Genomic DNA, 70,183 nt, shown 5'->3' on the forward strand with positions numbered 1-70,183 from the left:
AAAGCTTTATTTAATCTAAAGACATGATTGGGAAAAGCATGATTTTTAAATCCAGGGGGTTGTTCTACATATACTTCTTCAGAAATATATCCATTTAAAAATACACTTTTAACATCCATTTGAAATAGTTTGAATTTCATAAAGCAAGCATAAGCAAGTAGAAGTCTAATGGCTTCTAATCTAGCAACAGGTGCAAAGATTTCATCAAAATCAATTCCTTCTTCTTGATTATATCCCTTAGCAACCAGTCTTGCTTTATTTCTAATTACATTTCCATGCTCATCTAATTTGTTTCTAAAGACCCATTTTGTTCCAATTATTGAGTAATCTTTAGGTCTTGATACTAAGGTCCAAATATTATTTCTTTCAAATTGATTAAGTTCCTCTTGCATAGCATTAATCCAGTTATGATCATTTTCAGCCTCTTCAAAAGTTTTAGGTTCAAGTTGAGATACAAAAGCACAATGATTAAGTACATCTCTAAGTGAAGAACGTGTTTTTACTCCATGCATAGGGTCACCAATAATTAACTCCTTAGGGTGGTTGTGAACATACCTCCATTCTTTGGGTAGGTCATTTGTACCTTGAGGTTGTTCTTGAATTTCTTCACCTCTCTTATCTTGTTTGTCTTCTTGATCCTTGTCTTCTGGAGTTGCTGAATCTTTCAAAGTGATTTCCTTTATACCTTCTATTAGTGGATCTGCATCATCAACACCCTCATTCTTCCTTGAAGGAAGATCGTTAGATTCATCAAAGACAACATGTATGGACTCCTCAACTACTAAAGTTCTTTTGTTGAAAACTCTAAATGCTTTACTAGTGGAGGAGTAACCTAAAAAGATTGCTTCATCTGATTTTGCATCAAATTTATCAAATTTTTCTTTTCCATTATTTAATACAAAACATCGGCAACCAAAGACATGAAAATATGCAATATTTGGTTTTCTTCCTTTCCAAAGTTCATAGGAGGTTTTCTTTAAAAATTATCTAGTTAAAGCACGATTTAAAATGTAACATGCTGTGTTAATAGCTTCCGCCCAAAAATATCTTGGAAGGTTGCTTTCACAAAGCATGGTACGGGCCATTTCTTCTAAGGTTCTGTTTTTCCTTTCAACTACCCTATTCTGTTGGGGTGTCCTAGGAGCAGAGAAGTTATGGCCAATTTCATTTTCATCACAAATATTTTCAAAGTCATGATTTTCAAATTCTGTTCCATGATCACTTCTAATATTTTGAATTGAAAACCCTTTTTCATTAGTGACTTTTCGATGAAATTTCGTGAAAATTTGAAAAGTTTCATTTTTGTGAGCTAAAAAGAAAACCCAAGTAAAACGAGAGTAATCATCTATAATTACAAAGCCATATCTTTTTCCTCCTAGACTGGTGGTTCTTGTTGGTCCAAATAAATCCATATGTAAGAGCTCTAATGGTCTAGAAGTTGAAATAGTGTTTTTGGATTTAAATGATACTCTAGTTTGTTTACCTAATTGGCATGCATCATAGATTCTATCCTTTTCAAAATTCAATTTTGGCAAATCGAGAACTAAATCCTTTTTAATTAATTTTGAGAGAGAATGCATGCTAATGTGTGCAAGTCTACGATGCCACAGCCAACTAGTCTCATTTATTTTAGCATTTAAGGAAACTAGGCATTGCATGTCTAATTTTGTTAAATCATTCAAGTCTACCATATAAACATTGCCATGCCTATGTCCTATAAATTTAATGCCATCGTTAATAGGACTCGTCACAATGCAAACAGATGATTCAAAACTTACTTTATACCCTTTATCACAGAATTGACTAATGCTAAGTAAGTTATGCTTTAAACCTTTAACTAATAAAACATTCTCAATGTATTTGGAGGGAGTGATACCAATGTTACCTATCCCGATGATCTTTTCTTTGCCATTATCTCCAAAGGTGACCATCCCTCCATCCTTAGCATCAAGCGTGATGAATTGTGATTCATCACCAGTCATGTGTCTCGAGCATCCGCTGTCAAGATACCATTTCCTGTTTCCTTCTTGGGATGCTAGACACACCTGCAAGCACAGATCAAGTTTCTGTCTTAGGTACCCAAGCTTTCTTGGGTCCTTTCAGGTTAGTCAGAATGGTTCCTTTTGAAACCCATATTTTCTTTGTGTTTGCATATTTGTTAATAAGACATGAGTATGATTTATGTCCTATTCTTCCACATTTAAAACAGGTAATATTTGTAGACTTTTTGCTTGAATAATTTGCATAAATATCCTTCAGAAATTTTTGTTTCTTCAGGGGTTTATAACCAAGTCCAGCCTTATCATATATAGCTTTCTGATTATCAAGGATCATATTTAGCTTGTTTGAACTTAAGGTGAACTTATCTACTATAGATTTCAGCTTGTTCATTTCATCCTTTAAGTTTTGATTTTCTTGAATCAAGGTGAATTTTTCAATTGAAAGATTTTCAGCTTGTTTCACTAAGGACTGATTTTCCAATTTCAGCTCTTTGTTTTTCTTCCCTAGTTTCTTTAATTCATCAATTGAATCATAGAATGCTTCATGCAATTCTTCAAAAGTAAATTCACTAGTGGATTCAGAAGTTACCTCATTTTCAAGTGCCATCAGGCACAGATTGGCTTGTTCTGTTGAGGTTTTCTCGTCGGAGCTTGAGTCATCACTCGCACTCCAGGTCGCCATCATTGCCTTCTTTTTGAACTTCTTTGGACCTTTCTTCAATTGTGGACATTCGGATCTGAAATGTCCTTGCTTCTTGCACTCGTAGCATATAGGGGTTTGATCTTTCTCCTTTTCTTTGCTTTGATCCCCTTTTGTGAATTTTTTTCTCATCCCCTGTTTCCTTTTTCTTAGAAACTTCTTAAATTTCCGGGTGATGAGAGCCATCTCTTCATCCTGATCTTCATCTTCAGAGTCATCCATTTCATAATCAGGTGAAGTTGTAGATTTGAGGGCAATGGTTCTTTTCTTTTTGACTTCATCCTCTTGATGTTGCTTCATGCTAAGTTCATGAGTCATCAAGGATCCAAGAAGCTCTTCCAGAGGTAGAGTGTTCAAGTCCTTTGCTTCTTGGATGGCAGTCACCTTGGCTTCCCAAGTTCTTGGCAGTGACCTGAGAATCTTCCTTACAAGTTCACTGTTAGTATAAGATTTGCCAAGACTCTTCAAACCATTAATTATATCAGTAAAACGAGTAAACATAGCAGTTATGGACTCATCATGTTCTATTTTGAACAATTCATATTTATGTACAAGCATGTTTATTTTAGACTCTTTTACTTGATTTGTTCCCTCATGGGTGACTTCTAACCTATCCCATATTTCTTTAGCAGATGCACAAGTAGAAATGCGATTGAATTCACTAGCATCTAGTGCACAATAAAGAACATTCATGGCTTTGGCATTTAATTGTGCCAATTTCTTGTCAACCTCATCCCATTCTTTCTCGGGTTTGGTTGACTCCTCACCATCTATAATCTTGGTGGGTGTGTGAGGACCATTCACTATGATACTCCACATATCATAGTCGAGTGCTTGTATGAAAATCTTCATCCGAGCTTTTCAATAGGTGTAATTAGATCCATTGAAAAGTGGAGGTCGGTTTGTTGATTGCCCCTCGGCTAGAGAAGTACCAACATGGGTTGCCATAGATCTTTGACTCTTTGATTGTTAGATCAAAGAAGGGCTAGAGCACCGGCTCTGATACCACTTGTTGCCCAGCTATGCAACCCAAGAGGGGGGGGTGAATTGGGTTTCTAAAAATTTTAAGCCCAACAGATAACTTATGAAGAACAAAACAATGATTTTAAATCAATATTAATTACCTAAAGCAGTATAGCAAGGATATAATAAAGAAATAAGATAAAGCGATAAAGCACACCACAAACACAAGAATTTATAGTGGTTCGGTGCTAACCTTGCACCTACATCCACTCCCTAAGATCCCACTTGGGAATTTTAATCCACTATCCTTTGTATTCAACCCGAATACAAAACGTCGGAAACTCCGACACTAGCTATCCCAAGCTAGAATACAAGACGTCGGGAACTCCGACACTAGCTATCCCAAGCTAGATCACTTGTTTCTCGGGTACAAGTAAACCCAAAACACTCCGATTTCAGGTTCGGATCAACCTTTCCTTGTTTTGGAAATCCTCCAAACACAAGAACAAAAACTCACAAAGAGTTAGAAAATTTAGAGCACAGATTAATACAATAACAGCTCCTTAAATGAGCAAATATAACAATAAAAGCTTTACTCAAATGAAGAACTCCTTTTTCAGATTTTCTCAAAGTGGATGAACGCTTGAATGCTTGAGAAGAGGTTGATTGTTGATTGAAGATCTCTTGAAAGCTTTGAACAATCTCTAGATCAAGGTTGAAACAATAGGCGTGAAGAATTCTCTCCTTGAAAGATTTTGCTTTTCTCTTTCACAATCTCTCTGGTATATTGTGGATCCTCTCTCTTTTTCTCTTTGGATTTTTCGTTGATCTCAGGCTTTTTCTTGCAAATTTCGGATCCTCTCTTCTGTTCTTCTCTTTTTCCTCTTTTTCTCTTCTCTTTCGTCACTTTTGATTTCATGTTTGATCCGCTATTTAATCTGCAATTTTTTCACCATTTAAAGCATTTTGTAGCATTAGAAGCAAGAGAAAACAATTTAGGTAGATAAAGAGCCGTTAGAGGATTTTTAGGAAGCATAAATGGCCATTAAAACGGGCAAAAAAATAGCCGTTGCTGATATTTTCCGTCGCAGGGGTCGACTCATGAGTCGGCTCATGCTTCAGGGGTCGACTCATGAGTCGACCTCTGTTGCAAAAACCAGAGAATGCATTTCTGGAAATTCTTGGCTCAAATTAGCAGGGGTCGACTCATGAGTCGACTCATGCCTTGTGGGTCGACTCATGAGTCGACTCACAGGTCGTGTCAAATCCAGAAAACTAGTCGTGCCAAGGAGAATTTTTGCGTGCCAATCAGCTCACAGTGCCATGAGTTGACTCATGAGTCGACTCATGCACTTCAAACCTTCATAACTTCAAAAATATAAGTCCAAACACAATGAAATTTTCACCAATAGATTTCAAATCATTTGTTCTACCAAATGGTACTATCAAATCAGGATTTTAGTAAAATTATTATTTTGCCCTTGAAGAGCATAAAGACTTTTTCATTTTAAAATTATTTGTATCCCTTCAATCTGCTTTGTGATCATCAAAATCAATCTAGGAGCAACAAGCGATCTTCTACTATTGTAGAGATGTGAGTACCTACCTTACGTTGATCATTCTTGGCTGATCATAGTGGTTTGATTGTATCGAAAAAGTACAACCACTCTATGACATTGGATGCCCCAGGGTAGAGATTAGGTTGGATCCAATAACTATTAGGTAAGAAACCCAATGATGGTTTTGTACCTCCTGATGTACAGTGGATCTGATTTAATTAAAAAATATGTCAATAACTGTTAGGTGAGACCACAGGACTTAGAAACCAAACCTACTGCATCTTGCTTAATGAAGCAATGGACAAGGTGTTATCCACTCATTGGTTCAGCGTCATCAATAACTATTAGGTGAGATGCACATGGATCAATGAGAGCACAGTATCCACTAAAAATCGATCGCATATAGATTTTTATTTCTTCACTCGAGGAGTGTGCAAGATTCGTAAAAATAATGGAAGACTTGTTTGTTTATTAAAGTTCCTATAATAAATATTTACAAGTACAAACATCTAATTAAAAATTATTTTTCTCTACAGTTAATTAACTATGTCAAGTTCAAATCTTCTAGCCCAAATTTTTGACACCAATAGGTTGATCGGATTAAATCATAATGACTGGCTCAGGTACTTGACATTACATCTCAATTTCGAGAAGTTGACTCATGTCTTCAACATGGATGCACCTTCTGAAGGCACTTCTGATTTGCTCATAATTAAAACTAATCTAATGATTTTCTCTTCTTCCAGTTGGATTCTAGATTCTGGTTCAAGTATACACTTGTGCCTTCTATGCAGGATTTAGAGAAAATTAGAGGGCTGAGAGAAGGTGAAATTACTTTTCAAGTCAGCAATGGGGCAAGAGTTTCTGTTGTAGCCATCGAGACCTACTCTTTACAATTACCGTCAGAATTTAGTTTAATTTTAAAAGATTGTTATTATGTATCTGTAGCAAGTAAAAATTTGATTTCTGTATTTATGCTGGCACAAGATAATTATAATTTTTAATTTAATAATGATCTGTGTTCAATTTATTTTAAAAATAAAATTATTGCACATACCTATTTGATAGACGATCTTTGTCATTGCATGTTGATGCAAGTGTTAATCTTAACGAGCAAATTATGAGTACCGTAGGATCTAAGAGACTGAGAGATAGGATTAGCCAAAAATATATATGGTACCTTAGGCTAGACCATATTAGAGAAGACAGACTTAATAAATTAGAGAAAGATGACCTTCTGGGGTCATTGACTTCTAAGTCTTATCCAGTTTATAGCTAAGCTATTCTTTATAGGATAAAGAGAAAGGGCCACTAATATATTATCCCTGATGCACAATGATGTGTGCGGTCCATTCGATGTACAGGTCAGGAATGGCTATATCTACTTCATAACCTTTATTGATGACCACTCATAGTATAGGTTTGTGTATTTGATGCACTATAAGTTTGAGACTTTCAAAAAGTTCAGATATGAAGTAGAGAAACAAATCGGTAAACCCATAAAGATTCTTTGATCAGATCGAGAAGGTGAATATCTTAATAAAAAATTTTAAACCTATCTTAAAGATAATGGCATAATCTCATAGTGGACACCTTCAGAGATGCCTCAGCTCAACGGAGTATCCGAAAGGAGGAATCAGATCCTATTGGACATGGTCTGATCCATGATGAATTTCACAAATCTTCTAATTTTTCTCTGAGAACATGCTTTGCTTTTTGCTATTCACCTTTTAAATAAAGTTCTCTCTAAAATCGTTCCTACCATATCATATGATTTATAGCATGATAAGAAGTCAAATCTTGGTTACCTCAAGATTTGGAGATATCCGATCCATGTCAAGTGACAACAGATGGACAAGTTAGAGGATAGATCACTTAGGGCTCATTTTATACGACATCCTAAAAAATTCATGAGGTACTATTTCTATCTTTTAGAAGATCACAATGTGATTGTGAGCCATCATGTCGTCTTCTTAGAAAAAGAGTTTGTCCAAGATAGAGGCAGTGGGAGGAAGATTGAGTTTGAAGAAAAGATTTCTGAAGAGCATCGAGTCTAAGAGCCTGAACCCATTAGTGAGCCAGTTGATGTGATACCTCCTCCACCTCATAGATCAAGTAGGATCTTTCATCCTCCTGAAAGATACGTAGGTATTCTTACAAAAGATTTAGAGCAAGCATTCTTTGTGGAAGATAGGGACATTAAGAATGATCCCAAGGCCTATGATAAAGTGATGTTAGATATAGACTCTGAGAAATGGATGGAAGCGATGAAGTCAAAAATTAACTCCATACATTCTAACCAAGTTTGGACTTTAGTAGATCCATAGTGCATGTCGTAGCACACCGAAGATTACTTAATTTCTGATTCACTCCTATTCCATAGAATAGTGGTGAGACCAGGTCGAACCCATAAGAACCTTGGGCTTGGTTGTGTTCAAAAGGAGAGAAGTAAGAAAAAAGAGAAAGAACTTTGCCAATTAATACTGAAAGTAAACAAGAAATAAATCAAGTAAAAGAAGATGCTTCGAGGTTTGAATCCAACTTTAGTCAGATTTGTATTTTAAAAGATGCAACATTCTGTGATTTGATCATGACACAACCTATTCCTGTTGAGCATAAACTATACCCTTAGATTATGATTCATCCCACCAGAATATAGTCTATTTTGGATATGGTTTCATAGAAAGAAAGAAACGATTTACAACTTTTAGGATAATCTATCTTTGGAGAGTACAAAATGTATTCATAGATCATGGCTTGTCCCTGCATAGTATAGGCTATTCAAAGGAGGAAAATCTAAAGAAAAATATCCAAATATTCAAAATAAAAAGATTTTATATTTTATTGCATCAAATCTAAATACCAAAAAGATATATCAAGAAATATAAATTTGATTACAAATGGTATCTACTTCCTGAAGTAGTGGATCTCTAGCCGCGTATGGAGAAGAGGCTACAGGCTAAAGTCTGATGCATCCCGGAGACTTTTGAAGATGATCTTTATACCTATAGACCTCTGACTTTCAGATCTAAATCTTTCTCTTGAGATGGAAGAGATGAAGGAAGCAAAGAGGATGATAAAGGCATCTGGAGAGAAGGGTGTGACGACAGGATCTTTAGGTGGAAGAAATATAGGGGCGACAGCCTAGAAGTGTGTGAAGGGAGAAAGGAGGTGGCTAGGTTTCTATGTGGCAAAGAGAAAGAGAAGCATGGCCTATGGGAAAATGAAGGAGAGAGAGGGCGGCAGCATATGGAAGGATTTATGGAGGCTTAGGACTAGATGAGAGGAGAGGAGGATGTTAGGTCTATTTATAGACCCTCTTGGGTGCCTAGGGTTTGTACTTTTCTTTGCAAACGATGCCTCATATAGTAATTGGGAGATACCTTATGCTGGCCCATCTAAAATTCTTGCATCAGCCCTCTTGGGTCCATAGAATCCTGCAAATTAGGTAAGCTGGAGCCATCCAAATAAAAATGTAGTATGCACCTTGGATTCTTCCATTTGTGCCGCCTAACATCTTTCTCTTTTGCCTAGACGTGTGGTATCTAATTAGGACTAGTGTTGGCTGCTTTTGATCCTTTTCAGGTTAGCTTCTTGTCATCCAAATATGGTTGCTTAATTTATTCTCGATGCCAAGAAAAGTTGGACGAAATCTGGGAGTGTTAGCTGCTGCCGATTATGTTTAACATTATTACCATCTTAAATTGCTTTCCACCTCTTCATCTAAAATCTAATTTTAAATCTATAAATTATGTTTTGTAGCTAATTCTCTCAAAAATCTTTTGGGACTAGTCTTGCTTAATTTGGAGTGTTGTAGCCTATCATTCAGGGGTCCTCATGCCAAGATGATCAAAATCTAAGGTGGCCGATTGGAGGAGAGAGATTGACTATCTATTTTGTATCCTTCACCCTTGGTTTCTTCTTTAGGCTAATGGCACCAATAAAGAGGAGGTGTGGGGTCCATTGGTTATTTGATTAGGCTCTTCTACTTTGAGATGGAGCTTGATTCTGATGAAAGACCCCGATGCCTCCGGATAGCCTCCTTGTTGAACTGTGCTTAATTGCTTCCCATTGATTTAACTCTTGAAATATGATTAAGCCCAATTAAGTGTGACCCGACTCAATTACCTGCAAATGGCATGACCCAAATCATAATTAAAATTAATTAATCAATTATTAAACTAATTAATATGCTAATTTATTAGATTGATCACACCTTTCAATTTGAACTTTACTCATCCTCGAGTAAAAGAAAGATTAATCTGAAATGTTAGCTTTCTTCGACATGAGAGTGCATTTAAACAATTTCAGAAGTAAGTGATATCCACCTAGAAGATAAGCAAAGCATGTTATTGAGATATTAATGCTATCCAATAGAATGGTTAAGTAAAAAATATAAAATCTTTCAAAGCCTTTACTTAACCCACTCCTACCTTTATCTTCGAATCATCTAACTTTAAGATAAACTGATGATTTTTGTATCAGCAAATTCATTCCTTTACTTCTTTTTTTTCTTTTTTTTTTTCTTTTTTTGTGTAATACCTTAGTCCTATTGGTATTCCATTCGATCTATGTAACGAGTGTTAGGATAATGACTCCTAAATCAGTTGATTTTAGGGCATTAGGTGTAGAACATCCCTCAAACTTACTAACTTAAGTCTACTAGGTAATGGACTAAAGTAGTAGTATAGTAGAGCTTCTTCACATTGCCCACTTTTTGGCACAAACATCATTGCTTGCTTAGGCAATGGGACCCGATTACTCAGTGGAAGACCAATGTTTAAAATTTTTTTATCTCTTTTTTTAATTTTTTTTATTTTTTTATAAAGAAACAATATGTATTAACATATCCCACTCATACCCATAAGAGGTCGATTCTCCTTAGATATTAGTAGTGAAGGTTAAAAATGCTAAGAAATTAATTTTTATCCTAGACTCAATCCTCTATTGAATTTTATTAATATGCAGTCCCTCGATACTTCTACAACCTATCTAAAGTGTGTATCAAATGCTGCTAAAATATCTAATTCTTCTCAAGTTTAAAGCACAATCAGGTATATGAGCATCTATACTTTATAAATTTAAAGGAAAGTTCAAGTTTATCCCCCACCCCCAACTTATTCTATATTATCCTCAATGGAGTAAGAAAAATAAAAGATGGTAGATAAAACGCAAAGGAAAGAATTCACCTGGGCTCAATTTGGGCTTTCCTGATGCAGATTTTGTTCTCTCCCTTCAATATGGTTGATATCCTTCAATGGTTAGGGTTCCTAAAGTAATACTCAAAATGAACTTGATAAATCTAAACAATTGGAATGAAAATTCAAAAGCAGAAGCTGGGATGATATCTTCAATCAGACTTATTTCAAAACTACTCTTAAGAAATTATGTTGTCTCCCAATAAGTGCTAAGTTTAAAGCTTCAACTAGGCTCATGAGTCTAATGGTAGATCATAAATTGGATCTGCAAAGTCAATTGTATCAATTTGTTCCCTATCATTGATTCCATCCATATAAGATTTTAGTCGCTGGCCATTTACTTTGAAAGCGTTCCCCTATTTAGGGTTTTTGATCTCTATTGCTCCATGGGGAAACACTTGGGTCACAATAAAAGGTCCATTCCAGTATGAGCAAAGTTTTTCGGGAAATAACCGTAATCTTGAGTCGAAGAGCCATACTTTTTTATTAGGCTCAAATATTTTTCTTGAAGTATATTTATCATGATATGCTTTGATCCGAGCTTTGTAGATTCTTGAACTTTCATACACCTCATTGCATAGCTCTTCCAATGTATTCAATTGGAATTTTCTATTAGAACCCATATTTTTTATATCAAAGTTAAACTGCCTTATGGCCCAAAATGCATGGTGTTCTAACTCAACCGACAAATGATAGATTTTTTCAACAACAAGCCGATAAGAAGACATTCATATCGGGGTCTTATAGATAGTATGGTAGGCCCATAGTGCATCATCCAGGCATGCTGACTAATCTTTTCTATCGGACCTAACTATTTTTTGAAGAATATATTTTATATCTCTATTTGAGACTTCTACTGGGCCACTTGTTTGGGACTGATATGGGATGGCAACTTTGTATGTTATTCCATATTTCTTTATTAAGCTTTCAAAGTTCCTATTCATGAAGTGTGTGCTCTTGTCACTTATTATGACTCTTGGGAATCTGAATTGACTAAAGATGTAATGTTGAATAAACTTGATCACGACCTTGTGATCATTGGTTCAGGTTGCTATGGCCTCTATCTATTTTGACATGTAATCAACCACAACTAAAACATACTCGTGTCCGAAAGAGGTAGAAAAAGGTTCCATGAAGTCAATTTTTCATACATCAAAAATTTCAACAACTAAAATAGGGGAGAGGGGCATCATACTTTTTCGAGAAATATTTCCCATTTGTTAACTTCTTAAGCATTTGCGGTCAAATTCGTGTGCATCTTTGAATAGCATTGGCTAGTAGAACCCACTTTGCAGCACTTTGGCTATAGTTTTCCTCCCGCTGAAATGCCTCCTTCAGGCAAAAGAGTAACAAAAGGTGAGAATATTTTGAAATTCACTTTCAGGGACATAACATCGGATCATCCAATTAGAACAAATCTTGAACAAATCGGATTTCTCTCAGAAATAATGTTTAGCTTGTGAGAAAAATCACTTTTTCTCCTGTAGGGACCAATGAGATGGGACTTGCCCTATGGCCAAATAATTCATAATATGGGCAAACCAGGAAGGTTTGTTGGAACCAACTGTGAAGAGTTATTCGTCAGGGAACCCATCCTTAATTTCATTCGAATTGTGTTCAACTAGAATCCTAAAGACATGATCTGCTACCACATTCTCTAAAGTTTTCTTATCTCAGATCTCTAAATCAAATTCTTATAAGAGTAGGATCCATCTGATTAATCTGGGCTTAGTATCCTTTTTGGATAGCAGATGCCGTAAGGCTGCGTGATCTCAGTAAACTAGGACCATTGAACTTAAAAGGTATGATCTAAACTTGTCCAAGGCAAACACAACTGCTTTTGATCCTTTCCAAATTAGCTTCTTGTCACCCAAATATGGTTGCCTAATTTATTTTTTGTGCCAAGAGAAGCTGGGCTAAATATGGGTGTGTTAGCTGTTGCCAATTATGTTTAACATTGTTACCATCTTGAATTGCTCACCACCTCTTCATCTAAAATTTGATTTTAAATTTGTAAATTGTGTTCTATAGTTGATTCTCTCATAAGTCTTTTAGGGCTAGTCCTACTTAATTTGGAATACTGTAGTTTATCATTCAGAAATCCTTATGCCAAAATGGTCAAAATCTAGGGTCGCTGGCTGGAGGAGAGAGATTAACTACCTATTTTGGATCCTTCACCATTGGTTTCTTCTTTAGGCTAATGGCGCCAATAAGGAGGAGGTGTAGGGTCCATTGGTTGTTTGATTGGGCTCTTCTACTTCAAGATGGAGCTTGATTCTGATGGAAGGCCCTGATGCCTCCGGATAGCCTCCTTGTTGAACTAGGCTTAATCACTTGCAATTGATTTAACTCTTGAAATATGATTAAACTCAATTAAGTATGATCTGACTCAATTACCTGCATATGGCATGACCCAAATCATAATTAAAATTAATTAATCAATTATTAAACTAATTAATATGCTAATTTATTAGATTAATCAATCCACCTGAGGGTATTGTACCCATTAGGTGTAAATGGATCTATAAAAAAAAATTAGATCGGATGGTCAGGTAGAGACCAATAAGGCAAGACTGATAGTGAAAGGGTATAGTCAATATGAAGGCATTGACTATCAAAAAAATTTTTCACCAGTAGCCATATTGAAATAAATCTAGATTTTGCTTACTGTTGTAGCTTACGATAATTATGAAATCTGATAGATGAATGTAAAAATTATCTTCCTACATGGATATCTTGAGGAAGATATCTATATGAAGTAGCCTATAGATTTCACGTCCAGTGATAGTGATCACAAAATCTACAAGCTGTAAAGGTCTATTTATAGACTCAAGCAAGCATCTCAAAGTTGGAACACTCGTTTTAATGATGTGATCAAATTATTTGATTTCATCAGAAATGAGGAGGAGCCATATATATACAGAAAGATCAGTGAGAGCACTATCATGTTTCTCATATTATACGTAAATGATATCCTTCTAATTGAAAATGATATTTTCATACTGACTTCGATCAAAGTATAGTTATCAAATGAATTCTCTTTGCAAGATCTAGAAGAAGCTTTGTATATATCTTGGTATAAAGGTTTATAGAGATAGATCTAAAAGAATGATAAGACTTTCTCAAAAAATATACATAGAGGAGGTGTTGAAGAGATTCAGTGTGAAAAACTCCAAAAGAGATCTTTTGTCCCTTAAACATGGTGTTTATCTCTTCAAGAAAATGTGTCCTGACACACCTGAGAAGATCCAATGCATGAGTAAGATCCCTTATGCTTTAGCTATAGGGAGCCTTATATATGTCATGCTATGTACTCGACCTGATATAGCACTTGCTGTGAGTATCACAAGTAGATATCAATTGAATTCAGATGAGAAGCACTAGATTGTAGTTAAGAATATCCTTAAATACTTGAAAAGGACTAAGAATTTATTCTTGATCTTTGGTAGATGTTCAGAGCTGAAAGTGAAAAGCTATATTGATTTAAATTTTATGTCTGATGTCGATGATAGAAAATCTACATCAAAATATATTTTTTTATATAATGGTGGATCGATTAGTAGAAAAAATTTCAAACAGTCGGTCATTGCTGATTCGACTATGAAAGTTGAATACATTGCCGCCTTTGAAGCTACTAAGGAAGCATACTAGTATAAAAAATTTATTGTAGAGCTGGATGTAATGCCATCGAATGCCATTGCATTGCACTGCAATAACAATGGTGTCATAGTACTTGCCAAAGAGCTCAGGTCTTACTAAAAGTTCAAGCATATAGAGCGACGGTTGCACATCATATGCGACTACCTCAAAAAGAAGTTCGTCGAGGTCTAGAGTGTCGACTTCATACAAAATATGATGGATCCGCTGACGAAGCCTCTTAGCCTGCAGAAGATTGAAGCTCACTTTGAGAAGATGGATCTTAAGTATATGGTCAATTGACTTTAGGTCAAGTGAGAGTTTGTTAGATGTGTTTTCTCAAAGTCACTTGTTGGCTGACACATTATGTAATTCCTGGACCTATTTTTATACTTATAAAATTTTATTATTAATAAAAAGATATTTTTATTTTCAATCATATTTATGTGTCCATCATTTGTTCTACAAATTAATAAAGATAATTTTGTATATTGTCAAGGTATTGAAAATTTGAGACATACATTATTAGTGGTTAGTTTTTAAATACTTCCGATTGTAGGATCGTCACAGAGGACAGTGATCAATCTATTTAAGATTGATACACGAATCACTTCTCTTATGAGTAAATCAGTCTTGAGTCTGCGGTGTAGAGACACTGAGGTGATAGTGCAAGTGGTTGTTAGAGAATAACTTACACTGAGCATGACTAACATAAAAAATTATTTGGATGTCTACTCACTCATCAGTGATTTTCTCGATGCTACAGTGGTGCGAGTGGTCCTTTAATCTATGGTGTCATTGATTATTCATAGTAATGCTACTGAATTTGACTGCATGTTTTCTTAGTCCCTAGCTATTCAGAACCTTGCTGTGTATGTTGGCTATAGTAAGTTCAGATTTATTGTTAGAGTATGATGTATTTAGATAGAATCTATCGACTTTGGTAGAAAAGGAGAAGTCCTATGCGATTAGTAAGACTAAGTTCAAAAATTTTTTGATCGAAATAAATATGAATGTTGGAAAAAAGTTTTCATGAGATTCAAGATGAACTCGAATCGAGCCAATCTGGCATATGATTGATGATAGAATTTGATGAGTTCTTCATAATCTCCATCAAGTCGAGACTCACGATAGAAGAACTGAATCACATGGTAACTACACCTAGGGATTCAAATTTTTTTATTCTATTGGGTTGCCACTACATGCTGTTAGACATCATTGGTGGATTGTGAGAACTCACTAGGATTATTTTCGGATCAACGATCCTTGTTGGGTTGAGCTAGAATTATTTTGGTCCATCAAAAGGAGTTTCGATGATACTGTGATAGAGATCATCGTATATCTCACTATTAGACAGAATAGAATCTGAGGGGTCATACACAAAAGAAGTTTGACCTGATCAATGGCTTGAAAAAAATTTAAATTATCAATTTGATTGATGGTTTGAATTTAAAAATTATTAATTTGTAAGTATTACAAGTTCAGTAACTGCTAATTGTTAGTATAGATACTTAATTATAAATATTATAATTTAATTGAGATTGATTAAATTATGGATCAAATCTTAATTAATTTAAATTAGATTTAATTTAATTAAGATTGATTAAATTTAATGTTAATTAGGTTTAATTATCAAAATCAGATTTGAATTTCAATTCTGATTGGATCAGATTTGACGGTCTTTGAAATTCGATTCGATTCAGACTCAATTTGAACTCAATTTAGACTCAGTTTGAATCAAATTAACCTTGACCCTTTAAGTTCTAGTTCCCTAGACTTCTCTCTCTAATTGGCCTACCAAAAAGAGGAGGGATGGTGATTTTGCTCATTGCTTCTCTTGGGTGCGCGTGTGGGAGGATAGAAATGAGGTGCCACCTCATTTCTTGGTTAGTTTGAATTTCTATCTTAATAGGGATAAGGCTAACTAAATTTAAACTGATCCTAATCTGGTTAGAATTAGTTATTGGTGTGGAATTAACCTCCTCTTGGATGACAATTATAAAAGAGGGTTGGTTTTGGCGTGAGGAGGCGATATCTTATTTTGTGCGCTAACTACCTTGCCCCCTCCCTTCATCCTCCATGCCAACTCCTCTTGCCCTCTCCTTTCCACGTCTATTCCACATCAGATAGAGATATGAGAGAGAGAGCCTTTGAGAGAGAGAAAGAAAATCAAAAAAAAATTTCTTGATTTTTTTTGGTGGTTAGGCTCGGTCCCCAGAATCCTATACAGGGCTGCTTCAAGTGATATCAAGTAAAGTGGTCTGATCCAAGCCGAAAAATGAAGCCTATAAGGGAGCTAGTACTTCAAAAATTTTGAAATTCTGATCGAAACATCTCTATATGGATACCAGCAGAGGTTGGGTGCTTACATGGCTAAGATAGGAACCTCAGACATCTGCAGGATCTGATTCGAGGAAGGAGGAGGGAAAAGCGATCAGATATAATTTTTTTTTATTATTTTGATTTTAGATCTGATTTATAAATTTATTTATACTTGTTAGATGATTCTAGATGTGATTATGATTTAGAATCAGCATGCTTAGATCAAATTAAAATTTTTAAAATCTGCTTCCATTGTTGTTACCATAACCGTATAGATCTATACATGCGAATCAGCCTGTTTTCTAGCGGCTCTTCAGTCAGTTCATCGTAGGTGTATAGCCCTTCAATAGAAAGGGCACTGGATAGTTTTGCTCCCTAGAGGGTGATGGTATGGTAGTGTCGTGCTAGTGCCTGGTCTCCTCAGACCTCTCTAGCTCCGCACCTCTTGAGGAACTTCATCAACAGATGGTATTTTGATACTACGGTCTGAAGGATATTTAATACTGATTGGCCAAGGATAGTATTGTATATCGAGGGTGCTCCGATGATAAAAAAATCAATTTAGATAGTAGACCGTTGGGGCTCCCGACCAGTAGTAATTGATAGGGTGATAACCCCTTCGACTGGTATGGCATCCCGATGAAACCTACGAGAGGGGAATCCAATTTACCCAACCGATTCGAAGAAATGCCCATTTTAGAGAATGCATCATAAAATAAAATATTGGTTGAGCATCCATTATCTGCTAAGATGCAGCATACATCGTAATTAGCAATATTTAAAAATACAACAACCGCATCATTGAGAGGGAATTGGACCCCCTTTGCATCCTCAGAGAATGTGGTTGCCTCTTCAGACCTTTATCTTTTGGCGGACCATTTAGGCTCCAATCTATTGCCATGCCCCCCCAATGATGATATTGATTACACTTGCTGCAAGTTGGTTTTTCATTGGCTGTTCCTGTCGAGGCAGTTTCGATTGGTGAGGTGCCCTTAATGGATCCTCATGCCGCTCCCTTATGCATCAAGTGAAATGATCCAGTTGATCTCGCCAGATGAACTCCATGATTTCATCTTGAAGTTGGATTCAGCCTTTAGTTATGATCGTGGTCACGGTGGTAGAAATAGTATTTATTCCGATTGTGTTGATTTGGTCGAGATTGTATTTTTTTCAACTTGAAAAGCTGCTCCTTTATTTTCATAAGCACTTGAGTCCTCGAGTGTTTAGAGGAGTGTAATTTGTGAACCTCCTCTATGGTGACAAGTGCCTTGGTGATGGGCACCATTGTCATCTTAGGCTTTTGGGTCATCGGTTCTGAGGAGGGGTTTTGGATCGTTGGCATCAGGGCAGAGTTCTAGATTGCTACCGACTCCTTGGGGAAATTTCTTGGACCGGGGAGTGCTTTGGGTCCTCTTTCTTTTCTTTGGTCATGATATTAGTCAAGGTCCTATGCTTCTCGAAGGCTTCTTCGGGTCGGACGTATTTCTCAGCTTAGTTTAGCATCTTTGTGAAGTCCTTCAGATACTTCTTCTCTAGGAAAAAGAGGAGAGAGTTCTTCTGAATTCTACTTTTTAAGGTGGTTATTGTAATTGATTGATCCAAGTTACGTACTTTTAAAGTGGCCGCATTGAAGTAGCTCACATAGGCTCGGAGGGATTCTCCTTCTCTCTGCTTGATATTTGCCATAGAATCAGATTCTTGGCGTTGCCTCTTGTTGCTGATGAAGTGGGCTACGAATGATCAACTTAACTGGCTGAACGAATGGATGAAGCTTGACTTCAAGCCTGAATACTAATTCTAAGCCACATTTTTGAGTGTTGAGGGGAAGGCTCAGCATAGGATTTCATCATTTTTTCCATGAAGGAGCATGAGAGTCTTGAAGCTCTGTAGATGATTGTTGGGAATTGTATCCTAAAATCAATCATGTAACGATTGAGTTCATCTTTGTATATAAATTATTGATTAATAAATAATAGTTATTTTGATATTTTTTATCATAATGTTATATCTTCTTTGAACTCTTATGTTGTGATGAAGTCCATAGAACTATGTTAGTATATGATAAAGAGAGGATTTATCGTATAGTTCTTAAATATGTTCGCGATCAAATGATACGTCATTACAGGATGATGACGTTTATCGAGTGGAGATCATTGTGTGCCATATGGATTGATTGTCTTCTTAACCAAAGAGTGTGGTGACACTAATATGGCATATAGGTGAGATGTAGGAGCACATCATTATGGAACAAGTGACTCATCAGCTGAGCATTCTGCTGTCAAGAGCTACTCGTGAAGCACATGTGTATAAATATCCTTCAAATCTGAGATCACCATAGTGACTTGTAAGCAACTCACTGTGTTTTGGTGTCAGACTATCTAGATTTTTAATGTAGTGACGGAAGGCTACTGGGTACAGTCAAGTACTTATGAAGTCTGTATGTGGATCAAGATGCGATTGATCTCTCTGGATTACTGGAGTTGATGTATCACTGTATTTTAATTTAGCAAAACCTTGGCTAGAGTAATCTATGAGATAGATTTGAAAGGTTGAAATATAATATGGATGAAGCAATCTTGGTTAACAGTTAACTTGAGATCATCCTAAAGCATTCAGGATCAAAAGGATGAATTATACGATAACCATATGCATGGGTTCTGAAATATTTCTATACGATAATTTGACTTATCTGAACATCGAAAATCATTACTAGATAGTAGCTTGATTAGTGCAAGAATTGATTCCTATACTACTGGCTTAGTGTTTGAATCTATAGAGTCACACACACAAGTCAGACATCATAGAAAAATATTGACCTATGTTTATATGTCCAATTTGAAAGTACTTTACTTGATTGAATATATAAGCTAACTTGATTAAGAATTATAGGTCAAACAAGATTGAAGAGTTGACTATATCTAGCTAGCACTACACATGAGATTCATGTTCGATCCCAGAGATGAACAGTTTTTGATCAATGATCCATAGAGCATATGAAAGATTGAATTTAAGTATTAATTAATTTTAATTTTAATTTAAATTAATTAGACTTAATTAGATCCATAAATCTAAATTAGATTTGGTATAAAAATTCTAAAGAGTTTGGGATTGACAGCCTTTTGAAATTATTTCAAACCAGCTTCGAATTGAATTCGAATCGGATCTATTTTAGATGAAATATGAGGACTCCTATTTGCACTAGGATTCTCCTCTCTTATGGGCCAATCAGCATATGAAATCTTGCTGGTTGTGGGTGTCCTATATGGGTGTGAGAATGGGTGCATTGTGGGCACCTTGTGTGGTTCCAATTTTATCTCATGTAGGAGTCTTTCTTTCATAAGTATTGGACTGATCCAAAGCATATTTGAGTTAGGAGTCCGATACTTATTGGATCATGAGATTTATCTATAAATAGAGAGGGTCTCTACCTATGAATGCATAGCAAACAAATCAGATTGAGAGAAGAGAAAAAGAGAGAGAGAGAGACATGAGAAGAGAGAAGCCCTTTCTCTCCCTTGGCATATCCCTTGTGGCCGCCCCCTTTCTCCTTGGCATGGGACCCATCTTGGGCATCCTCCTTACTGGTATGAGGTGTCACACTAGCATCTCTCCTCTCTCATTTGATTGGATTGTGAAGGTGATTTAATCGGAGTTCATCCTACTTTTCTGCATTGTCTGGCGTGTCTGCGAAGTAGAAGGTCTGCACTTCCAGGCCTCCGTGAAGGTTTCTTTTAGATTTTTAAAGATTTGATCTTTAATTGTACTACTAATTAAGTAAGAATTTGATCTTTATTCATGTAGATTAATAAAAAATTTTTAGATATAACCTGGGCTATCCGAAGAGAAACAGTTTTTCTTCCCTTCAATTGGTATCAGAGCAGGACTGAAATACATGCATGCATATCTGAATTTTTTTGAATTAATTATAGATTATATGTAATTAAAATTTTATATTAAATATTAAATCTAATTTAGATCTATTTATATAAAATTTTTAATCTGATTTTGATTGGATTAGATGAGCCTAATTAATTGTTGATTAAGGTTGTTATAAGATTATTATAACAAAATTTTGCTGTTGCTGAATTTTTGATGAAATAATAATATAAATTAAAATTTATTTTAAATTTATTTTAATATAATTTTAATATTATTATTTTTATTATGAAGTGAGATTTATTTCAAATCTGAATTAGATCCATTTTGATAGATATTTAGTTCTGCATCCTATCGAAATTCAGTACTATACGAAAATAGATTTTATCAAAAATTTGATCTTTATGCATTCATATTTGCATCTAATTAATTTTCTATATGATATCAAATCTGAAATTGATATTTTATAATCAGTATAAGATGTATTTTAGATCTGATATGATATCTATAATGTATCAAATCTAATTAGATTAGATGAATATGATTGATAAGATCAAGGACATGTTCATAACATAAAATTATTTTATCAATAATTGCATGTTGATATAATTATATATGAAATTAGATTTTAGATCTTAGTAGCCTAGTATCGGATTGATGAGATCATCAGACCATCCGGTTGTAAGAGATCGAAGAGATTAATGACTCTTTTGTCTATTCGATGGGTTCTCTTATGATATGTAGGGGTGTCATTGTAATCCGGTATCATGAATAAGAAAAATGAACAGATTCTTATGTATTATTTTGATTATAAATATGTTTAGATTAGATCTAAAATAATTTATGATTTATTACAATAAGATAAAATTTAGTTATAAAATTATTTTAAATCTGAATAGCATGTTATATAAGATGTAATCGGTATGGATCTAAAAGTTATCATGATGCATAAGATATATGTATGAAGTTTAAATTATACCTATGCATGTTTAATTATTAAACATACTATAAAAATTTATTTTCATGAATTAAAATATATAGTATACTTCACCTGAAACTCTGGTAGAATAGTTCTACAGACTGAAATATATGTTTCACACACTTAATTTTGAATTAAGTTTGAATAATCTAGATTTGAGAATTGAAAATCATTAAGACCCTACATAAATCAATGGTTAAAGGATTAGCTTGAATCAGATCCTTCTAATGGGTTAGACCTAGGGTTAGAAACATATATGGATCAAATAGAAAAATCAATTAAATCTAATCAAGTGTTGAATTAGATTAGGTTAGAATTTCTCTAGATTAATCTCAATAGTTGAAGTTTGATCAAGTCCATGTGTTTGACCGAATAAATGGATCATGATCATGACTCTGTGGTTGAGCCTGAATCTTTTGGTGGACCAATCGAAACTAATTCACCAGTTGATGTCTAAAATAAGTTTGACAGATTCGATCAAGTGATTTTTAATTGAGAACTATTCACCTAGATGCATCTACGGTGAGTTAAGGGTATATCCCTCTCACTGATCTCACTTGTCTGACCAACATGGTAGATTATATTTTGATTAGGTCACTAATCGATTCGTGCAGACCCATGCCATTAAGATAAATCAGTATAACTAATTTAGGTGTCTTTAGACTAGCTTGTGTCTAATCCCCTACATGACTTGGTGAAGTCAGTAGGAGGATTTGCAGCTTGCAGATCGACTTCTTCTCTTATTCTCAGATCAATGAAATTAAATCTTCTAAATTATTAGATCCATAAAATGATAAAGTTATAGGATAACTTGATCATAGCCTCTCATTAAAGTGCGTGATAATGAGTCCAATATTCTAAATAGACATTGGAGGTGCCACATGTCTGGTGTCTATTACATATTAAAATTATCATTCATCATATGATCATCATAATGTACCTTCAGATCAATGCTCAAGTTGATCGAGCCACACTTGGGTCTGGATATCCGTTTGTTGGATGCACTTGGTATTGTCATGTTAATGGTTGGATCTCACTAAGATTTTTAGTGGAGGCACCACATGCCTGCTGAAAAGATACCTGGGGCAAAATTTAATTGCTAAAAATTATTTGAAGAAATAATTGGTTATAAACCTAGCCATGGATGCACTAGGATTGGCCGAGCTACACTTGGACCTAAATGCAATCTATGTGGATTCTAGTATCCGCTAAGAAATTAATGCAATTCCTCGAGTTGGAAGTAGAGGCTACCAATTCGTAAAAATAGTGAAAAAATCTTTAGACTAAAGTCTATATCTTTAGGATTAAAAAGTAATTTATATACTAATAGGTTTGTATTTTTCTTTCAGTTATGCCCAATACACTATCCCTCCATACGCTGTTGGATAGTGACAAGCTCACCAGACCCAACTTCGATAGCTGGTATCGAAAGTTGAAGATCGTCTTGGAGCATGAGAGGATTCTATATGTCCTTACGGATGAGGCATCTAAAGAACCTGCAGCCAACGCTCTTCATACTGTGAGAGATACTTACGTGAAGTGGCTCAATGACCGCACGACTGTGCATTGTGTAATGAGGACAGCTATGAACGACGAACTTAGCCGTAAGTTCGAGGATGCGCAGCTTGAGAAGATCATTCAAATATTGATGAGTCCTTCGGTATTCCTGAGGATGCAGAGAGACATAAAACCTCCTGCGCAGTATTCAATGGTCGTATGTGAGAGGAGGCTTCAGTCACCGATCATGTACTGTATATGATTGAGCAGATTGAATACCTTAGCAAACTTGATTTTCTGTTGCATGAACAGTTAGGCAAGGATGCTATTCTCAATTTGCTATCGAAATCCTACCTATCCTTTCTCAGTCATTATATAATGATGAAGCCTACGGTGAACTACCATGATTTGTTTGGATTACTACAGACTTTTAAGAAGCATCACTAGCTCCAAAAAGAGCCGATGAATTTAGTTGGAGGTTCATCTACAGGGCATCGATCCTCTAAGAGAGGAAAGAAGAAGAAAGTGCAGAAATTCCATGCTGTCGATCCTAAGCAGAGCAAAATATCAAAAATTGATAAGAGTCAAGCAGAATGCTTTTTTTGTAAAAAACTGGATCATTGGAAGAGAAAGTATCCTATTATATAGCCACCTTTGTCCCAAACAGGCCTCAAGAGAAAGAAGTAAGCGGTTGCTTCACAAGGTACTTATATGATAACTTCTTGTAGTGTCTCTGTTTGTGATACTATTACCTGAATATTAGATACCGAAAGTTCGATTAATATATGTAATTCGTTGCAGGGATTACAGATAAATAGGAAGTTTCGAGAGGGTGAGCGATTCCATAACGTTGGAGATAGAAGCCTTGTTCCAGTTCTATCCTTGAAAACTTTGTAGCTTGTCTTCAAGTCCAGTAATGTCATGTTATATGATTGTCATTATTGTCCTTTTTTCTTATGAATGTTATCTCTATAGGCCTTTTGGCCAAACTTGATTTTAAGTTTATAATAAAGGATGATTTTTGTGATATCATTATGAATGATACTGTAATTATACGTGGATAATTAAAATATGGCATATACATAATATCACAGCTTATTAGTGTAATGTACACAACTAGTAAACTTTCTAAATTAGATAATGTCAGTGAATCCTATCTTTGGCATTGTAGGTTTGGTCCTGTGAACAAGAGTAGGATTGACAGGTTGATCAAGGAACGTATCCTTAAAATAGATGATTGTGAATCATTACCAGTCTGTGAATCCTGTTTACTTGGTAAGATGACTAAGTCACCTTTTAATGAAAAAGGTGAAAGAGCCAGTGATGTCCTAGATCTGATACATATTGACGTACGCGGACCTATGAATATAAGTGCCAAAGGAGGATACTACTACTTCATTATATTTACAAATGATCTATCGAGGTATGGGTATGTTTATCTTATGAAGCATAGTCAGAATCATTAGAAATATTCAAATGATTCTGTGTTGAAGTAGAGAAATAGACTGGAAAGAGTATTAAGACCCTTCGATCAGATCGAGGAGATGAATACCTCACAAGTAACTTTCTGACATATCTAGAAGAGAATGAAATTCTCTCACAGTGGACCCCTCGTGGAACAGCACAATATAACGAAGTGTGCGAGAGGAGGAATCGAACCTTGTTAGACATGGTCCGACCCATGATGGACTTTGTGAGTCTGTCAATCTTCTTTTAGAGATATGCTCTAGAAACTGCCTGCTATATTTTGAATAAGATGTCGAGCAAATCTATCGATAAAACTCTATATGAGATATGGAATGGGTGTAAGCCAATTCTTTCACACCTTAGGGTCTAAGGGTGTCCAGTTTATGTCAAGTATTTAAAAATAGATAAACTTGGATCGAAGTCCGATAGATGCTTATTTGTAGGATACTCAAAGAAAACTAAAGAGTACTACTTCTACTTCATTATAGAACAAAAGGTATTTGTCAGTAGCCGAGCGTCTTTTTGAAAAAGAAGTTCCTTAGTGAAAGAATTAATGCCTGTAAATTGAACTTGAAGAAGTTCAAGAGGTGGAAGGACCGACATATATAGAATTGAATTTGATTGGAGAATCGAATCCAGAGCCAGTAGAGGTGCCATTAAGGAGATTTGGTAGAGTACTGCATCAGCCGGATAGATACTATAGTTTCTTGATCCATGATAGTAACTCCATCGAACTTGATGAGAATAATGAGGATCCGATCACCTATATGGAGGTCATGCAAAGGCCCGACTCTCAAAAATAGCTTGAGGCCATGAAGTTCGAGATGGAGTCCATGAAGATTAATGGTGTATGAACACTAGTTGATTCATCCAAAGGGATAAAATCTATAGGGTGTAAATGAATTTTCAAAAGAAAAAAAGGAGCGGACGGAAAGGTAGAGACCTATAAAGCTCATCTAGTTGCTAAGGGTTACCGTTAGTATTATAGTATTGACTATGATGAGATTTTTCTCTCTTATGGTAATGCTCAAGTCCATCCGGATTATGCTTGCTATCACTGCACACTTAGATTATAAGATCTGATAAATGGATGTCAAAATTACTTTTCTTAACAGGGAGCTAGAAGAAGAGGTGTATATGTTACAACTCGAAGGGTTCACATCTACAGATGAGTCGAAAGTGTGCAAGCTGAATAGATCTATTTATAGACTTAAGCAGACGTCTAGGAGCTGGAACATACATTTTGATAAGATGATCAAAATGTATGGCTTTATTAGGAATGGAGAAGAGCCTGGTATTTACAAGTGGGCTTCCAATTCTGTAGTCATCTTCCTTATGCTGTATGTGAATGACATACTGTTACTAGAGAATGACATTCTGACTTTACAGAGTGTGAAGCTGTGGTTATCATCACAGTTCTTCATGAAGAACTTGGAAGAAGCATCGTACATCTTAGGGATAAAGATCTATAGGGATAGATCTAGAAGATTGCTTAAATTGTCTCAATCCATGTACATCGATACCTTATTGAAGCAGTTCAATATGGATAATTTCAAGAAAGACTATCTTCCGATAGGTCATGAAATTACTCTTTCTAAGAAGGATTGTCTGACAACTCTTGAGGAGAGAGAGCATATGAGTAGAATACCATATGCTTTGGCAGTGGGATCTATCATGTATGCTATGACGTGTATGAGATCGGATGTGGCCTATTCACTAGGGGTAGTGAGTAGGTACCAGTCTGATCTGGATGAGAAGCATTGAAAAATTACGAAAGTAATTCTTAAGTATTTAAAAAATATTAAAGACCAATGGTTTATCTATGGAGACACTGATCTGAAATTTATGGGATATACTGATTTTAGTTTTCAGTCAGATTCTGGTGACAGCAGAAGCATGTCAGGCTACGTATTTGCCTTGAATGGAGGAGCTGTTTGCTGAAAAAGTTTCAAGCAACCCACTGTGGCCAATTCTGTATGCGAAGTAGAATATAATACTGTATCGGATGCTATAACATATTCTATGCAGCTATCATCTGGTGCGAGAGATCGTGAACTGAGATGATGTCGAGCTTTAGAAGATCGATGGAAAGGAGAACCTAGCCGACCCCTTTACTAAAGTTCTCGAGATCAAAGAGTTCGATGACTTCAAATGGAAGATGGGTATAAGATACTACCCCGATTGGCTTTAGTCCAAGTGAGAGTTATTGAAAATTATGTTTTAAAATCAATCATGTGACGATTGAGTTCATCTTTGTATATGAATTATTGATTAATAAATAATAATTATTCTGATATTTTTCATCACAAAGTTATATCTTTCTTGAATTCTTGTGTGTGATGAAGTCCTTAGAACTATGTTAGTGTACGATAAAGAGAGGATTTATCGTATAGTTCTTAAACATGTTCGTGACCAAATGATATGTCATTAAAGGATGATGATATTTATCGAGTGGAGATCATTGTGTGCCATATGGGTTGGTTATCCTCTTAACCAAGGAGTGTGGTGATACTGGTATGGCATACGGGTGAGATGTAGGAGTACATCATCACTGAACAAGTGACTCACCAGCTGAGCATTCTGCTGTCAAGAGTTGCTCACGAAGCACATGGATATAAGTATCCTTCAAACCTGAGATCACCATAGTGACTTGCAAGCAACTCACTGTGTTTTAGTGCCAGACTATCTAGATTTCTAATACAATGACGGAAGGCTACTTGGTATAGTCAAGTACTTGTGAAGTCTGTGTGTAGATCAAGATGGAATTGATCCCTCCGGATTATTGGAGTCGATGTATCGCTGTATTTTAATTTAGTAAAATCTTGACCAGGATAATCTATGAGATAGATTTGAAAGATTGAAATATAATGTGGATGAAGCAATCTCGATTGACAGTTAATCTGAGACCATCTAGAGCATTCAGAGTCAAAAAGATGAATTATGCGGTAACCATGTACATGAATTTTGGAATATTCTTTTACGATAATTCGACCTATCTGGACGTCGGGAATCATTGTTACATGGTATCTCGATTAGTGCAGGAATTGGATCCTGTGCTACTGGCTTAATATTTGAACCTATGAAATCACACACACAAGTTAGACACCATAAAAAAGTATTGGCCTATATTTATATATCCAATTTGAAAGTATTTGACTTGATTGAATATATAAGCTAATTTGATTAAGAATTAAGTTATGGATCAAATGGGATTGAAGAGTTGACTGTCTAGCTAGCACTACACATGAGGTTCAGGTTCGATCCTGGAGATGAACAGTTTCTGATCAATGATCCATGGAGCATATGAAAGATTGGATTTAAGTGCTAATTAATTTCAGAGTAGATTTAAATTAATTAGATTCAATTGGGTCCATAAATCTAAGTTAGACTTGGTACAAAAGTCTTAAAGAGTTTGGATTGACAGCTTTTCAAAATTATTTCGAACCAGCTTCGAATTAGATTCGAATCGGATCTATTTTGGATGAGATATGAGAAATCTTACTTGCACTATAATTTCTCTCTCTTATGGGCTGACCAGCACATAGAATCTTGCTGGTTGTGGGCATCCCATATGGGTGTGAAAATGGGTGCATTGTGGGTGCCTTGTATGGTTCCAATTCTATCTCATGTAGGAGTCATTCTTTCATGAGTATTGGACTGATTCAAAGTATATTTGAGTTGTACTTATTGGGTCATGGGATTCATCTATAAATAGAGAGGGTCTCTATCTATAGATACATAGCAAATAAATCAGATTGAGAGAAGAAAGAAAGAGAGAGAGGCATGAGAAAAGAGAAGCCCTTCTCCCTTGGCATATCCCTTGTGGCCGCCCCCTTTCTCCTTGGCATGGGACCCATCTTGGGTGTCCCCCTTGCTGGTGTGAGGCGTCATGCCAGCATCTCTCCTTTTTTGTTTGATTGGGTTGCAAAGGTGATTTGATCAGAGTTCATCCTGTTTTTCTACGTTGTCTGGCATGTATGTGAAGTAGAGGGTCTATACTTCCAAACCTCTATGAAGGTTTATTTCAGATTTTTAGAGATTTGATTTCTGATTTCGCTGCTAATCAAGTAAGGATTTGATCTTTATTCATGTAGATTAATAAAAAAATTTTAAATGTAACCTAGACTATCCGAAGAGAAACAATATTTTTTCCCTTTAATGATCTATTAGGTTGGTTGATCTGTCGTAGCTTTTCAACTGTGGCATTTTGAAGTCGGCGGAGAGTGGCTCTCGCATGATCCTATTGCTAAAGGGCAGATCAGTGTGGAAGTCGATCCGATTGTTTGGTCCATGGCCCAATGTTGCAGCGCCTCAATTTGTTGCTTCATCTCTTAAAGCTTGCAGTCTACGTCAGCATCATTGGCCGTGTAGACCTCCGTGTGGCATGATGGAGATCGGTCCAGGGTAGATCATTTGCCGAAGTGAGGGGTTGGAGAGCGTCTTTTCCATTCGAGACTTCGAGGTTGACTCAATCTCATCCGCCTTCTCCGCTTCGGATTACATAAGGGAGAGTGAGGTGGTTGCTGTTGGGGTGCCTCCTGCACAAGATTCGATTGCTGCATGGCATTGATCGTTACAGTCAGTGGTTGTACCCAAGTGACTAGTGTATTGAACTGAGGTCCTGGTTCATCCTTGTAGCTGATTGGGATGGTTATAGGGGCATCTCCAGTTGCTGTGCCGAGGCATGGTTTTTGAACGAATTTTCAGTCAATTGGCCCGTCATGGTATTGGAACATTGCGACGATGTTTTGCACGGCAGCATTATTGTGGATCTCATATTCTTTCTTGAAAGAGAGCCTGTGCCTTTCCTTTAACGCCAATTTATTACCACAGATTTTTAATTTGGATCGGATTAGTTGGAGTTGGATGGCGATTACAGGGTGGCGATGGTTGGTCTTGCAAAATAAGTTTCTGACTGGGGTTGGCTCTTATGGAAACCTTCGATGCTCAAGTTAGAAATTTGCAGATAGATAGGAAGGAGCACATGAGAGAAAGATTGCATACCTAGGGATCCTTTGATTGCCTCTATTTATAGAGGTAAGAGTTGTGAGAGGAAAGAGTGGTGGAGGTTATCCCGACCGCTTCGGATGCATTACTCCTAAATTTTTGGTCTGGTCATGATTTGATGGTTGTCATTGCTTTATCTAGCTTGTAATCAACTATTCTCAGTAGTTGTGTGATTTAAAAGATGTTGTGCAAGCATTTCTGATCAATTCTTCTAAATATGTCGATTAAAATAAAAATCGATCGATGAATGAATCGATGGTCGATGCATGGATCAATGGTGGATGTGGCCAAGACTGATTCGAATAACGGATTTTCTATCCATAATACCCATTATAGTGGATTTAATTATGGTTATTTATTTATTTATTTATTTTAACTTGTTGGACTTAGTTAAAACTGGACCAAATCAACATCCACCTAGACGAATTGTTCCTGACCATCTTGTCTTCGGGTCTGTCCATTGTACCTGACCAATTGTGCCCTCGGGCGTATTTGAAAGGAAGGAGGGAAAAAGATGGAAAAAAGGAGGGAAAAAGATGGAAAAAAAATGCAGTTAAAGCGCCTAGAAATGGCGGGAGTTAGGGTTTCTCATCTCCGCATCCCCTTTTTCTTCATCTCTTGGCGACCTTTAACCAATCTTTCCTTCATCTTATTCTTCGATTCCTTTTCTTCAATTCGATATAATTCTTCAGATCGATTTTGATTTCGATTTCGATTTCTCCTGTCATACGTTTGCTCAAAACGTTCTTTCGTCGTTGGAATCTTTTCAGAAGATCTGCCCTGTACCGTTGTCTAGATCACTTCTTATCTTCGAATTCGAATTCAGTTGAATCCATCATATAATTTGTATGGAATTCCATTCTTCCAGCAAGCGGAGGGGAGAAGAGGAACGTCGATCCCCTCTTCCGTCCTCCAAGAAGCAGAGGATTCCAATCCCTGAGTTGGGTTTCTTCCACCTCCGATCCCTCAGCGGCGGCCCCGATCCACCCCGCGAGCTCATCTGTCTGAGATCCGATCGGGTCTACACTGCAGGCCGGGAGAGCAGGCGCTGCGGGATCGTTTTCCGTCATCGTTGCATCAGCAGGCGCCACTGCCAGTTCTTCCTCGATGGATCTGATCGCAAGCTTCGGTTGATAGATGGCTTCTTTCTTACTGACACTTCAGATCTCGACGAGACAAGGCGGAGATTCCGGTCTGCAGGGCATGGTTTGGCGTCTAGGGTTTCCTTGAATGGAGTCTTCATCAATGGCCGCAGGCTTCCCAAAGGCATCGCTGTAGAACTGACCGTCGGCGATGAGATTTTGCTTGGTTGTCCGAATGCATCGGATGATAATTGCAGGATCAAGTATGGTTTTGTTGTAGAGAGGATCCTTTTATCGGAGGCCACGGGACGCTTTGATCCTAAAGATGCCTTCTTTTCCAAGGGAAACGTGGTCTCCGACGATACCACTCTCTGCAGGTCGGGGTTTGAAGAATTGGTCCCAAGAGCAGTGTTCCTTCTGAACCAGTTGAGAAGCATCTTAGGGTGCTCAGATCCTGTGTCCTATTTGAGGAATTTTTTCAATTTGGATCATCATGGAAAGAGAAGTGTTGAGAGGGTTGTGGAACATGGCTTGAAGAAAATCCATGCTCTGGATACGGAGAAACGCTCCAAGTTGGTCGCCACTTGGAGAAATGCTGCCACTGAAGTGATTTCTTCTGAAGAATCTGATCGAAATGTTGTTGGGAACTATGAGCACGGAGAGTGCTCCACGAACCCAGTTGGAAAAAGTGAACATACCCACAGTCAATCGCATCTGAAGAGAGATCCAGGGATTGGTTGTTACTCGGATGGTAAGACGTTCTTTCTGAATCGCCTTGAATTTATGGGTCCCGGTACATCAAGTCAACATGCTGGAGTCACTTTGCCTGAGCTTCTCCATCCTGTCAAAAGCCTTATCCGAGTATTTATTGCAACATTTACTTGTGATGTATCTTGGTATGTGAATCTCTGCACGATAATGTTTCACTACAAATTTCAATGTTTATTAGCAGTACCTTGTAAGTGTGTTGATTACTGCTTCCCTTTTTTGGTCTAACGAAAAAAGAGAAAAAACTCTGACTGTTATGTAACGTAGAAATCCTTCACAGGTTTTTGTCATGTTGTCAAGTGCCAAACCATCTACCTATAACAATTGCATGTCATAGTCGCGAGAGATGTTGGAGTTCGAGCCATGATAGCAGAACATCATCACCATATGCAAACTATCCAAACTTATTGCTTGTGTACGTCTTTTAATCTACATTTCTTATTTTATTTAGTTCAGTTTGTTTTGGCTATGAGCTTCAATTGTTTTTGTTTTGTAGTTACCCCCCATTTTGTGATGAAATAGCCTTTGGAAAAGATCGCAGAAAGCAAGGCATTGCATGTCATCACCCAAAATTGATTGTCTTGCAAAGGGAGCATAGTATTCGTGTTGTCATAACTTCAGCAAATCTGGTTCCTAAACAGGTGATTCCATTTCAATCAACTATGAATCCACCGCCATTTGAAATTTATTTTATCTGACATTCCTGTAATCAAGGCATTAGCAGGTTATGTGCATCACTAAATCATGTGGGCTCTGTCTGCACAGACTAGAAATCTGTGTGACTACATTTGCTCAGCTGGTTGGTACCCTCCTCTCTGTCTGAGAGCTCCCGGGTTCAATCCAGGGTGATGGCATACAAGTCACCATATTGCCCAAAAAATAAAATCACCGCACCAGCATTTTGAGTATCATCATTTTCATCATTATCAATAGTAATAAATGATCATTACTAATAATTGTGAAGTATGTTTGCAAGTTAGTTGTTTACCTGTCCTGTTTTTGTTATTATTGTAGATAATATCTATATTTCCTTCCCACTGGTTGTGCATGTGTGATTGTAATCCTGTTGTAAAGTTTTTTCTGTCCTTTCCTTCTAATTTCTTCGAAAGTGTTTGATCATCATGGCATTGGCTGGCCTAGATTCTTTCTTTACTTGTTGTTTGTCATTATATCATTATTATTATTAGTTTGAGAAATAATTAGACACTAGGTCTAACAAATCTTTACTTGTTGTTATTATTATTATAAATTACATACAGACGTAAGCAACTAACTGGTGGACCTCTTACACAAGGCAAATTCAGTGGAGTCATGATATTTTCAAATATATCGCATAATGACCATCTGACTTTCCTATGGACTTTCCCTCATTTTTAGTATCCTTCAAATTGTATTGTCGACAACCTCCTCGATGGGGTTGCCTGTAGCTGGGAAAACCTAAATAGACTCACTTGTAAATCACATTTATAAGCTGGCATTTCTGACTCACAAAATCAGATAAAACAGATAAAATAAAAATTACTGATATGGAAAAAATTTACTGACATTGAAGCCCAATCTGTTAGCATTTGATATTCCTTGTGTGTGAAGAGATTTGTCTTTTGGATGGAAAAGTAACATGCCATGAAGTTTGTCCAAGAGTAAAAAGGTAGTTCATGCATAGACAAGTTAATATGCTACCTATGGATGATGCAAGTAATATGCCTCTAAATATTATAATTATAGACGTAGTGGGTGCTGCAGAACTTTTTTGAACCTATTAATTCACTATTACTAGTTGATTTTGAATCATATGTTGGAGTCCCACTTCCCTATTTTTTCTTTTCTGGTAGACCTTTCTCCCTCCTTTTTGGTGGACACTCAATTCCTTCCTTTTCTTTTTTCCTTTTCTCCCAAGAGAGACTTTTGTCTGGTTTGTGCCATTTTCATTGTTTAATCTTCATGGGTTATTCAATCTTGCAATCACATGGCTAGAAAAGTAAACTTTCTAAGGCATGACATGAGTGAAGGGATACTAAGTGCATTGGAAAATTTTAGGAAGTTGTATATTGATGCTAGTTTTAGAATCCTTTAAATTTTCAACATATTACCATTAAATACTTAGGAAACTAGATAACATTATCTCAATATCAAGACTTCTTTGATTGTCTGGCGTTGACTTTGTGAATCCTGTTCACTTAAAATTGGTTTTAAGAGTTACCTCTGGTGTTATGACAAGTCCTTTCAAATATTTTTGAACAGTTTCCATCAGTCTTAGTTTAGGTCATGCCCTACTTGACATTTCAGGATGAATTGAACACCTATGCCTTAATGCCGAAGGGTCAGGAAGTAAGAAAATTGAGATGCTGCCCATATATCATTATATTGTGCTGTATCAAAAAGATCATGAATTAGGTTCTTTATATTTGTCATTGGTAGCACAGGAGGCCAGTAAAATCCATTAGTTGAGTTGAAAGAAAAAATTACTTTTCCTAACCATTCTTTTTTGGGGCATTCTCTTGTCAGATCCTATGGGAGATCCAAGCATCTGAACTTTTGAAGCTTATGTACTTTGAACCTGATGTGAACAGTGATGGAGTCTTGATATGATCTTTGTTTTCATCTTAATTTCATCTTAGTGCAAATCATGATTCTTCAATCACATTGTGCCGCCTTCTATGAAACTCTAACTCGCATCTAATTTATTATACTATGATATGAATTATTTTTTAATTGTTTTACCAAGCATTGCCTGCACTTCTCATTCTTATTCGAAAATAGCTTATTGTGACAGTGGAACCACATAACCAACACAGTTTGGTGGCAAGATTTTCCTTGTAGAACTGCTCCAGATTATTCAGCTCTTTTTGGTACAATTGAAGAATCAAAATCTGACTTTGCTGCTCAACTAGCTGGGTTTATAGCATCTCTTATCACTGATGTACCCAGCCAAGCACACTGGATCAAAGAATTGACTAAATATGACTTTCGAGGGGCTGTTGGTCATCTGGTTGCTTCAGTACCTGGAATACATGCACAGAGCTCTTGTTACCTTGATGCTGATTATTGTCTCTCTGTAAGTCGCTGTAGTACATCTTGGTAGTATGGTAATGAACAAATGAATCACTTGGGTAGGTATCCTGCAAATTGGAGGGTATACCATTTTATTTATATTTTCCTCAGCTTTTATTGTATTTTTTGTTCTATAACTTCTGTGAATTATTTTAAATCTCATAAAATTATTTTATACATATTATGTTGGCTAATGCTTATATATATATATTTTTAATTTATTAATTAGTCTTAGGAGTTACATCATAATACAACATTTCAAGCAAGATTTCTACTTCTTTGTTATTTTTGGGTTTTTGCGCTCTATGCTTTAAATTGCATCTTGATGGACGTAGAAAGTTTTAGTTTTATTTTCTCCAACCAGTGATATTATCATCTAATGCAGGCACAACAGACCGTGCATTCAAAATCTGTTGCCAGAAATTTTCTTGGTTGTGTTCAAGCATCTGTAGTTGGTTTAAGCCATCGTTTTCGTGCTGCAACTGACTCTAACTGTGCTCAAGTGAAAATCCTGGCTTCACTTCTTGGAAAATGTCGGGAGAACACAAGTGGAACCATAGAAGTTCTGTTGAAACGAAACATGAATATACCTGCAGATGCTAATGCTGTGAGCGTTCTTGTTGCAGATTTAGATGAACTTTCTGAGGGAGGTATGATAGTTCAAATGCAATGTCTTTAATTTGGTTGAGCCAATCAATAAATCATGCACAATTACAGATTTTAATTTGTTCTCATTGTAAGTCTGTCAGATTTAATTAGAATCAAATCATGTGTTGCTTTGTCTCGCCAGCCATTCACATGCATGTACTGGCGATGCTCACACTTCCAGTGCGCAGCTTTGATCATTTGTACTTTGTCAAATGTTATACATATGATAAAAAGTAATGACAGAGAATCAAGATTTCAACAGGTTGCAGAAATATCCATAAACTCTGGAATGAGTTGTGGAATTGTCTATTTCTTCCATTGTTCATGAAAAAAGAACTTGTTTTGTTTCCTTGTTATCTGGAGAATCTTGGAGGTTTGCTCCCTAGTTGTTTATGCTTAACTGCCCAATGGATAAGGTAGTTTTTCTTTCTTGCTAACTTATCTTCCATTTTTATGCAAGGCCCTCTTTTGCCTCAAGTTGCCTTGGCAAAAAGTTGACACTAATTTGAAAGAGCTTCCTTTTAGGGTATACAAAATTTCTCAGGCCTTAATGGGTCATACTGAGATCCATAAGGTCAATCGGCATGTGGGACTAAGGATGGTTAGTTATCATACTTTTTCCATCATTTACATGCTATAAACAGAGCAGCATAAATAGTTATATGCCATTCAAACCATCATCATTCAAGAATTGGGCATTGTTGTCGGATTATGTGATAAAATATTAATGTGAATTGACTATTAATATAATATAGCTGCTGCAGCAGGTAGCTATAGCTAAGGTTCTTCAGTTGAGGAGAGAGAGCAATTTAAACATATGGAACACAGCAATTTATATGATCTGGCTCTGTGGTCTTGTTGAGAGAGCTTTACCGTATGGTGGCATGGTGGAGAGCAAAAAGCTGGTGGAAAATCCCAATACAAAGTTGCTCAGGAATCCCAGCCTGAACCTCTCAGAATGCTAATAAAAGAAGATGATACCTTCAAAACCCTAAAAGGTCATCATATACTTTCAAGGACACCTTCAAAACTTGAGGCTTCTGCCCACTTTGTGGGCCTCAGCCCCTAGGCAGAAGAACCTCACTGGCCCTTTTCCTTGCCTTCCTCTAAATACAAGACATAGTTGAAACAATAAACACAAGGCTTATGTTAGGGTCCAACCTTGAGCAGTTATGTTTTTATTCTTGCCATTGATGCATGACAAATGATACTTAGGTACTGTGGTATATGTGTTTGTAAATGATGACAGATAAGACAAGAGTATAGTTAAACCTAAATAAGAATTATGTAGGACAATTCTGACAAAATGGATCTAAGAATCAGTTTAAATTAAAGGGACTGGAATATAATTATAGTGGGGAAAATGAAATGGAGGCTTTCTTTTGTATTCATTGTCTGTTGGTGGTTTGTTTTTTTCAGTTTTCCCCCTCCCCAAGAGACGGAAATATAACTCTGACTCCTTCCCCCTTCTTGATTTTAAAATTCTACTTACAGTGCTTTTTGTGATGAGAACATGAGTATAATAATACTTTTTCCATCCCCTATTGCCATAATTGACGTGCATATGGTAGCAAGCAGATGGAACAGGCCTTTGAATTTGCTTTTAGAATCCCTGGTTGTCGATGATTCTTAAACATTTTAAAGAATCCAAGCTTCAATGTTTCCCAACACTTGCACAAAGAGGTATAAGGAGTCCATGGTCGTTGGTTTGAAATACTTTTCATCAAGGTTTTAAATCCCATTGGACATATGTGTCCCAGTATCTTCATAGAATGGGATGCCCCGCTGTCCTGTCTTATCACGACAGCGGTCCTGGTCATCCATCCAGATAGATATCCTCTGTTTTTCTCTCCTTTTCCTTTCCTTCCTTGCTTTCCTTCTTTTTTTTTCTTTTTCTTCTACGTTTCTTTCTTGTCTTTCCCTTTTCTTTCATTTTCTTATCCCTTTCTTTTATTTTTTTTTCCTTTTTATGCTTCTTTCTCTTTCCTTTCTTCCTTATTTCCTTCCTTTCTTTTTCTTCTCCCTTCATTTCTTTCTTACATTTTCCTTCTTCTTTCTTCGTTTCACCTTTTTCCTTTCATCATCTTCCTTCCTTTCTCTTCTTTTTCTTCTTCTCTCCCCGCATGGATGAGTTTCGAAGTGTTGACCCCATCTCGGTCCCATTTTCTCATAGAAATGGGATGGGACGGCTAGGATGTTCCTTGTCCTGTTGGGACATAAAATCTTGCTTTTTCATGTTTTTGAATTGCATTGATTCTCTTGTGCTAGGAGTGTTAAACATAAATCACAAAAAGTTAATAGTTGTAATTGTTTGAATGGTAAGTTGCTTTTGGTGCGGTCTTTATCTCTGTAGTTCACATTGTTTCCATTATTTTGAACCAGATGCTATACAACTTGGTTTTTTGCCTAGGGATGTTGCAAAGTGGGTATCACCTCTCAGTGATGTTGGGTTCTTTAGTTTTTCTGCCTATGTCTATCCAAAAGAAGCCCTTGCAGCTGCATTTGAGGGAAGCAATTTGAAAGTGCAGCTTGTACTTCGCGTATCACAGGCATATCAAACACTGAAACTGCATTTTTATAATTCTTTTGAAGAAACAACTATGCTGATATCTGTAATATGTTATAATGGAAGTTTTAGATCATGTGGATGTAACAGAGCTTGCTATGTAATGCAGGGGCCAAAATTTTCTGAAATATCAAGTTTGATCCAGCCTCACCATGTTGCCTCATTATGCTCACTACTTTCATCCATACAGAGGTGCCTTGGCCTTTGGCGCTTGCAAGAGGTAGTGTTATGGCCCTTGACAATGTTCATTTAGAGTTTTAGGACAGTTGAATTTTAACTATTTTAAATTTGGAAATGTAGTCTTAGATGAAAATTCAACAGATCAGAGCACATGTAGTACAAGATAGGAATTAATTGAGCATTTCCAACTTCATAATATCTTTGTGGAAAATCCATTCCTGAAAGAAACTGGATATGGTGGAAATGGTGCTGTTAAAAATATTTATATGAAGGAAATTTCATATTGTCAAACAAGCTTCTGTAGGAGTTCCCCAGAGTGGTTACCAGCAAAATATCGAAACTTTTAGGTAACATTTGTATATTAAATGAATGCCAAGCTGAATTTGGGAATTTATGACCCACAGAGCTTACATTCCCAATTTAAAGTTGTTGCATCATGAAGGGCAAACCTGCAAATCACTAGCTCATCTAGGCAGGTTTTTGATGACATGAAATTAGTTGCAATACAATTCTTGATTTTACTAATACAACAAGAAAATTCCTTGTTATCATCTAGTGAGTACCTAAACTTCAGCAGTCCGACCATATTTGTTTTTAAGATCTTTAATAGTATGCAAGGCAAATAAGTCTCTTTTCTCCCTCCCATTTCTATCCCTGCCAAATCTCACCAGGCAATCAAGTTCCTTGAAGATTAACTCCTTTTGCTACATGAGTTATGAGAAAGCGATTGGTTGATATCATATGTTTGTTTTTCTTCAAAATAGGTGTTGTCTCGTTACAAGTGGCTTGATTCATTGGAGACAGATTTTATATATGGTGAGGATAAAACTAACCAGTTGTTGTTTGGTTAAGCATAATATTGATAAATGGTCTTACTGTTTTTTTTTCCTTCCATCTGTAAAGGTTCCTCCTCAATAGGAACTTCAGTCAATTCGCAATTTTTGGCTGCCTTTTCGGCAGCTGCTGGGAAAAGGTCATATCAGTATCCTGACTCTGAAGAGTCTGATCCAGAGGTAATTTTTTCTTTCTAGTTAATCTCACCCTGCTTCTGTTTTACTGTTAATCCTGTTCTCAAGATCCTTGTTTTTTTTTGTTTTTTAAGTGGGGTTGCTGGACTGCTGGTCATGAGTCAAGGAATCCATCTATGAGGATCTTATTTCCTACCATTGAAAGAGTGAAAAATGGATCCTGTGGTATCCAGCCTTTCAGATGCTTGCTTTCCTTGTCCGAGGTATTTTTTCTTATATAAAAAGGAAGAAATTTTGTATGGCTTTACTTGCGACCTTCTAAAAATGAGTGCATAATTTCCAAATATGTAAATCATCTAGTTTATTTGGATATTTTCCATAAATATAATTGGATATTGTGGCTTCTGAGTCTGTATTTAGAAGTTGTTGTGTTGTGACTTTGAAGTTTTTTCTGTATGCACACCTAATGAGACAGTTATCTTTTGAGGGAGTGATTACTGTTTTGATCTGCTGGTATTATTTTGCTTCGATGAATGGATGTCGCTGATGAAATTTCCATTAAGAATTTGAATTTCTGCCCTTGGTTTTAGTTGCATTGATGAATTTGTTTTCTTATGAGTGTTGCCTTGTAAAGTTCTCATGCATTTGGATTTTATCAGTTATCCTGTATTACTTCTATTCTGCTGTTTTTTGGTTCTTTTCTTCTCTTTCTCCATGCGCACGCGCGTGTTGTGGTGGGGAGTGGGGTGGCGGTGCATTTCTTTTTAAAAAAAAGAAATATGGCATCTTCTTTTTTTCTTTTTAGTTTTATATAATTTTTGATCCTTTGTTGATATTCAGTTTCTTTTAGATATCTATGAGGCATACTCCTTTCCGATACTTGGTCAATCACATGGGATAACCATCTATTTTAAATGAAACCATAGCTCCTTTGTTTCTTGGTGCATTGCTGTTTATCATCTTGCCATTAAAGAAATGTGACTTACCAGTTTGCAATATTTTGTGTGTGTGTGCATCTGCAGCTACTTTTCTTGATGATCAACAATTTGTGTGATAGAATTATTTTTTTACAAGTATATTTGTTTGTTCAGCTTGAGCTCACCCTACCCATGTATTACTCTTTGGCAGAAAACTTGGCGAGGATTGAGAGCTGCAGATATATTTCATGATGCCATTCCTCATCCATGTAATAGAGTAGGATATCCAATGCATGTCAAGGTAAGAGCTTCTCGAGATGATCATTTAGGCTTATCATGTTATCAAGATTAATAGTTCCAAGTGTTGTAGGTTGCTCGTAGGCGCTTTGTGTCCAAAGCAACCATGTCCTCATTTGGCTGGATATATTGCGGATCTCACAATTTCAGCCCAGCTGCTTGGGGACGCACTGCTGTGTCCACTGCTTCAAGTCTAAGATTGCATATTTGCAACTATGAACTTGGTATTTTATTAATTGTGCCCCCATCAGATACATCAGAGGGAACTGCTGGAAAGGGTTTTAATCTAGATGATATTACCTTGCCATTCGTCATGCCTGCACCAAAATACCAAGATAGTGATAGGCCGGCAACTGCACAGGCCATGCGGGAGGCTGTTGCTGTTCTGCTGAGAGACAAGTCATCAGTGGCGGTAGCCACGGAAGAGGTGAGTGAGGATATCCCAGATGAAGAAGAAGTGTTTGAGGCATCTGATTATTTCACCGAAGAGAAAGAGGAGGAGAAGATCTATGCAGAGATGCTTTGGAGCCAGGTGGACTCCGAAAGCTGATCCAAATTGAAATCAACTGTTCTCTATATTTAGAGTTGCAGCTGCACAGGAAACACATCCTATTTCAGGTAACCAGTAAATGCATCGTTTCAAAGTGGAGCTGCTAGTAAAAGATTTGTGCCATATGTCATGCTAAAATGCTGAAGCATACCTTGGAGGCAAGAAGCCAATCATTTATCGATACTGAAAAATAAGAAGTCAGCAAGTTGTGGGCAATGTGTGCTTTGTTCATTAGCTGATAAACTGAATAACATGACAAGCAAAGATGGGGCAACCTGGCAATGTAAAGACAAATTAGAGTTTCAGGAGTCTTTGTCCCATGCAATTGGCCCATCAGTACATTCTCTGGACTTGGAAGACTATGTTGTATATGATGTATATGATTGAATTATCATTATTTATATAATTTAATCTATTTCTATGCAAAATAAGGACAAACTTCATTTGCAGGAATGTTGATTCTTTTCTATATAGAAGCCGCGCTGTTTCATATTTTCTCTCTTCAATACCCTGGCTTATAAGTCTGGTTTTGGTCCAGGCATTCTGATAGAATCTATAAAAATACCTGTTCAATTCTAGCTGACAGCTTGAGACCAGATGTGTTGGAATTTGCTTGGTACAGCACCTGAAAACTCCGCTTGCTTTTGCTGATGGGACCATGTATGTTGTTGCAGGTCAGGTCGGATTTGGGTTCAGATCCGGTCAGATCAAATTGGACAATGAGGGTCTTATATCGATGATACAAGTTGGTGGATGTGATCTGCTATCTCAAAATTACGTGTACATCATAAATTATATAATTTGAAGATCTCTAATCTATGTATCAAGTGATCAAAAAATATATTTAATTCAATTTTATTTAGATTGTTTCAATTTTGACTATTTGATGCATAGGTTAGGGATTTTCAAATTATACAATTTTTTATGTGTAAGTAGATTGAGATAGTAGATTACATTCAACCGCTTAGATCATTGATGTAGGATTTCTCTTATAGAAGTTTGACCTGACTGGATCTGAGTCCAAATTTGGTCGATTTGATTCTAGCCTGACTCTCTCTCTCTCTCTCTCTCTCTCTCTCTCTCTCTCTCTCTCTCTCTATATATATATATATATATATATATATATATATATATATATATATATATATATTCTACAATAATCAAGTTAGTCCGGTCTACGAGGGGCTCTACCCTTGCACTCCTAGCTAACCATTCGTGCAGCCCAAATAAAACATGTGTGGCGGCTTAAAGAACTCATTCTCCATCTTGGTTTGAAGTTTATCAAGTCAAATATATCGAAATCTTTTTTTACCATCTCTTCCACACTTTCTCAAAGAGAGTATTGGTCTCTACAAATACCATTCAAGCCCAAACAATAGCTTAGTCAATATATCAGTTGGATTTTTGTAGTAGGTATCTTCTGAATTGCAATAATACTATTGTTAATGAGCTCTCAAATAAAATGATATCAGACATAGATATGTTTGATCCTCTTATGATACATTAGAATTTTAGCCAAGTGAATGATACTTTGATTATTACAGTGCACAATTAGTAATTGCTATTGAAAGTCAAAACTATCAACACTACTATACAATCATATAGCTTCTTTTACTCCCTCTATTATGCTATATACTCTACTTTAGTTGGAGACAAAGCAACTATAGACTCAAGTATAGCCTTGCAACTGATAATACAACTAAAGAAAATAAAGACATCCTAACAGTAAACATCATTTATCTAGATTACATGCATAATCACAATCCACATGGCCTGCAACACTATTAGTTGATCATCTACTATGATAGACTAAACCTATGTCTGTAGAGCCTCTCAAATATCTCATAATCCATTTCATGATATACCAATATATCTTTCCAAGATTGCCTGTGTACCTACTAACTATACTAACATTATGTGAGACATTGGACTCGTTACAAATATAGCATATATCAAGCTATCGATTGCACTAGCAAATGGAATACATGATATATGCTCCACATCCTCCATAATTTATGGTGAAAATGAAGTAGTTAATTTAAAATATGCAGCCAAAAGATTACCTAGTGGTTTGAATCTATCCATACTAAAGGTTCAAGCATATTCTCTATATGCTTTTTCTAGAATAAGTACAATTAATCCATTCCCTGATCTCTATGGATCTCTATCCCTAATATCTTCTTTGCTATATTCAAATCTTTAATTTTAAATTCACCATTCAATTGAAGTTTGAACTTCTTAATTTTAGATTTTTTTTTTAAGTTGCAATCAATATACCATCAACAAACAACAACAAATACACATAGAAGTCATATGATAGTTTTCTATAATAAACACGGCTATCATAGTGATTTCTCTTAGAATCATTATCAATTATAAAAGTATTTAAAGATTTCTTCAATAGGAAAATATGATTCTTTTTACTAGGAATAATAAATCCCTCTAGCCATGGCATGAGATTTGTTCTTCCAATTCATCATGCAAGAAAGTAGTTTTGACATTAAGTTGTTTAAGTTCTAAATTAAGCATGCACACCATGACAAGTAGTATAGGTATCGAGCTATACTTCACAACAGAAGAGAACACTTCATGAAAGTCTGCTTCCTCCTTCTAAGTGTAGCCCTTTGCAACTCATTTGTACCTTGTCTCATGCTACCTTAGCTCTAGGAATATCTTGTTCTTGAAACCTATTTATAGCCTCTTAATATTTTATCCTTAGGCAATAAGATTAACTCCCTAGTATGATTTTTTTGAAGTGACTTAATCTCTTCATTCATGATTGTGACCTATTCTACAGACTCTTTATTATTAATTGCATTCTGAAATGAGGAAGTTTTCTCACCCTTAATACTCTTATCTACTACAAGAACATATATAACTATATCTATATATTATAAAGATGGTTTAATCTGCTTTCTCTCTTTGCTATTAGCAATACTATTATTTGTTATGACATATCATTTTGTATAGAATCTTGTATCTCTATCCTATTAGGCTGAACTCGAGGGTTTTGTGACACTCTTCTTGAGCTTCAATATCAAGCTTTATTTGTTTATGGACACTATGGTCTATATTTCACTACTAATATTCTGATTTAATATAGTAGACTTATTCAAAGTATCATCTCTATTAGTAATAACTTTAGGTGATCTGGAATCATTTGTACATCTCAGTTTATATCCCTTCGTCCTATCTGCATAATCTAAGAATATGCATTTTCTTGCCCTTGACTTTAGTTTACGATCATTTACATGAATATATGTAGGAGAATTAAATAATCTTGAATAAAAATAACTACCAGAGTAACTGAACCATCATTTATATATGTATAATCTTGTACTCAATTACAATTAATGAAGATCAATTTATTAGGTACTGTATTGTACTAACTGCTTTAACTTAGAAGATTTTTTTACTAAGATCAATATTTGAGAGCATAAAACGAGCTCTTTCCATGAGTGTCTTATTCATCCATGCTGCTATATCATTCTCCCGTGATCTTCCTCGTACCGTATAGTATCTCACTATACCTTTCTTTTTGTGAAACTTGTTAAATTTACTTAAATAATTCTTCATGCTATTATCGATTCTCAGCATTTTGATCTTCTTTTCAGCTTGCTTCTCAATCAAGACTTTTGTTGTTTAAATTTGACAAAGACTTTTATCCTTATGTTTCAGAAAATATATCTAGATCTTTTTAGAATAGTCATCAACAAACATCAAAAAATAATAATATCCACTCATCGATGTAATTGGAGAGGGATCCTAGAGGTCTAAATGGATGTAATCTAATGTAATCTTGATACTATAAATACCAACATTGAACTTTGCATTGCAGTGCTTGCTGAATACAAAATATTCATAGAAGTCCAATTTTTATGTCTTTACACCATCAAACAAATCTTTTTTGGATAGAATTATCATCCCTCTCTCACTCATATGCCCCATATATGCCATAATTGAGTAGCATCTGTATTTGACAACCCTGATGATGAAGATTCTATTATGGTACCAATTACTGTTTTACCAAGTAAATGATATAAGCTATTCACCAACTTTCCTTTCATTACTATAAGGATTTTCTTAGGGAGTTTTAGCAAACTATTTTCACCAATATATTTATACTCTTGAGAAACTAGAGTACCTAAGAAAATTGGGTTCATTTTTAATTTCGGATCATGCAAAGTTTCTAAGGTCCTCATAGTGCCATCATACATATCAACTCAAATTGTTCCAGCACCACCAACAACAATGGATTTATTGCCTCCCAAGAAAATTTTTTGGTCTCTAGTCTGATAGAAAGCTAATCTTTGTTAGGAGTCATATGAAAAGAACAACCGGAGTCAAGAATTCATTCTTTCCTAGAGCTACTAACACTAACTCATACAACCTCATTACCAACATCATCAAATTTTTTTTTGTGCCACACCATTATTAGCTTCAGAGATAGTCTATCTTTTTCATCCTTTTATTTTTATTTTGGATAAAGTCTTCTAATGTGCCCCAATGCTAGTGAAAATAGCAGATGTTTGTATGTTTCAACTTTGATTTAGATTTGCCCCTTTTACCAGAACCTCTTTTTTTGCTTTTACCTCTAGCAAACAAACCTTCTCCTTGATTCTCCGTAAAACTCAGACACATATTTTTTTAATTATTTAGATTGCAAGGCATCTTTTATGTTACTAACCAAAAGAGATTCTCTATTATACAATATGTTATTAATGAAGTTTTCATAGGAGAGTGGTAGTGAGCATAGTAGAATAAGGCTCTAATCTTCGTTGTTAATTGGAACATTGATATTCCTAAAACCAAAGATAGCTTTATTAAATTCATATATATGATCTTTCATGGGTGGACCTTCTTTCATACGAAGGTTGTAGAGGCAATGCTTTAAGTATTATATGTTTGTAGAAGATTTGGTCATATATCTACTTTGTAATTTCAACCATAGTCCAGTCGTTGTGTTCTCATCAATAATTCTGAGCATCTCGTTTATCAAACACAATTGAATTATACTATATATCTTTGCCAACAATTCCTCTTTGTCTCCATTAAATATGCTATCCAGTAACTTCTCCTTACCTTCTAATGCCTTGCATAGCTTTTGTTTCATCAAACTTATTTGCATCTTAATTTGCCAAATGCCTAAAATTGTTTGCATCATTAAACTTTTCAATTTCAAATTTTGCAATCGTTATTGCAAACCCTAATCAAAACTCCAAGCCTTTGGTACTATTTATTGTAAGAATAATGAAAAGAGAAAAGAATAAGAGCATACAATATTTATGTGGTTTGACTTATTGATCTACATTCACACGCAAATAAAATGTGCATAGTAGCTTGGGGACCTTCTCCTCCATTTTGGAGAGAAGGTCTACTTTTGGCTCTCTGGGGCTTGCTAACTCAAAGCACGCTCAATAAAGCCTATAGGAAACTTTTTGAGGCCCATTGATCGTGCTTTTCATTTCTAGTTTATCTATACTTCTTATTCCAATTATAGTTGGAATAATTTGTCTTTTAGCGTTGGCTTATTTTAGTTAGATTGAGTCGTAGGCTTAATATATTTGAGTTTGTTTTTTAGTTGAAGTGGGATGCGATGTTTTCACATTTTAGTAGTAAATGTTGATATTTTTATCTGGGAGTGGGAAAGTGAGAGTGTGATTTATTAATAAGAGGAAAGAGTTGCATAAAGAATTATAGAGAATTCTTTTTTGTGAGGAAAGATGTCTTGCACAGGCATGAGGCTTCTTTATAAGAGTCAAACTCGTTGTTTTGGCATTTATAATCTTTTGAATAAATTTATTTTTTTTTACCAAATTTTTTTTCTTCCACTATTTTTCATGATTTATTTGAGATTGTTCTGGATCTTGGACCGGCATATTCTGGATAAGTTGCCGTTCTATGGGAACAAGATATGTGGTTGGTGCTCGCATATATATGACTTCAGCAGCGTGTGAGTTTTGCAGCTTAATTTGAAGATGAGAGCTCCTTTCTCTGCATTGGCACCTATGAGCTGATCCTACAAGGTATTTGCAGGCTAAATTTTGCAAGACAAGCCAAATGGAAGGTGCATGTGAGCTTCAAGTTCTAGCTCTACGGAATTATTGAAGTTTGATGAATTGATCTCGGAAACTTATAGCAAGCCAATCCCCTCCCTCAAGAGAAACGGGCGATCCGACACAGGATGCATTTCATTCTCATCTGGCGACTGAAGAGAAGATGGTTCCAATGATATAATTAAATAGAATAATGTGGAACGGGGGATGCGCTTATATTTTCTCTGCCTCAGGCGTTGAAACTCGAATTTTAAAGGAATGCACGGTTGCTACCGTCTATTATTCCACTCCTCCAGACTCCACCTCCCAGAGAACCAGCCTACTCTGTTCGTATTCCCATTTCGCTCTTGCAGTGTTCTGTCACCAAAAACCTTCGACAGAAAAATCTCTACCAACTCCTCTTTGGTTTCAGCTTTCTACGATCTTCACCTCCGCTCATGCAATAACCTGTACTCGCTCGAACAGATACATTCAAATCTCGCCACGACCGGTCTCCTCCAACACAGTCCTCACCTGAGCGCCCAGATCATTGTGAACTACTCCAAATTCGGCCTCTTGGACCGTGCCCGCGCCCTCTTCGACGCTGTTCACGCGAACAGGTCCTTCCTATGGAACACCATCATCAGGGTCTATGCCACTTCCGGCCACGTCGACGAGGCACTCCATCTTTATTCTTTCATGCGCCCGACGGGCATCCCGCCAAACAACTATACGTTTCCGTTTGTTCTCAAGGCATGCGCATCAAAACCCATGCTTCGGCTTCGAAGAGGGAGAGGTCTCCACTGCGAGGCCCTGAAGACCGGTTTTGATTTGGACATCTTCGTGCAGGCGGCATTGGTGGATATGTATGCTAAATGTGGTGAGATAGACGATGGGTGCCAGGTTTTTGATGGAATGCTAGAGAAGGACATCGTGAGCTGGACGACAATGATCACAGCTTATGAGCAGTCCACGCACCCTCAGGAATCGCTGCTGCTTTTCCGTCAGATGCAAGCACAGGGTATTGGTGGGGATCAGGTCACGGCCATCAGCGTTGCCTCGGCGATTGCCCAGCTGGGAGATATCAAAACGGCTCGGTCGCTTCACACCCATGTTATCCGGAATGGATTCCGTGGGCATGTTGAAGTGGGGAATTCCCTCATCGCCATGTATTCAAATTGTGGCGATGTTAAAAGTGCACGTCTGGTTTTTGATGGAATGAAGGAAAGAGATGACATATCATGGAATTCAATGATCTCCGGTTACAGCCAGAATGGCAATGCTTCTGATGCTCTGTTACTCTTTGAACAGATGCGGGTGCATGGGCCTGAATCCAATATGGTGACAGCCCTGGCTCTCATCTCAGTGTGCTCTCACCTGGGGTCCCTTCACCTTGCCAAACAAGTCCATAGTTTGATCGTTAGTTGGAAAGTGGACATCAATACATTGCTGTGGAATTCACTCGCGGACATGTATGCCAAGTGCGGGGATATGGACTCTGCGGTGCAGATGTTCCATGATAACCGTACGAGCACGAAAGATGCCAGCTCATGGAATGTTATGATCTCTGCATATGGCCTGCATGGTCATGGAAGGGAAGCACTCAAACTCTACCAACAAATGCGTGCCCAAGGAATTCAGCCGGATGATATTACCTTCACATCGCTTCTATCCGCTTGTAGCCATGCTGGTCTTGTGGAGGAAGGCAGGGAAGTCTTCGACAGCATGAAGGAGCTCACCATGCTGCCCATGGCCAAGCACTATGCATGCATGGTCGACCTCCTTGGCCGAGCAGGGCTTCTGGATGAGGCATTTGATCTGATTGCGGAAATGCCATCGGAACCGAATGATGCCGTGTGGGGGGGCCCTTCTAGGTGCCTGTAGAATCCATGGCAACATGAAGTTAGGGGAACTAGCAGCTAAAAGACTGCTCTGCCTCGAGCCTGAACACACTGGGTACCACGTGCTGATGTCGAATGTATATGCTGCATCGACCAGATGGCATGAAGTTGGAAAGGTGAGAGAAGCCATGAGAGACAGAGGGTTGAAGAAACCAGCAGCTTTTAGTGTGTTGGAGTTTGGTAGAGAAGTTCATGGATTCCATACAGCCGATCAGTTCCATCCAGAGCATGTAAAGATATATGGAAAGATTGAAGGTTTGATTGCCGAGATGAAGATGAAAGGATATGTGCCTGATGGGTCATGTGTTTTGCATGATGTGGAGGAGGAAGACAAGGAGCACATTCTCAAACTCCATAGCGAGAAGCTGGCGGTTGCCTACGGCATTATGAGATTACAGGATGGGTTACCCATCAGAATTACCAAGAATCTGCGGATATGCAATGACTGCCATGTGGCTTTCAAATTCATCTCACAAGTCTGCAACAGGATGATCATCATGCGTGATGCAAATCGTTTCCATCATTTTCAGGATGGATCCTGCTCGTGCAAGGATTACTGGTGACTGCTTGGAGATTGAATAGCCCGAGGTGTACAGAATATGGAGGATGAAATCAAAGGGATATCGGACAGTTTACTGACTGACCAAATTTATTTCTGTTTGAAGTTATTCATTTGGCTTCCTCGGAGTCTTATTTTGTTCGTTTCTCAATTTTGTTGCCAATTATTCCTATTTAACCCAGACAACACACCACTCAAGTCTTCAAAAATCGTTTCTCTACCATTTACAGCCTCGATCAGGCTTGTCGTCAAGGGTTCAACGCGCCCTCAAGCTTCTGAAATTTTGTATGATCACCGCTTTTGCACTGGTCTTCGCCCCCTTTCCCCTAGCCTAATGGGGCAGACCTGGAACTCCCCCTTATTTGCTCCCTTTGCTCATTATCAAATGAAGCAACCTTGTCATGTGATACAAGTTCCTACAGTTTGGTACTTTATAGAAGAGAGCTTCTTCTTTACGTTTCTTCTGGCCACCAACTGGCCACAAGTGGTTAAGATCATGGCTCACCATCTTGTATATGATTACATTCATCAAGAGGACCTAACGTTTTTTTTGTATAGAACATTTAATGATCGATTTTGTCTTCTGAGTATAGGAGGGAGTCCCACCCTGGGAAGTGCCCACCTCTCCTCGCCGCTTTCTTCTTATTATAACTATCTAGAGCGAAATATTTGGGGAACACTTCTTTAGACTTGAATCCAGGGCCACCACTTAGGTAACGCTAAGGTCTCTTTGATGGATGAATGCACTAAGCTTTTCATATGGTCTGTCTCGTCAGCAAATCATTTAACACGCATCAAATGCTTTGGATGGTGCATTTTTCTGTTAAATAATCTCCCATCCACTTCATGTGGGAAATGGTCAGTCTCTTTTCCACATTCACAAAAAAAATGTTCAACAAGTAAACTTTCTTCATTCGTTTTGATTGGCTGCAAAAGGCTCAGAATAATAGAGCAAGCAATAGATGCACAAAACATGAAACCGATTCCATAAAAGAGATTGGTTATCTCTCCGACTGGCCACAACTACTTTCACAGACTTTATTCAGATGCCATCTAATCGGGGACCACCATTTCTGGTCTGATCGAGTGCAGCGCCACTTCCATGTGGTGTGCAGGCTCACCATATCTTAGATTTTAGTCAACTACCATCCGGGGGGACCTTCTGTTCTGGTTAGGTTGTCTGCACCAGTTCATGTAGGACAGAAAGCTCCTTTGGATGTAGGTCAGAAAGCTTTTTGGATGATTTGAGATATGTAGCAAAAATTATGAAACAACTTTCTGTCCCTTTCAAAAGCTGGAAGTATTTACTACGGAAAAGCTCCAACTTGGATTTTCTGAACAAAAGTCTACTTGAGTTATGCAAAATCATAACTCGAATCCAAGTTAAAAATTATTTGCATAAAGCATACTTGAACCTAACTATTTTTAAAAATATTTTATAAAAACAGTTTTTGATATACACATATTTTGATGATCGAAAGCATGATGCAATATTCTTTATTATCATCTTTTGATATTAAAAGTATTTTCTCAACTCAATCACCAAACGTATGTTAAATTTTTATATCATTTCGGAAATGTTGTTACTAAATAGTAAACAATTCTTCATTAAAAGCTTAACTGGTGAAAGTTCCACTGTCTACTACAAACAAAAGCTCTATTACCTACAACAATACCGAACAAGGCCTAATTCATTCACTGGCTCACTAATGATAAAATTAAGCACCCCCATCTTGAAGCTATCAAGAGAGAGCAACATATATATAAAAGTGACATATGGTATCAAAAGTTCAAGCTACAATGACTTATTTCTATGATAATGAATGAGGATTTATTAAACTGCATGCAGAGATTCCGTAGTCTAAGTTATAACATTCCACAAGCTAATTCAATGCTGTAAATAGACCATCATCAATAATAGATATACATAGATTATCATAACCTGCCATAAACAGATTATCATGAACGCCCTACATAAATTATCAAAACATAGATAAATGACAGGTTAAATCTTATTGTTAAAGAAGTACAAAGGATTCACCTAGTACATTCACTGCCAATAAAAAGGATAACACAGATTGAAGAATTTCTTGCTACGGAAAAATTTCTCCATGCTGCTATATGATGCTAGCAAGTAAAAAAATGCCCTCAATCACCATTTCCAAAATCCTGCCAATCTCAAACAATCCAACTAACAAATCAATAGTTCAAGCACAAGTTTCCACTGAACTTCAGATTTTTTTGAACAGAACCAACGACAGCAAGAACAAATGACTTGAATGACTGAGTACCAAGATGATACTATGAAAAAGACTCATCTGAAACAGATCTTTTTTAATTCACATATATAATGACATATTTTACAGAAAAATAATATCTGTGAAAACATTTAGTATTTCAAAGTAAAACAGCTCACTTACAATGGAACAATCTTATAATGTTTAAGTAGCTATGATCCTTGTTGGACAAAGAAACAATATGCAGCTACAATTCATAGTCTATAATTTTCTTCCCACGTAAAAATCAAATTTACCAAATCAAAGAAAGAAAGGGTGCAGGAAGAGCAGAGTCTTTTAGTTCTATAATGTTGGATAAAATGAATAGCTTCCCTGTCCGCCGCATCACCAACATATTTTTAATAACTGTAGACATAACATCCTAACCTCCTCAGCAAAGCTGATAACTGGCCCATTCCCCAAGAAATAAAATTGCCAGAATTCCCATTTGACTTTGGGCAGTGCATTTAAGGGGGTGCTTGGGTGGGGGGAGTGAAGATCTGGAATCGGAATGGGAATGGGTAACTCCCATTCCAACCATTTGGTTGGGAGAAGTTCCATTCCGATTTCAATTCCTATTTCGGTCATGAACCAAGCACTTTGGGGGATTTGGTTATTTCGATTCCAATTCTAAGCTATTCCGATTCCGGTTGTGAACCAAGCACCCCTTTAAATGAACTCCGTAGGGCATAAAAGCACAACCAGACCTTTAGAATCCATTACTATTCATAACCATAAGAGATTTGCCATAAGTTTTTGATAGTTCATTGATGTCATTAAGGTAATGAAATAACCACCACAAACACCAGAAGGCGGACAAGAACAAGCATTCAACTTCTCGCCTCCTTGTCCTTCATAGGCACTAGAATTTGTTAAGTAGCACCATGACAGGTTTGAAGGAAGAAAATGCAATCTTCCCTAGCAAAAAATTGCAAGTCACTCTCTAAAATAGAATTATCATGGTAAGATGAACTTTTCCACTGTATTCCTAGACTTTGTTCAATGCCCTCCAACCTGTTGGCCTACAGATTACCAAAAGATCAGTTCAAGGTTCAAAAACTCACTTCGGGTCAAGCCAAGCAAGTTTCAGTTTTGACAGTTTTTGACACAAGTTTTGATGTTGCAATCAAAAGTTAGAAGAAAACATAAAAAAATGGAAAAATGGGAGGAAAATAAAATAAGACAAATAGAAACATGTACACATAAATTTGAGCATATTGTATTGTTTAAAATCTCTGGCTTTCAGGTTTTGTGTTCTCAAATTGATAGTTCAAAACTATGTGAAATTACAAGATCTTCAAAAAAACAATGAAAGTATTAAAAAATTATATTGCATTAAATTGGTAGATGACCATCAAATTATTAACCACTAAAAATGAAAATATCTATAGAAATAGAATATATTAACATAAAACAACATATGGACATGAACTTGATATAATATTTACCATCATATTAAGTATCAAATATTAGCACAGGATGTATAAATAAGGCCCTATTTGGGATGACTGCATTTTTTTGGTTTGCAATTTAAATTACTAAATATGAAACCAAGACAAAAAAAAAAGAGAAAGTTTTATAGAGAAATATTTATGGTTTGCTTTTAAAAAAATCCAGTCCTGTTTTCGCAAAAGGAGAAAGCTATTGACTCACTTTTCTTGATAAGGGAAACAAGTTTTGTTTAACCTTGCTGCCACCGCTACCACCACAGCAGTCATACTGCCAGCGCCACCAGCATCACCAGCATTTGTAGAAGTTTATAGTTTCAAAACAATCAACCATACCAAATATGTTAATGCTTTTAAAAATTTAGGAGAAGATGGAAACAAATTTTCAGTTTTTAGGTTCAAAAAACCAGAAAACAGGCAGCAAAGGTAACCAAAGTTATGAGAAAAAGACTTCAATAATATTTGCCCCATTTAGATGCTTGCAAGATTTAAGATCTAGCAAAACCAAGATCTTGTAAATGCACTGCTCATGGAGCTTGTTCACCACAAAAACCGCTTGTCTCCTACCTTAAATTTTCTAAAAAGCCCCAAAAAATCCTCCTGCATCTGGGAGACATTTTCTCCTGGATATCTTAGAATCAAACTCCTAAATGCTTCCAACATTCTTAAAAATGACAAAAATTCATGTTTCTTTATAAGAAATTGCTTCTCACATGTTAGATTTTGTTGTCATCCATAAGAAAGTAACCAAAACTTGAATTAAGGAAATTAAAAATAATTAGAAAAAGACCATTTAGCCAAACCTACTTGAAGAATTGAAGAAACAGTCTAAGTTGAAACTACATACCAATTTAATAGGTAAACATACATCTGCAACCAGTTTTGGCCAGAACTGGTCAAACACAAAAGAAATTGGGCTGAAACCAGCCACTAGCTTGAAGATAATTGAGTTTTAAGGGTCAGTTTTGATTTGGTTCATCAGAACTGATGGCCAAAACCTCAAACCTCGATTACAGCATTATGATCCCTTCATTATTCTGTCAATGCCAGATAGCTCGCTCCAGCGAGCTATAAAATTTTATAAAATTAACCTCAAGATGTCATACTTCATGATATTCAATTTACTACAGAAACAGACCCACGGCAATCTATGGAACCTAACCTCCTTGCAAGAGGGTGGGAACCGAAGACTTCTGGATAACACTTGCTTGACAATTTGAAAAAGATCTAAAGAAAGCTTCTTTCCTTTTCTCCCAAATTTTACAACAGTCCAACATCTAAAACTGCAACTTAATGACATCCAAATGGATATTCCTTGAAATTTTATTCAAAAACATCCAATATGCATTTATTACTCAGACTGTAGCAAACTCATATATTGAGCTGATAACTAAAAGGAGGCTAGCCAGTTCTGTGTCCCTTTTTCATATGATACAAATACACAGACAAATGTCATTTTGGAGGATGTACCTTTTGTAACAATCACAAGCCAAAAGCTCATACAAGGTTGTTTTCTGACCAACAACTCTCTCTAAAACTAAGCTCTTTAAGGGCCTTGGTGGACAGGACAAGACTGAAAATGTGACTTCTAGGTCCAGACTCTTCCCTCAGGAATTAAAGACAACGTCCATTACATTGTTGGGAAGAATAAAACATATACTTCTTTTCAATTAACCCTCTCATCTGAAGTTCTTTCTGAAGACAATAATCTAATTAACCCTCTCTTTCCGAAGATAATAATCTAATTAACCCTCTCATCTGAGAGCCTAATAGACTGCAACCATCAAACTTCTAGTCAAGAGACTCCAAAGATTTACTCTAAGAAGAACGTTCGTTCATTTCCCATGTTGCACATTATATCCTCAGGTTTGAGGAATAACAACATTTCCTCCAAGAAAATTTGCATTAGGCTACAATTCCAGTCCATAGATCAACTGACCAACGCTATCTAGCAATTTAACAAGCTGCCATTGTTATTCAACACCACCTTCAAGATAAACTAATTTTCCCTCAGTGTTCATGATCAAAATCATATCTTTACAGCACTGGTCCAAGCATATCCCTTTTAAACATATAATGCCAGTCCATTTCTATTCTTGGTTTACATATAACATGCCACCAACTAATATGCCTGCTGAGAATCCTCATTGGCCCTACAAAAAATGAGTTATACATTTTCCATGAAGCAACTTCTTCTCCCATTTTTTTTCAATATCTCAAATGAGACCCTAAAAGATCAAGATTCATATTTGGATTCAAATGAAATGTCAACTCCAATTATTAGCAAAAGTGCAATCCATAGTCATCAAGGGCAACCAAAAAATGGTCTGATTTTGGTTAGATATTCTCACCCATAAACGAAGTTACCTCAAGATTGAATAGAGGATAGAGACAATACAATACAGCAGATAACAAACACTAAGTTGGTCCAATCCCCCCTCCCCACCCACCCTCAAAAAAAAAAAAAAAAATCTTATTTGCTGACGAAGAAAAATAATGAAACAAGCTATGCCTCTTTGAATTGCCGAGCTTGTGAGAGCAACTGAAGTATAGATTCAACCAAGGTTGACGGAACCTCTAGTTCGGGATGTGCTGAACTGTAACACTTCCAGCCTTAAAAACAAGACACCAACAAGGAACCGGGGGAGGGAGAAGGAAAGAGAGGAAAGAGGGAAGGAAAGGAAAAGAAAGAAATAGCCTTTCGAGGCCGTCTATAGGGCCACCATTGTTGCAGTCGAGGTGGTGGGCATCGTCCTGATCCAACACAATAGAGAGGGGGAGAGGAGAAAGCAAGAGAGAAAAGAAAGACAAGGGGAGGGAAGGAAACAGAGAGGGAGAAATAGCTTTCGATGGGAAACTGAGTCGACCGCCAACACTGTTGAGGTGGTGGGCCTCCATTCAATCGAAATAGAGACTTCAACCTCTATTTCGTTTTTTATTTTGATTTTGTCACACATTGCCAACTTTCCTATTATTTTTTATTTTAAAATTGTAAAAAAATAATAATAGTAGGGAAGTGGACAACGAAGTTGTCGACTTCGTCTGATAAAATCAAAATAAAAAATATAACAAGAATCAAAGTTCATGTTTCAATCGAACGGAAGCTCACTACCTCAGTAGTGCTAGCAGTGGCCTCGACGCCCCGCTAGAGGCCGTTTCTCCCTCTTCCTTTCCTTCTCTCCCTTTCTCTCTCTCTTTTTCCTCTCTTTCCTTCTCTCTCTCCCCCTCTTTGTTGTGTTGAATCAAGATGACGCTCACTGCCTCGGTCGTTGTAGTGGTGGCCTCGATGATCCTTTGACAGCCATTGGAAGCCATTTCTCCCTCTACCTTTTCTTCCTTCCCCTTCTCTCTCTCTTTCCTTCTCTCCCGTTCTCTGCTGTGTTAGATTGGGACGATGCCCACTACCTCGACCACGACAATGGTAGCCCTGGCGGCCCTTCAATGGCCTTCGGAGGCTGTTTCTTCCTCTTTTATTTTCCTCCCCTTTCATCTCACTCTTTGCCTCTCTTTCCTTCTCCCTCTCCCCTTTTCTATTGTGTCAGTTTGGGTCCAGCACAGAATAGTTTAGGGGTATATCGAATTGGCTGACCGATCCGAGGTCTGATACCAAGACGGTGAATCTTGGATTCAACCATATTGACAGTTTAATCCAATCATCACCAAACAAGGTTTAATCCCTCAAACATACCAGCTCACAACCTTGTATATAAGTCACCAAATGGGCCAACCCATAATGTCCAAAGAAATCCATTCCTACAAGTATCCAGCATCTTTTTTCTATTTTCCAAGAAACATAGCATTTAAAACTAATGTTTGCCACATATTCTAGCTATACAAGTATTACTATCTAATACTTATAGGATATGTTCAAGCATGCAATATGGAGCACTACTATATCCTAGACCATCATGTTATATTGCAATAATGGAACTCCTTGTTAAACTGAAGTTCTTTATAAACCTACAAAGCTAAGACCTCCCCTTCGGTTGTAATTGATATCATCATAAATGATACACTTCATAATCACCCAAATTCAAATATTTGGTGATGCACCACCCAAGACTCAAACCCAATTACCCCAGACTCAAATCCAAAATATCTGGTTGCTAAGTAGAGAGGTATAATCATTGAGATAAGCCCCAATCACTATAAAAATGTACAATTGAGTTCTCCAAACCAATACATTATATGTCATCAATTACAAATTCGCCTAATTCCCAAAACTAGAGTGCATATTAAATAAAACCAACTGCCATTGCAACCAGCCCATGGTTTGAGGAACAAGTCAGTACCAGTCCAAACTAGGCATCCTGGATAAGGCCAGTGATCAATCAGATGTTTTGATTCACACTGCCTCAAAACTGGTCAATCTTGGTTGATATTGCCCAGTACCAGTTGGTATCAAGTGGGACAAGAACCAGACGATTCAGTTGTGATCATAACTAGCTATCTCATAAGGCCCCTTGGCATTTTTTTTTTGTTGTCACTTTTGAACACAAAGGAAAGAGGAAGAAAGAAAGAAAGGAAAAAGAGGAAGAGAATTATATATCTAGCCTCCTCAAAGCTAAAATCCTCCATATATCTCAACAGTATCCTTTCTCACCTTTTTATTTTGCCACTGAAAATGGCCGAACCTCAAAAAATAGGGAATACCATGCCAAAAAAACCTCAGCAAATCCTAAACAGAAAACCCTAAAGAACACAAAAGCATTAAAAAACAAACAAAAGAAAAAAAAAAAGAAAACGAAGTCTTGATATAACAATATTGGGACACACCATATTATATTGTCTGTTAGAACCTCCATGTTTCGATGTTGTACCGATCCAATTGCAACCAATACACGCACTAGGACTGGGTCAAACCATGAATCAACCTTTGCCATCAATCATCAGATTAATTACATACAATAAAATCTATTGTATTAAAAACACAACATTTTGAGCTCGAAGAATAGATGAGTGCATATTAAGCATCACATCATCAAAAGTACCCCTATATAAGATAAAAAGCCTAACCAAGGGATGCATCATCTGTTGGAAACAATCTTAGTACCAAAACTTTGGAGAACAACTTAAGTTTATGAACCATCCCTTAGTCAACAAGGACTCCGTTAATTCTATTGACATAATTTCACCACCTGATCCAAATAGTTGACTTCACACTAATGAATCTTCTTCTCTATTTGCGAAGTCAAGTCCTTTGAGATGAGGGAACTATGAGATGTTACTTGTTAGAATAATACTCTAATGCCCCACCCCTAGGTGACAAACCACTTTCGTTAAGCATGTGCACCAACAACTTCTTACTATGATCATCTCTCCTCCAATTAAACCCACAATGCATAAGTGGCAATCTGCCCCCTACGAGAAATACTAGGCTTGAGGAAGAACAATTATGACAACACCAATGTTGACTTTCGAAGCACTCTGAACTTCATAACAACACTCCAGGAAATATAGTATGAATGCCAAGGACAACTTGTATATAACCAACTGCAGCCTCATATACCAGCAACTTTCAGTAGCATAACTTTTTGCCTAATACCTCACTTCTTACTTAGCGGCAAACGAATGTATGTATACAATCTTTAGTCCGGTGGCCCTAACCACCACATGAAAAGTACCAGATTATGGGGAAGGAATAACCACCATGTCAAGTCGATTTCCATTCATAACCTAACTAAAGAAATCCCTAGGAACTAACAATCCAAAAGAATTTATATCAAACTGATAGGCCGAGAATATTTGAGTGCACCAGAGGCAATATACAAGATGCAAAATCACAGATAAAAATAAAAAGCAGTGGGGAAAAAATATAGAATATAAACCAAAGGGGGAGTCCTTGACATGAATCTCAGCATGAAAGATGCGAAGACACAATAAATTGATGTTGTTACTAAGTCAACATACAGAAGGTGCATGATCAAGCAGTTCCATCCCAAACCATCTTTAGGAAAATGCAGTATTCCCAATAGACAGCCCTTTGCACGAATCTTAATTTATAATCTACTGATATTTCCGGGATAATCAATGGTAACTTTAGATGTACTTCTAAGAACAAGCAATGTCATCAGCTAAACAAATTACACATCAGACCACAAGCAAGCAAGATCGCAAGATCAGATCTTGACAGCAGAGAAGCAACCAAGCTGGCCTATGGCTCATCCCTAATCTAAATCAAGTAAGAAACCATCGTTCTATTTTATCCCATCTGGAGCAGATGAGTAATGAAGGTGAGAAATCCCTGACATCAGTAAACAGATGGTGAGATGATAACAGTGGTCAATAGATAGATGAACCTTTCTTTGTTCCTCTGTGTGTCTCTCTCTCAAACTCTGAGTATCTGGAGCTTGGTGGAGAAGGCGATGGCAACCCAGTCGGGCTGGGTGGAGGACCACTGCAGCTGCTCGATCTCGGCCCCGGCGGTGTAGGCGAGTATGGGGTCGAGGCCGCCGTCGGCGGCGGAAGCAGGCTGCTGGCCACCTCCACCCGAGGCGCTGCCTCCGGTGGTGCCCATGGAGGAGAGGTCCCAGATGAGGGCCTGGGAGTCGTCCCCGGCAGTGCAGATGTGGCAAGAGCTGTGGGGGGCCCAGGCGATGGCGTTGACGCTGGCCTGGTGGCGGTGGAGCTCGACGACGGGGAGGGTGGGGAAGCGGATGTCGAGGACGACGACCTTGGCGGAGTCCATGATGATGGTGGCCATGTAGCGGGGATCCTGCTTGTTCCAGCCAAGGCGGACGAGCGGGGTGTCGGGGGGGTCGGCCGACTCGTAGATGATGGTGGAGTGCTCCTTGTCGCGGAGGTCGAAGACGCGGACGGAGCCGTCGGCGGAGACGGAGGCGAAGACGCCGACGCCGCCCCAGGCGATGTCGTAGACCTCCTTATCGTGGGCAATGAGCTGGGTGTCGACGGCCTCGCGCTCGATGTCCCAGATGGTGCAAGTGGTGTCGATGGAGGAGGTGCCCACGCGGCGCGGCTCCGCCTCGTTCCAGTCGAAGGAGGTCAGGGGCCCGCAGAACTCGGAGTTGCGGTTGCCGTTGAGGAGGGACCGGAGCTCAACGCGCGACGACGACGACTTGGAGGACGAATTGCTCTTCTTGTTGTTCTCGTCGTCGCCTTCGTCATCCGACGATATGCGCCAGATGCGGAGGAAGTCGGCGGAGGTGGCGAGGAGGTCGGGGCGGAGGCACTCGCGGTCGGGGACGAACATGGTCTTGGTCGGGGGGTAAGGGTGCTCGAAGGAGAGGGCCGGGTCGCAGCGGATCTCGCCGGTGGAGTCGTCGAGCTGGACGATCTCCACGCGGTTCGGGTACTGCTCCAGGAGGCTCGCTATGGCGAGCCGGTACTTCTTGTCCCGCCGGACGCTCCAGTTCATCGCGTAGATGTGCCACGGCGCCTCGTACGTGTAGATCTCCGATCGCTTCTGCTGCTCCTCCGAACCCTCCGGCGTCCTTTCTCCGCCGCCGCTACCGCCCATTTCCACCACTAACTTTTTCCGTTCTTCTGTATTTCTATCGGCCCTCTCTACCTCTTTTTCTCTCCTTCAAATTGCTGTTCGGAGAGACGGGATTTATCAGGACTAAGATGGTCGGATTGGCGATGGGCTAACCGGTATCGGAATCGGAAGAAAGCCCACCTGCGCTGCTGCCCCTCGAAGCATCAATCGACCCAGCTAGCTGCAATTTTTTCGGCCTTTCCGATCCTGCCAGGAGTCCGCGTGAGGCATATCACCGTCGAGAGGGAAGATGTGCCATCTTAGGGTTCGGCCAGATGGGCCGAATTTTCTTCAATAAATAAGTCTAATTATTTGAAATTTTTTATTTAAAAAAAATTAAAAAAATATTTTTTAATTTTAATTTTTTATATTTAAAAAATATCAAATAGATCTTTCATCGATATATTTCCATATACTCCAATCATTTATTTTTATTAATAATTTTTTTTAAAATAACAAAAATATCTAGTTTTTATTTTCTCTCTCCTTCTTTCTCCATCTTCTTCGATTGATCTCCTCTTTCATCGTGTCCTCCTTTCTCCCTCCTCTTTCCTTCTCTTCTTTCTTCTCCTCCCTTTCTCACCTATTTCTCCTCCTCCCTTTCCTTCATCTTCTTTCTTTCCTCCCCATCCACTTCTCCTCCTTATCTTCCTCCTCCAAGCTGCTCATAAATCATTCTCTCTATGGTGACCTCCACTTCCATCCCTTTTAGCCTTCTCCATCTTCTTCCTCTCTATCTTTTTCTCCTCCTTTTCCTCTTCCTCTATTTTGTTCCTTAGTGGTGACCCTTCTCCTCTCATTCACTTTCTCTTTATCCTCTTTCTCTTCCAAACCAACCTGTGAGCCGTATCTCTTAAATGGTCTGCTCTACATCTGCCCCTTCTCATCGGCAAAAAAATTTTTCTTCTCTCCTTCTTTCTCACTCATCTCTTCTCTTCTATGATGGCTCCCTTCACCTCCTTCTCTTCCTCATTTATTTCTTTTCTTCGTCATTCTCTTTCTTTAAATCGCCCATAAGCTATCTATTTTATAGTGGCCCTTTCTACCTCTATCCTTTTTTGCCGACAACCCATTCTTCTTCTCTTCTTTCTCTCCACCCTCTTCTTCTTCTTGTCCTCCTCCTCCTCCAACCCATTCTTTATCGACGTCTCTTCTTCCTTCCTCCTCTTCCTCTTTATCTTCTTTCTCCTCCAAGTCCACTTATAAATAAGAGATATTTTTATCCATTGAAAGAGAAATCTAACATCATTTATAAAAATAAATAGTTGGAACATATTAGAATATATCAATAATTAGAAAGGTCAATTTGATACTTTTCAAAGTATATGCATGTAAATAAAATTGAGCTAAAGTTGAAAGAGAGTTCCTATAATTTTTTTTTTGGTAGAAACATCATGTTCATTCTAGCATATGCAAAAGAGTTTGATGAGATCAAAATGATTGTTAACACATAATACAAATAAACGGTTGCGACAGCACTATATAATCAGCAGATATATTTTAACAATATGAAAATTGATGAAGGTAACCATATGATGAGCAGCATAGTATCGAGAGATTAGTAAGGTTGTATCATCCAAACCAGACAACATTAAAATAAGGAGGAGATTGTTGATTGAAGAACTAAAAACTGTGACCTATGTAGGAGTGAAAGTAGTATGAATATTATCCATCTGGATTCATTTCCATATCCAAATCAATCTGAATATAGATAGAAATTTAAGAATTCGACTAATATCTGTATTTGTATCCATATCCATAAAAAAAAAAATAGATATGATGATGGATAGACAACTATCCAATCCATATCCGAATATCCAAATCGACATATAATCCTATATAATTTTATATAATACTTAATAATTTTTTTTAAAAATATATAATCATATAAATATGTTATTAATTTGATTTATCATCTGTTTATTAATATTTTTGATTCTATAGTCATAAAGTTTAATTATTTAAGTTATATCCATAATTGTATCCATACTTTCAGTATCCGAATCGTATCCATATCCATTCAAAATAAATATGGATATGAATTTTTGTATCTAAATAATATCCATATCTGTATTTATATTTATTTAGAAAAAATTAAATATGGATATGGATATGCCATTATCCGATCCGTATCCGATTTAGATTCAACCCTAAGCCTGTGCATCTATCCAGAAATTGAAATTCTTACATGTTGGGATTGTAGGCAAGCTTGAATTGGTGTAGTTGAAAGAATGATTAGGAGCATACAACACTAGATATCTGGAACAGCTATCTTAGCAATAATTTCCTAGCAAAATATTTTATTTTCTCCAATTGAACACCATGATCCATGTACAGCTCAACAATATGGCTTGTATCTAATGGGAATCCTTCTTGTTAGCATAATATCTCAGTAAGTTTGGAATGTTAGCATGATATCTCTACAAGTTTAGTAGGCTAGTATGATATCTTAGCAAATTTGAAATGCTAGAATAATATTCCATCAAATTTGGAATGCCAGTATGCTATCCCATGATATCTTAGCAAGTTTGAAATGTTAAAATGATATCTCAGCAAGTTTAGAACGCTAGAATAATATCTCAATAAATTTGGAATGCTAGGCTAGGAGTTAGTCAATACAATAATCTCAGAGATCTTGATAATATTATCTTATATATATATATATATATATATATATATATATATATATATATATATATATATATATATATATATATATATATATATATATATCATCAGTATAAGAAAAATATATGATACATTCTTTCCTCTCAATTTTCCTTTATAGCTAACATAGTACCAAAGCCCATGTTATCTGCTTAAATTTTTTTTTCCTCCACTACAAGTTATTATCTACTTGAAGAACAGTATACTTGATTTTCTCTTTATTGCATCTCCAAAGCTCTGTCAGAACACTTTCTCTACTTGAAGAATAGTATACATGATTTTCTCTTTATTGCATCTCTAAAGCTCTATCAGGATGTTGTTCTTCTCCATTCCTCAAGATCTGACTAGCTCTACCAAGTCACTTATTTATATCGAGATGGACAAAATAGAATTCTCTCAACCAATTCAAGCTCTTTTGAATGGTTCAAACTATAATATTTGGGCTCTGTTGGTGCAAAAATCCGCCTGCGCCGGAGAAGCTGGAGTCGAGGGAGTCGCGGTCGCCGTCGGGACCTGCAAAAGAAGTCTAAACCGGAGTTGGAGTTGCTCCGGCAAGATCCTCCGACGCTCAAGTCAGTTTTCTGCCTCAACAAGAATGGAGTGCTCGAACAAAAATTTTAACAGAGTTTCGAGATAGAGTTTAGAGCTTAGAGAATAACGTATCTGGGATCCCCCTTTTATAGGCGGAGAGTGCGATAAACTGATAGCGATTGTTTGTAACCGCCTAGTCATGGGCTGCACGGGGCCAGGAGGAATTTATCATGAAGAGTAATGGGGTGGAGTCGTGGCTGTCACCATGGCTCGCCACGTGGAGTCAGTTGCAGAGAATGGAGCGGTGTCCGTTGTCGTGACTCGTCAGGGAGTGGTGGAGCCGCGCAGAATCCGTTGCAGGAGGTGGAGCAGAATTGTGGCCATTATTGCGGCCAACCAGGGAGTGATGGAGCCGCGCAGAATCTGTTGCAGGAGGTGGAGCAGAGTCGTAGCCGTTACTGTGGCCTGTCAGAGAGTCCAGGCCTGTCGGCCGAAGCTCGGTTGAAGCGCCTGGCGGAGAGAGGTGCCTATCCATCTGGAAGGAGCTCGGATGTTGCTGGCGGGCCGTCCACCGTTGGGTGCCTTGAGCGTTAGTACTATAGGCGAGGGCCATTTGCGATTCAGAGTCGGGGATAAAGTCTGGCTCCCGTAGGAGTCCGGACGAAGTTCACTTGCAGTAGAAGTCAGGGACGAAGTCTGGCTCTCGTAGGAGTCCGGACAAAGTCCGCCTGCAGTAGAAGCCGGGGACGAAGTCCGACTCCCATAGGAGTCTGGACGAAGTTCACCTGTAACTGAAGTCAGGGATGAAGGCCGACTCCCGTAGGAGTCCGGACGAAGTCTGTCTGCAGCCGGAGTTGAGGACGAAGTCCGGCTCCCGTAGGAGTCCGGACGAAGTCTTCCTGTAGTCGGAGTTGGGGATGAGATCCGGTTCCCGTAGGAGTCCGGGCGAAGTCTACCTGCAATTGAAGTTGGGGGCGAAGTCCGGCTCCCGTAGGAGTCCGGACGAAGTCTACCTGTAAGTGAAGTCGTGGGTGGAGTCCGACTCCCGTAGGAGTCCGGACGAAGTCTGCCTGCAAGTGAAGTCGTGGGCGGAGTCTGGCTCCCGTAGAAGTCCGGACGAAGTCTTCCTGCAGCCGGAGTTGGGGACGAGATCCGGCTCCCGTAGGAGCCCGAACGAAGTCTACCTACAATTGAAGTTGGGGGCGAAGTCCGGCTCTCGTAGGAGTCTGGACGAAGTCTACCTGTAAATGAAGTCGTGGGCAGAGTCCGGCTCCCGTAGGAGTCCGGACGAAGTCTGCCTGCAAGTGAAGTCATGGGCGGAGTCCGGCTCCCGTAGAAGTCCGGATGAAGTCTTCCTGCAGCCGGAGTTGGGGATGAAATCCGGCTCCCGTAGGAGCCTGGACAAAGTCTACTTGCAATTGATGTTGGGGGCGAAGTCCGGCTCCCGTAGGAGTCCGGACGAAGTTTACCTGTAAGTGAAGTCGGGGCGAAGTCCGACTCCCGTAGGAGTCCGGACGAAGTCTTCCTACAGCCGGAGTTGAGGACGAAGTCCGGCTCCCGTAGGAGTCCGGACGAAGTCTTCCTGCAGGTGAAGTCGTGGGCGGAGTCCGGCTTCCGTAGGAGTCCGAACGAAGTCTTCCTGCAGCCGAAGTCGGGGATGAGATCCGACTCTCGTAGGAGTCCGTCTGTCGTGAAGAACCTGGTCGATGCTGGTAGGGGTTTATCCATCGACAGAACTCGAGAATGCTGTGGAGGCTCGACCGCCAGAGAGGTTCGAAAAGATGTCGCCGAAGGTCAGAAGTTGGCAGAATCCTCGGAGGGTCACTCCTGGCGTGAACTTCGACTGTTGGGGTATTTTGTACCCAACACCAGTCCCCCTACTTCCAAGTTCGAGTTTCGATCGAAGGAAGTACAGAAAATTTTCACAGCCGAAGTCGTTTTCTTGAATTCTGCACACGACCGCCCTCGAAAATCTTGGCATTTAATGCGCTCATGCTGGAGTCTTTTTCCGATTGGGCGATCCGAAGAGTCCTTTCGGAACTCCCACCAGGGCGTAATCCTAAGCGCCACACCATAATGATCCCGCCGACAGCCAGCCCTACGTCACGGTAAGTGGGACACATGGCGGGTGCTGGTGGGCTTAGGGATGTCCGCCACCATAACTGCGCCAGGTCCCGTCGCTTATTTAAGCCCCCGTCCTTCCTCCAGGGGCTTCACTTCGCCTGAGGGTCGACACCTTTCTTCTGCCTGAGAGTTTAGCCACTCAGCCACTCCATCGGTGCCCTTTTCGACTCTGAGCGCTCTTCGCACTAGTCTTCGCCATCCCCACCGGCTCCCTGCCGTCTTCAGCCCTCCGAGCCTCTCCGAGGGATTCTCCCGCCGGGGCTCCCACCCCGGAGGCCAACCTCGAGAGGATGCCACGGATTGAGAGGAGTAGAAGGGGAAAAACAGCAGCCTGCGAATTCTCCGACTGTCGAACTGTCACCCAGGGTTTCCATCGCCTCAAAGAGAGCTCGAGGAAGAATTCCTTCAACAACAGGAGTTTAATAACGGGGACAACCGGTGAGGGTGTTCCGTCCGAGAATTTTGGAGTAGCTGAACGGGGCGACACCGGTCAAGGGGGCAGAGTTGTCGTCACAAGCTGTGGCGGGATTCTTGACGTCGTCGGGGCCGAGGGACCAAAAGCGGTCGGCACTGACGGTGGGGCAGTAGAACTTGTTGCGGGGACGGTGGGAGTAGCGCATGCCGACCTTGTCGAAGTACCTAGGACAGTGGTTGTCGTGGAGCGCACGGTGGTGGTGCATGCCTCCGGCGCCATCGCGACCTCCGGGGTACCTCTAGTTCTTCTTGATGCAGGTCGTCGTCGCCGCTGCCCCCTGAATTCTATCCCACCCTTTTCCCCCTAGGGCTGGGGTTTCAACGATGGAGCGGAACGAGGAAGGGGTGAGAGCTGAAGGATTTATCACACGCACTGGAAAATACTGCCGAGACGAACGGAACCAGAAGGAGAAGTTGGGAGCTTGAAATGGTCTCCAACGCGTTTCTTTTGAGTCTTGTAGTAATATTTTTTTTTTCGGCCCCCAGGGCCTTGTAACGTACACCTTTGTTAACAAGAATGAGGAAGAGATTTTGTTACTTCGTTCGCACTTTGTGTCAAATTGCTGCCTGCCGAACTTTTTTCATTTACCATGGTTATTGTTGTATTCCCTTCTTTTTTCTTTTTCTCTTTCTCATTTCTTCTCATTTCTTTTTTTTTTCGACGTCGTCCGGAGATCGCTGGTCGTTGCCACGTCGGCTCATTTTTCCAGTCATCCTTCTTCTTCAGCCTTAATGGCCCTATAATGCATATTTAATAAATGGCATGAGAAGGGAATTTTCTGCTACCTCTTTTACTCATGTGTTGAATTGTCACTTGCCGAGCTTCTTTCGGCTTTTGCCTTGCTTGAAATCGATGCTGTTCAGAGGTATCTGATTGCCGTCGTATTGACCCATCCTTTCGTCCATGGCCGCAGATTTGCCCGGGGCCGCTCGGGTTTGACGCCCTCTTTCAGAGCTCGAGCTCGGAGGTTCGAGCTTCTCGTCACCCTGAGGAAGTCATCCTATCTCGGGCTTGCGTTGAGGGCTTTCTTGAAGGTCGAGAATTTTGATAAGAACTTTAATCCTTGCTGAGACGAGGTTCCTTGCATCTTTGATGTAATTTGTTTCCCATTCGTCGCTGATGCAGTCCGTCGCTTTCCTTCTTAACTCCCCTCCCCTTTTTTCTTTTCTTTTTTCGAGTGAGGGTTTTTCCTCTGCTCTTGGTGGGGTCGCGGGAGCATGAAGGGGTCGCTGGGAAGGTTTCCTTCTTCCTATCTGGTCTTAAATGATCAGATCTCGACTGGCGTTAGGACGGGGTTCTTCCCCTATTACTGACATAGTCGATTTCAGCTCAGGTTAGGACGAGGTCCTCCTCTTGTCGCTAACAGGGCTATGGAGGCGCATATGGGCATCGCGGGGCCTCTCCCCCCGTCCGATCTGAGTATAACCGGGCCTTCGACTTTGCTCATGTTAGGGCGAAGTTCTCCTCCTGTCCCTAACATGGCTGTGGGGGCACATGTGGGCGTTGCAGGGCCTCTCCCCTCATCCGGTCTAAGGAGAACCGAGCCTTCAACTTTGCTCATGTTAGGGCGAGGTTCTCCTTCTGTCCCTAACATGGCCGTGGAGGTGCATGTGGGCGCTGTTTGGCCTCTCCCTCCATCCGGTCTAAGAGGAACCGGGCCTTCGACTTTGCTCATGTTAGGGCGAGGTTCTCCTCTTGTCCCTAACATGGCTGTGGGGGCGCATGTGGGCGCTGTTTGGCCTCTCCCCCCATCCGGTCTAAGAGAAACCGGGCCTTCGACTTTGCTCATGTTAGGGCGAGGTTCTCCTCCTGTCCCTAACATGGCTGTGGGGGCACATATGGGCATTGCAGGGCCTCTCCCCCATCCGATCTAAGGAGAACCGGGCCTTCGACTTTGTCGAGATGAAGTTCTCCTCCTGCTCCCGGCACGGTTTGTTTTGACTGTCCTGTCGATATAGGCTCGTGCCAAGAGAGGAGACATGTAGATATGAAACTTTTATTTAAAATAAAGTTATCGGTAATACATTCGTAAGTTTTTCGAGCTCCATGGTCGCGGGAGGTCTGCTCCTTCGAGCTCCTTGAGGTAATAAGTTTCGGGCCGGACTACTTCTTTGACTTCGTACGGGCCTTCCCAATTTGGGGCGAGCTTCCCTCGATCCTGAGGTTGCGAGACAGTGGCTCGTCGAAGCACTAGATCTCCTGCTCTAAAGACTTTATTCTTGACTCTGGAATTGTAATAGCGGGCGACTTTCTGTCTGTAGACTGCCATCCGAACTTGAGCTACCTCTCGCTTTTCTTCCAATAAGTCGATGTTGGCTTTAAGACATTGCGAATTGTGATGTTCATTGAATGCCACGACTCGTGCCGACGGGAGTTTAAGCTCAATTGGGATAACAGCCTCCGTTTCGAAGGCTAGAACGAAGGGGGTCTCTCTCGTGGGCAGTCTTTTGGTAGTTCGGTAAGCCCACAGCACATGATAAAGTTCGTCTGTCCAAGTTTCTTTCGCCTTTTCGAGCCTTGTCTTGATCCTTGCAGCAGGGTTCTGTTGGTCACTTCAGCTTCGCCGTTCGTCTGAGGATGGACTATGGATGTGAAGTTGTGGGAGATGTTTAGATCTTCACAGAATTTGGCGAATCTTGCTCCCGCGAACTGCTGCCCATTATCAGTAATTAGGGTTCTTGGCAGGCCGAACCTGCAAACGATTGACTTCCAGACGAAATCTTGCACTTTAGCTTCTGTGATTTTCGTCAGTGGTTCGGCTTCGACCCACTTGGTGAAATAGTCAATCGCTATCTGGAGGAACTTCCTCTGCCCCGACGCCACGGAAAAAGGTCCAAGGATATCCATCCCCCATTGCGCAAAAGGCCATGGGGCACTCAAGGGTGTGAGCTCGGTGGCGGGTTGTCTCTGGATGTTGGCATATCTCTGACATCAGTCACACTTTTTGATGTATTCAATCGAGTCATGATGCATTGTCGGCCAGTAATATCCTTGGTGGAGCAACTTGTGGGATAAAGATCTAGCCCCCAGATGGCTTTCGCAGATTCCTTCATGCACCTCCCACAAGGCGTATTCAGCTTCCGAAGGCCGAAGGTATTTTAGAAGGGGCAAAGAGTATGATCTTTTGTATAACTTATCCTCATAAAGGATGTATTGGGAGGCTTGATTTCTGAGCTTCCGAGCTTCTTTTGCATTGTGAGGGAGAACTCCATCCCTGAGATATGCCATCAGTGGGTCGATCCAACTGGGCTCGTGATCAATTTTCATCACGGGCCGCGATTCTTCCGTACTTGGGCACTTCAGAACTTCAAAGAGAACACCCTTGGGCAATTCAGCCGGAGCCAGTGTAGCCAGCTTGGAGAGAAGATCGACCTTGGTATTTTCCATTCTTGGAATCTGCCTGATGTGGAAGCTACTAAAGGCGGGGACGAGCTCCTTTACCTTTTCAAGATACTTAGCCATGCTGTCCTCCCACGCTTCGTAGTTTTTGTTGACTTGTCCCACTACCAATTGGGAGTCACTGTGAACTTGGAGCCGATCTACTCCCAATTCTTTGGCGATCCTCAACCCTGCTATCAGAGCTTCATATTCAGCTCCATTGTTTGTTGTGGAGAACTCGAAGCGCAGAGCGTACTCTACGATGATCCCCTCTGGATTGATCAAGATTAGGCCCGCGCCCACGCCCGACATGTTGGAAGACCCATCCACGTAGAGGGCCCAAAAGCAACCAGGGAGGTCGGCTTCTTCTTCAGGGGAGTTCGGTCGGGGCTCAAGGTCGCCCATTTCACCCTGTTCCGGTTCAGCCTCCTCTGAGATTGTGCACTCTACTATAAAATCTGCCAATATCTGGGCTTTTACCGCCGGTCTGGATCGATAGTTGATGTTGAACTCGGTGAGCTCGATCGTCCATTTCGCCATCCTCCCGGAGGCATCTGCCCGGTGTAGAATAGCCTTTATCGGCTGGTCAGTGAGTAACATTACGGTGTGCCCTTGGAAGTAGGGTCGGAGCCTCTGGGCTGCAATCAATAGGGCGTAAGTTAGTTTCTCTAATTTAGTATATCTGGTTTCGGTGTCTCTCAATACGCGACTGACGTAGTAGATCGGTCGTTGAATTTTTGCCTCTTCCTTAATGAGGACTGCTGCGAGAGCCATAGGGAAGACCGCCAGATACAAAAATAGCTCCTTTCCAGGTTCGGGCTTCGCCAACAATGGAGGCGAGCTGAGGTAGCTCTTCAGCTCTTCAAATGCCTGTTGGCACTCAGGGGTCCAGCAGAAGTTCTTCGACCGTTTGAGGGTTTGAAAGAAGGGTAGGCACCGTTCGGCCGACCTCGCGATGAAACGATTCAGGACTGCTACCCTCCCTATAAGGCGCTGAACCTCCTTTATCGACTTCGGGGCGGCCATCTCCTGGATGGCACGAATTTTCTCTGGATTGGCTTCA

General features: G+C 38.7%; 3 protein-coding genes across 5 annotated transcripts; 2 read left to right on the forward strand and 1 right to left on the reverse strand.

The window, feature by feature from the left end:
• Nucleotides 1-29,719: 29,719 nt before the first annotated feature.
• On the forward strand, nt 29,720-40,684 carry LOC105060408 (uncharacterized). 3 transcript variants are annotated; one of them, XM_010944087.3, is made up of 12 exons: nt 29,720-31,182; nt 31,335-31,469; nt 31,551-31,695; nt 33,828-34,109; nt 34,491-34,755; nt 37,136-37,302; nt 37,429-37,539; nt 38,264-38,315; nt 38,403-38,512; nt 38,602-38,730; nt 39,596-39,685; nt 39,755-40,684. In XM_010944087.3, the coding sequence occupies exons 1-12, from the start codon at nt 30,053-30,055 to the stop codon at nt 40,229-40,231; spliced, it is 3,093 nt and encodes a 1,030-aa protein (XP_010942389.1). In that variant the 5' UTR covers nt 29,720-30,052; the 3' UTR covers nt 40,232-40,684. The 3 variants fall into 3 exon arrangements, with proteins under 3 accessions (XP_010942389.1, XP_019701286.1, XP_019701287.1); XM_019845727.2 differs by having other exon boundaries at nt 37,136-37,539; XM_019845728.3 differs by having other exon boundaries at nt 37,136-37,539; nt 39,766-40,063.
• A 5,296-nt stretch (nt 40,685-45,980) lies between these two features.
• Nucleotides 45,981-48,860, forward strand: LOC105060346 (pentatricopeptide repeat-containing protein At2g01510, mitochondrial-like). Its single transcript, XM_010944009.4, is given in 2 exon segments — nt 45,981-48,126; nt 48,128-48,860. Coding segments are annotated over 2 exon segments (2,184 nt in total). The 5' UTR covers nt 45,981-46,545; the 3' UTR covers nt 48,731-48,860.
• A 9,440-nt stretch (nt 48,861-58,300) lies between these two features.
• LOC105060345 (WD repeat-containing protein LWD1) lies at nt 58,301-60,209 on the reverse strand. Its single transcript, XM_073242400.1, has one exon. It carries the CDS (start codon nt 59,925-59,927, stop codon nt 58,779-58,781), a length of 1,149 nt encoding a protein of 382 aa, XP_073098501.1. The 5' UTR covers nt 59,928-60,209; the 3' UTR covers nt 58,301-58,778.
• Nucleotides 60,210-70,183: the final 9,974 nt, after the last annotated feature.

This window comes from Elaeis guineensis, chromosome 1 (genome assembly GCF_000442705.2).
Source record: "Elaeis guineensis isolate ETL-2024a chromosome 1, EG11, whole genome shotgun sequence".
In the NCBI taxonomy this organism is placed as follows: domain Eukaryota; kingdom Viridiplantae; phylum Streptophyta; class Magnoliopsida; order Arecales; family Arecaceae; genus Elaeis; species Elaeis guineensis.

Bases quoted from the DNA above. Each gene is read 5' to 3' on its own strand.
- LOC105060408 (XM_019845727.2), top strand. From the start codon at position 30,053: ATGGAATTCCATTCTTCCAGCAAGCGGAGGGGAGAAGAGGAACGTCGA. The intron at 31,696-33,827 runs GTGATTCCATTT...TTATTGTGACAG, and splicing joins CAAATCTGGTTCCTAAACAG to TGGAACCACATAACCAACAC. The intron at 38,513-38,601 runs GTAATTTTTTCT...TTGTTTTTTAAG, and splicing joins CTGAAGAGTCTGATCCAGAG to TGGGGTTGCTGGACTGCTGG.
- LOC105060345 (XM_073242400.1), bottom strand. From the start codon at position 59,927: ATGGGCGGTAGCGGCGGCGGAGAAAGGACGCCGGAGGGTTCGGAGGAG.